Source organism: Callospermophilus lateralis, chromosome 4 (genome assembly GCF_048772815.1).
Source record: "Callospermophilus lateralis isolate mCalLat2 chromosome 4, mCalLat2.hap1, whole genome shotgun sequence".
NCBI classification, from domain to species: Eukaryota; Metazoa; Chordata; class Mammalia; order Rodentia; family Sciuridae; genus Callospermophilus; species Callospermophilus lateralis.
Genome location: NC_135308.1, coordinates 136,628,008 through 136,700,096, shown reverse-complemented (window position 1 = coordinate 136,700,096; position 72,089 = coordinate 136,628,008).

Sequence of the window (72,089 nt, the reverse complement as noted above, 5' to 3'; positions counted from 1 at the left end):
AAATAAATAATACATTTAAAAAATAAGAATGAGAGGAAATCTTAAGAAAAATAATGCTATTGTTAGAACATATGGATTGTGTAAAAAGTGTGAGAATGAAAAGAAGGGATTGGATAATGCATTATAACACATACTATTAGGTATTGCCTTGTAGAAGTTTCCATTTCAATATAGGTTTGGCTATACTTGAAAAGAACTTTGTAGATCTTTTAATATTCTAATAAATGCATGATTCACGTAGAAAGAAATGTATCAAAAGCCACATAGTTTATTACTACGTAGGTTCCTCTCATGTGTCTTGACCACAAACATATTTTTTCTTACTAATATCTCCAGGGATTAAACTTCCAAAACACAATGGGAAATATTGTGTTAAGGATCAACAATTGGACAAGAAGTGAGATATAAACAGAAAACCAGCCTGACATGTTTTGCCTTGATTCTCCCCTTGCAAACCCTTCCTAGCAGTCTCTTTTCTCTACTCAATATTTACTCTGTCATAATTTGTTTTTTTTAAAATACAAACTTTGTCATCTCTTGTATGCATATGTGTATATTTGTATCTATATGTTCACATACATACATATGTAGATAGATATACACACAAACACAAATGTACACTTATAAACACATGTATTTTGGGTTATTTTAAAAACTTAATTTCCTAGTTTCAAAAGTAAATACTATCTAATAATCTAATATATTTAATAATTTTGATAGTGATTAAGAGTAATATATGACAAAAATTTGTAATGGACACTTCCTATAATTTAAAGTAAAATACATGAAAAAAGTTGTATAAAATAAGAAAAATGTATTAATGTGAGCAATGTAAAGAAATATTCTCCAAGTCTTCAAATATATTATAGCACAGGAACTCTTAAGGGATCAATAACCAGGGTGTTTATGCATGCCATATGGAAATATTTCCTGTACAGTGTGCTTGCATTGCTATTTAAATGGAGAATAAATGTTATGTTAGCAACATTTTTATATAGCTCATAATTTTTATTTTTTTTGTTTTCTCTATTGCATCTGGATGGTAAATAAAAAGATAAAATTCTACCAGCAAAGTAGTTATTTACAAAATCTATGCAGTAAGATGATTAAAAATTAAAATTTTAGAATTATATGTTGAAAAAATAAGCAAACTTTTTCAAAAATTAGTTCAATTTGTAGGCATATATGCACTTTATAACTTGTTGTCTTTAACTTGAAGCCAAAAACTGCACATAACAATGAACCTTATATATTAAACTGCTAGTTTAAATGGGAAAATTCAGTAGTTTTGGAATTTCTGGAACTGTCCTGACCAATGTTTTTCCAGACATTGCACTTGATAATGCACCAGTTCTTTTTCATGATTTTTTGTCTACCAAATAAAAGTAACAAGAAACTTTGTATTAACCTATAATAAATGATTACATATTATAAAGCAATAATTTGCAATCATAGGAAAAATTGGAAAATTTTTACAAAAAAATTATACAAAAAATACTTAAGTTGCACATGATTCAATCACTCAGTGTTCACCATCTTGAATAATAACTGTATTTGTCTACCTATAATTCTATAAACATTTCTGTATTTATGATTTGTTATACATTGTGGGAGGCCACCACACCATGTGAGCAGCATTTTCCTTCCGTGATTGGTGAGGCTCACTTCCATGTCGGTCTGTCTGTCACTTCCCATGATCTGGCCAAGTCAAGTGACCTTAGATGGAGGCCCCATCTTGGAAGTCGTAAAAATGTCGCAAAATGTGTCTTCAGGCGTAGGCTGTCTTCCTACAGCTCGGGGAGTTATGGGAGTTACCTGTCCTTGTAACCCCGCCCCTCTTGACCTTTATTGGAGAGCTCCCCTTATAAAAGACCCCACCTGACCCTGTTAGCTTTCTCTCCAGCCTGTCATTCCTCTCCTCCTTGTCCCATTTGGAGGGCTTGAGGCTGAGGGCAGAGGAGCCATCCCGGGGCTTAAATTAAAGGTAAATTGTGTGTCTGTGTTTTCTTTGATAGCTTAGGAATTTCACTCAAGGAATTAATCTAGCTGCCCAAACTGGCCGAGGGCAGCAATACATAGTTTTACTTTTCAACATAGGACCATACTGTATATATTCCAAGTCGTATATTTTTGTTGTCTTTTCTCCAAGTGCACTCCAGGGAGATTCCCTTGTTTACTAAAATGTAAGTCCTACAGGTCACTATGTGGTATTCACAGCTTGCTTCCTTCCTGAGCTCTAGCAGCCTTTTGGATTAATCTGTCAAAATTCCTTTCCCCAGGTGTTATTATTACTGCATACTGCACTATTACAACAAACTCCACTCCCTCTGCCATGAGGTCTCGGCAGAGCTGATCCCACTGGAGCCCCCAAAGCATGAACATCCTTTTATACTCAGTACAGGAGAGAATATAGGACCTTTTTCTAATCCCCTAAGATTATGTTTTCCTCAGTATATTAAGCTGTGATATTTGGGCCAAGAGAATATGTTCCCTAGTTGATATAATTGGAGATAGTATCTGGTCTGTTATTTTTTAAAAAACAGTAGTTAAACTAGACAATCATAAAAGAAAATCATAATGTTATAATGTTTTAACTTAAAACATATTTATTTACCAAACTTCATTTAGATTTCAGACATTTTTCTTATTTATCTATTCTTAATACTTGTGTCATCAATCTTGTATTTAGAGAAGTGTGTGTGTGTGTGTGTGTGTGTGTGTGTGTGTGAAATATATATATTACGATGAGTTATAAGTCTTTTTCTAAAGTGAGGCAAGCAAGATCTTAAGAAGAGACACTCATGATCAATCTCAGTCAGAATCCTTCTAGATTTTTTTGATGATGTGTGTCTCATTTTGTTAGTTTTCTCATCCACACCTGTTCAAGAGGTTTTTATTAGCAATTTATTTTTATTGCTTTTCTAAGGCATTTAGTTTTATTAGAAACCTCCTTTTGAACTCACGTTTCATGAGCTAACAAAATATTTAATTAAATTAGGTAATTGTTTGATGTGAATAGGCATGAATAGTTCTCAGTTTTTAGCTTTAGTCCTTAGAAAGAATGAAATGAATTCAACTCTGGAAACAAATTTCCATGAATACAGCAGTGTGGCTAATTTTAGTATGCAGAGGGCCTTTTCTGGTATGTTATCTACTACAAATAGAGTTCTTCAGTTAAACTGGTGGACTATCTAAGGGGAGGAAAATTATATTTTACTTGTGTTGTAATCGTCTGGCAATCTCACTATAAAAAACATTTTCATGTTTCAGTCCGGACCTAGAAAATCAGAATTTTTAGTGTTTAACCTACAGGGAAATTTAAGAGTTAATATGCATTCTAGGTGATTTTAACAGGCTGTATTAGAGCCATGTGTGCATTATTTCACTTGTATCTAATTTATTTAAATCTATAATATTTTAATGTTCTGTAGAAATTCTACCTTCAGCTTTCTCAATTTTCTTGGTAGTTCTGCATATTTATTTTTGTCAGGTCAAAGTTAACATTTTACTTTCAAATTATTTTGCTTCAGGTTTATTGATTCAGCAGATGAAATTAGAGAATTAAAATCCTTACAATGTGAATTTTTTATTTCCACAAATGAGCTATGTGTTTCTGTTTTTAAAAGGATTTTAATATGCCTCAGTAGGATTTCAAAGTTTTCTCCATATAGATCGCATACAACTTTTGCCGAGTTTTTTTTTCTAAGTATGATATTTTTTCCCTATTCCTATTGAAAATGAGTTCTATTCATTCACTAAAGTTTCTAACTCTTTGTGATACACACACATATTTAAGTTGTTGCTTTTACATTTTGATTTTGTAATGTTTCTTGACTAACTTTTTTCACATTGATTCTAATAGTTTTTTTTTTTTTTTTGGTCCTTCTTTGTCTTCCTAAATGTATGGTCATATCTAATGCAGACTATGATTTTTTTTGTCTTTTCTGCGTCACTATTTTTTGTTTCTTATTTCTCTCACCAAGTGCTCTGATTTGTAGAATAGCACTTTGCTCTTCTCTAAAATGGATCTAGCTGCTCATGAGGATCCTGTTTACTGCTCCTGTTCCTGGCTTATACCCACAACACGAAGAGATATTTTTCTCAGTCTGGGTTTTAAATTTGTAGATGTTTTCTTATTTAATGGTAGAGTTGTAATTTTTAATTTTTGTTGAATTTTAGGCAGGATGCCTACAGTACAATAATCACTATTATCTAGCTAATTACTATAGATGTCTTCTCCGTGAACTTTTTAAAAACCTATAAAGTGAGCCATTTGAGTTTTTGATTCTTTTCTCCCTTCTTTCACTATATGTGTATACAAATATGGATTTTTTTTCTTGCATAATTGCGATAATGTCACAGAAGGTTGTGCAAAGTATAATAGTTGAAGCTTGATAAAGGCTACACAGGAATTCATCACACTATTCCACTGTTCTTTACATGGTTATACATTTTCAAAGTAAAAAATTTTAAGAATTCAAGCTGAAAAAGGTACTTTGAAATTTAAAAAGCATTGAGCAAATAATTTTGTTTTAATCCTTTTACTTTAAATTAATACTTTCGTTAATTGGGAGTTAACTTTTTTTGTTTGATGTTAAATGAGCAGTGATATTTTCTTCATTAAAGAGGCAATTAATTTTTCTAGGGTTGTTTATCGATTATTTCCTATGTCTCTCTGCCCTCCCATCCCCAACAGATTTAGATGCTTCTTTCATCATTTTCTAACATTGTGAAAATCTGTTTCTGGACAATCTATGTGATTCTGTTTACCAGTCTGTCAATTCTTTTCACAATAATCTTAGAACTTTGTAGTTCTTAAGTTAGTCAAAATAAATATTCCTTATATTTTTTATATTTTAAAGTTTTCTTGACATTTTAACCCAATCTTATTATTTTGTGTTCTTGGTATTTTTCAAATAAAAATAAAGATGCCACTTATTTTATAGGGATTAAGTGAATATTAAGTATAAAAGATTTAGCAGTATTTGACTCACAGTGAACTTCTTCACTTGGTGTGCTGTATAGACTATTATTAACATGAGTATATTAGAAGCTATATTTCCCAGTGTTTTAGTCAGCTTTTACATCACCATAGTGACTGAAATTTATGACAAGAACAACTTAGAAGACGAAAGCTTTATTTGAGCCTCATGGTTTCAGATGTCTCATTTCATGGACAGCTGACGCCATTGCTGTGAGCCCAAGATGAGGCCGCACATTATGGCAGAAGAGCCCAGTGAAGGAAACCTGCTCAGCTCATCAGCTCATGGTACTACCAGGAAACAGAGAAAGAGAAGAGGAAAGGGGCCAAAGAAAAGATACACTCTTTCAGAGCACGTTCCTGTAACACCTCTCCTCCAGCCACACCCGACCTGCCTACAGTGACCATTCCATTCACACTCAGAGGGACTGGTTAGGTTGCAGTCCTCACAACTCAATCATTTTACTCTGAATATTAATGCAGAAACACTGGGACTTTTTTTTGGCAACACCTCATATCCAAACCATAACATCCAGAATCCACTTTTTTGAATACATGAAATTAGTATTTACCAAAGATAAAGTTATATGATGTTTGAAACGAAGAGTGAAGCTGTAGCTATTATACTCTAAAGGTCACTGTGGATAAAGAATAGGAGAGATTGATGTATCAATGAACAAAATATCTATTTTATACATTTCTTCCCATCCCATATCCAGAATATTTCCAACTCTCTATTATTCTAATCCATAGCAGCTAGGCACACTATGACATGTTTAGTTATAAATTTACAGAGGTGGTGATCACAGAAAGTTAAGTTCTTGGACACAATTCAATTTACTCTCATTTTTGGTTCTTCTCTAAAGCTGGATATCTTAGGCTTCCAAATATCCCTCCAATTTTTTTCTCATTCAACCATACTGCAACCAGTTAAGTAGCAATCTTTGATTTTTCAATTCATCTTTCCAGACTTTTAAAATTTCTGAGAGAAGTTCTATAGTGGTGTACTCTGTAGGCAATGATGGCAATGGGAACTCTTCATTGAAATGAGCTCTTTGCAACAAGTAGAACATCCCAGAGAGTCAGGGACCAAGTGGGTACTCTTTGGCCAGAGACCATGGAGGGAGAGAGATTACCATAGTGGACAACAGAGCTAAAACAGTATGCTCTAACTGACTGAGATCTTTGGCATTGGCCCCAAATCATACCCAATAAATAGCAAAATCCCCACATTGGTTTCCTGTCTTGTGGAGTGAGGCCTAGCAGGATAGGAAAAGCAAACAAAAAGCCATATTGAAATCCTTCAGGTAGAGTTATCATTAAGGGCTTGAAAGGTGCAAGAATATTGATTCTCATTGTATCTTCATCCAACTACACTATCTCACTGAAGAAGACAGATGAATCTTGGAATATAACTGGATTTTGGTAGACTTAATCAGGTGGTAATGCTAATTGCAGCTGCTATTCCAGATGTTATTTCACTGATAAAGCAAATCAACATATCCCTTGGTACTTTGTATGCAACTACTTATCTGGTTAATTCTGCTTCTCTTTACCTCTTAGGAAAGAACATTAGAAGTTTACTTTCAGCTGTCAAGAATACTAATACTTTTATTGTCCTGCCTCAGGATTGTATCAGTTATTTAACCATCTGCCTTAATCTAGTCCGCAGGGACTTTGATTTTCTTTCATTCAATTGTACATCATTATGGTCCACTGAATCGATAATATTTTGTTCAGACCTGGTAGGCAGAGAGTAACAACTCCCTACGATCCTTGATAAGAAAAAAATATGTGGAAGAATGTGGGAAATAAATATTATAGGAATTCAAGTGCCTACCTTGGTAAAACTTCTAGTTCAGAGATATAGGACATGACAGAACTTTCCAATGTGAAGAGCAATGTTGCACATGTCCCTTGCAACCTCTAAGAAGTATAATACATTTACCATTTGATATATTGCTATTACAGGTTGACATTATATTGTAGAATTTCTTTGTGTTCCTAAAGAATATGATAGTAATGTTTCACTATATGGATGTAATGCGAAGGTTTCATTACATATTTAATGAATCATTATGATTCATTTACCTATAATAAAATAACTGAACAAAAATATAAATATTAATTTAAAAATCAACTATTCTATTTCAGAATCACTCTTCACTGGGCCATGTAATCCATGTATGAATTATGGTATCGTCCCATGTTTGATTTTATGGTCACCTTTCTAAATTGGTAGAAGCTAATTCTAATTTTAAATCTGTGACTGCCAAAATGAAGATGCCTAACAAATTTAAAGTTTTATTTTATTTGTTATGTTACAGAAAATATGCAGAATTTATATTGATGTTGTCAACATTGCAATATGACTTGGAGATAATATGACTTGCTTATTTTTCAAGATCAAAGGTGAATAGACACTGAAACATATCTTCATATTCTTGTTCTATCATTTGTGTTATCATCTGTGTATTCAGGTTGATAGAGCAATACAAGTCCTAAATTAATGACAGGATAAGTACCACGGACAGTTATTTTAGTTATATTGTCCAGGAGTGGTAGAGTTTAATTACCCATTCTCTAAAATCGTTCCATTTTCTGCTTGTAACAGCATAGCACTTAGCAGAGGATTCCTTGAATCTTTGAAAAAAAAATCAAGGTGCCCATATTAGACATTCAAAACTTGAGAACCTGCAATGAGGGAGTCACATCAACTATTATATAATAGCCTCTGACAAAGATTCCACCCACACAGCATGATCATGAGAAGTTGTGATCAATAATATCAAAAGTTCCTGGGATGGTTTCTTATCCATTGTTATGTTTCTGAAATTCGATTTATAGTACAAAATTCACTGACTTCAAAAAAATATTTGATGCTCTTGATGATGAAATAAGAGACAGTGGACTTACTAATATCTCCAGAGCATTATTACTAACATATAATTCATGTAGAAATTGTCACAAGTATGGGCATCAAAATATATGTAACTAGAAGACACTGGATGTATAACTAATATGGGTGTTCTATGATTACTATTCATTTAATAGAGGAAATTTATAGTAATAAAAAAATTGAGGAAAAAAATTGATTTTAAAATCTAAAACACACGTGCTCTGTAAACTAATGTGTCTTTGTGCTTTCATTTAAGAAAAGCATTCGTATAAGATAAGCTTACATTATCACCTGAAAAAATATTAAACTGCACCAACATAAAGTCTTTGTAAAGCTCTATAAACAGCAAAAAGGCACGGAAAATAAAATCACAGTATACAGTACCATAATAAAATATATTAAAGCACATCGAGATTTCAGTCACCAAGTTATTGGTTTCACATGGAGTCATAATTAATTCATGTCCTGTCTCTCCTGTGTTCAGAGAAAAGTGCATAAACAAGAGAGTCTTCATTCACAACTCCTCAACTGCCAAATTTCAAATGAAATGAAACCAAAGCTAGCACACTACAAAATTTGATTCAAAGGAAACCTTAGACACTGAAGCCATTAAATGCACATTTCCTAAATAAAAAATGAGTTGTCTGCAAGCTGTCTTGACACGGTCTGCAAAGTCTCACTGCATAAAACAGCAGCTCAGTAGATTGTCAGAGAACTCCTGAGACAAACAAAAACCAAATCAAACTTCTTCCTTCCTGTCTTTCCACTTCAGCTTCATCTTGACAGAAGAAAAATGCTCCTCTGCTCTGTAAGAGAAAGCTCTAAATACCTCCTTATGGCATGTGGGCATTGCTTATGAATTTTGGAATAGGTTTTTCAAAACTATGAAGTAATGTATTGACCATAGATATGCACAAGATGCAAGATGACCAATTAATTTAGGAATTAACAATTGAATTAATTATGTCTATCAACTGCTGGCAATTAAAACTCAAGTTTCAGAAAAGGTTTTAGAATTATAGTAACTATTAGAGCAAAAAACCTGGAATCTAACAGATGGACTTGTATTCACAGTAAATATACATTTTAGAATAACAGTTCATGCCATGTAACAAATGTTATATGTGTCAGCTTTAATATGGTAATGATTATTACATAGTTATGATAGTTTTGCTTGTTTTTGAATTCATAGCACTCCCTGCCACTTTAAGCCACACTCGGTTATTACAAGTTTTAGTAAAATGTCTTTTGTTTCTTTCTGAATTTCTGGACTTATGAAAAATAATTTTGTATCTTTTAAGAGTAGACATAGGATAGAAAGAGCAAGAGTGGGTACTCTTACCTTTTGAATTGCAATAAAAAATAAGAAAGTATTTTTATTCTTTATATTTTTAAGACTACTTGTGTGAAAAATTGGGAAGTTGGCATATTGTTTAAGATTTCTTCCTTAGGTTCCTGCTCTTGGCTATATCCTTGCCACCAAGATTTGGAAGGTGCTCCTGCCTTCATAGGTCCTATCACTACAGGGATCATGATTCTGAGGCAGTGGTCTATGTCTTGCATTTTCCCCTATTCTTCATTTCATTTTCTATGACTTCTTTTCCAGTGAAGCATACACAATTTCCATCTCTTTGATCTCTCCCTGTGGTACAAAGCTATTTTATATGTCTTCATCAAAATGAATCCCATAGAATACCTAAAGAATCTACCAAAAAACTTTTAGTAGTTATAAATCAGTAAAGTTTCAGAACACAAAAATGAATTTAAAAATCTGTAGCATTTTTAGATACCAATAATGAAATTTTTGAGGAAAAAAATCAAGAAAGCAATTCCGTTTTTCTGTTACTACCAAAAAAAAAAAAACCCTTGGAATAAATTTATCTAATAAAAAATGAGTGTGACAATGAAAATTACAAAATACTAATACAAAAAGTGAAGAGGACACCAAAAAATGGAAAGACATCAATGTTCATGGATTGGAAGAATATTATTTAAATATCTATACTACTCAAAGTAATGTACAGAGTCAATGCAATTTCTCTCAAAATGACCATGACATTCTTCACAGAACTGGAAAAAGACATTCCTAAAAATTTGTATCATTGATAGCCAAAGCAATCTTGAGCAAAAAGAGCAAAGCTTTGATTGTTACAATACCTTATTTCAAAACATACTAAAAAGCTTCAGTAACCAAAATAATATAGAATTGGCATGAAAACAAGCACACAGATAAATGAAACAGAATAGAAAACAGGAAATAGACCCACACATTTGATTTTTGAAGCAAGCAGTAAGGACATTCACTGAAGAAAGAAAAAGTCTGTTCAATAAATGGTCCTGGTAAAACTGGATATCCATATGCAAAAGAAATGAATTAGATGCCTATCTCTTGCCATATATAAAAAAACCAACTCAAAATAGATAAAAATATAGACATAACACAAAAACTTTGAAATAACTACAATGAAATATTGGGAAACATACAAAACTTTGGGCAAGATGTTTTGGATATGACCCTAGAAAAGCAATAAAAGCAAAAATTGACAAATGGGATTATATCAATCTAAAATATTTCTGCACAGCATAGGAAACATTAGAGTAAAGAGACAACCTAAGAATGAGACACAACATTTGCACACTGATCATTGAACAATATATTAATCTCTAAATTATGTAAGGAACACAAACAACATAAAGAAGCCAAATAATCTGATTCAGAAATGGTCAAGTAATCTGAATAGACATTCCTTAAAGAGGCTATACAAATGATCAGCAAGTGTATGAAAAAAATGATCAACCTCACTGATCATGGAAATGAAAATGAAAGCCACAATGAGGTAAAATCTCACTCCAGTTAAATTGCTATTATTAAAATGACAAAAAATAAAGGAAGAAAGAATGATGGTCATGCTGCAGAGAAGGGGATATATCAAGCACTGTTGGTGGGAGTATAAATGAGTATAGCCATTATGGAAATCAATACCAAATTTCATCAAAAAACTAGAAATAGAATTACCATATGATCTAGCATAGCAATCCCACTATTAGGTATATACTCAAAGGAATGAAATTAGTGTGTGGAACAGACATCTGTGCTCACATGTTTATTGCTGTACTGCTCATAATAATCAAAACATGGAATCCGCCATTGGTGAATGAATGGATAAAGAAAATGTGGCATAAATACACAATGGAGTGTTATTCAGCCACAAAAAGAATGGAATTCTGTCATTTGCATCAACCTGGCTGCAGTTGGAGGACATAATATGAAATGAAATAGGTCAGAAAGAAAAATATCAAATGTTTGTACTCATATGTGGAAGGTAAAATGTCAACCTCAAAGAAGTAGAGAATGGAATAGTAATTATCAGAGCTTGGCAATCATGTGGGAAGGAGGGATGGAAATCAAATATTTAATAGGTAGAGTACAGTTAGGAGGAATAACTTCTAATGTTCTATGGCACAATAGTGTAAATAGTGTAAATGTTATTGATAAAAACTAATGTGATTTTTCAAAATAACTAGTAGTGGGGAATTTTAGGATTCTTAACACAGGAAATGGTCCAGGTCTGAGGTGATAGATATGCCAATTATCCTGACTTGATTACTGAACAATGTACACATGCACTGAAATTTCACACTGAACCCTGTAAGTATGTGTAATTTCTATGTGTTAATTAAAAACAAAAATATATTTTAAAAACTCATACAGGAAAAAAAACACTATGACAAAATCTGCAATTAGAAGTAATCAGTTAGAAGAATTAGTCTTCAGTATGAAATTCAGAGGGAGGAAAATATCATACAGAGGCAACAGAGTACAAATACTGCCTACAATTTGCTTTGGTTAGTTAATTCTCTGCCTTCTCCTCCACTTCCATCCAGTGTGATTGAGTTATTCATTTGAAGTACAAATTTTGGTTCTTTTGGGAACAAAAAAGAGTCTCAGTTGGAACATAAGCTAACTACTGTGTTACCCTTTCCAAATATTGCCTCAATCTCTCTTCTTTTGCATTGGCTGTCTTCTCACAAATAAGAAACAATTCATATAAGCATTTTTTTTGGGGGGGGGTTACTGGGAATTGAACGCAGGGGCACTCAGCCACTGAGCTACATCCCCATCCCTTTTGTGTATTTAATTTAGAGATAGGGTCTCACTGAGTTGCTTAGAGCTTCACTAAGTTGCTGAGGCTGGCTTTGAACTCATTGTTGATCCTCCTGCCTCAGCATCCCGAGCGGCTGGGATTACAGGTATGTGCCACCACGCCTGGCATATGTTTTAATCTTTTTAAATTATCTACTTTCATCATGCATTATTCCTAAGGACCATCATACTTCATATGTGAAAGGTAATGCTTCATTATATATGTTTTGAATAAATGTCTGAGTTCAGTTTAGGTGTGATGCATTATAGTTATTCTTGAGCTTGAGGTTTTGGGTATGTTGAGGGAATAAAAGAGACCTGGCCCACTCTCATATATTTTAAGATGGAGTTGTTTTAACTTAGTCAATATTTTGCAATTCATATTTGGTGGTCCGTGAGCTAACCAGTGCCTTTAAAAAAAGGATATTGGTGCCAAATTAAGTGGAGAATCACTGCTTTCTCCACATTACTCTTAGAGATTCATAACACATGTTACCATAATAAAAGTTATGGGGAATTTTTAAACACATCTAACTTTACTTTAACCTAACATTAAAGTTATGCTTTCCACAATATCTGCTAATATGTCATCAAACATCCTATTTTAGGTGAAAAGCATTGGAGTATACTCATGACTAAAATGATTACTGTATACTTAGAGATGAATTTTATGTAAATAAAGAGTATATGAAACTGGAATGCCACCATTTTACAAGATGTGTAGAGTGTTAATCAAACTTTTCCTTGGTTTAAACACTTGCTTCCATAAGCTGGCAGATTATTATTTACTTTTTAATAAAAACTGGTAAACTAAGATCATACAAAGAGAATGGCAAATGGGTCTTGGCACAGCCTGTATGTAGCTAACTGCATGCAATAAGAAATTTAGGTTGTCTTATTCCAAGGACTATACACTAGCTCATACTGTGCTAAGAATTAGGCTAAATTAAATCTAGATCACAGAAAGCTTTATATGCTGTTAGCAAAACTGCAGTTATAAATCCTTTCTCTAATGAGGAGTCAGAATAATTGAAAGTGAACTGGACTAATGTGTCCAGAAGCAGAAAGCCTACAATGACTATTATTTTTATAGCTCAGTAGCTCTACCAAATGTGTATCATGTTGGGGGGAAAAAGGGAATTCTATTAAATACTTTAGGTCCCCTGTAGAGGCTGGAAGAATGTTAATTTACCTTTATTTTAAGCAGGGCCAAAATTGCTCTGAGTCTGACGCAAGTGGAAATAAGTTGTCCCTACACCCCAGTACCTCCTGGAAAACTCCTCATTATGCTCCCTGAAATATTTGAGGGCACTGCATGCTTTAATAGAATAATGTAATTATAGCAACTAAACACCTTTCTGTGTTTCCCCAAATTTTCATTTTCCAGTTTTTACGTTTCTTGCAAAGCCAGAAATCCTAGGGTAGAACTGTATCTCTAATGCTTGTCTTCTCTAATTTGCTGGCCTTGGAAATACACATCTTTCTTCGGATTTTGTCTAAATGACTAATTTGTAGCAAATTAGTCTCATGTTAAGATTCATCCCAGATGCTTGAAAGTTAAAACCATATTTCCCTTTCTTGCTATTGAATATATTCTCAGAGCATACAAAAGACTAGACAGTAGAAATTTACTGCTTTACAACTTTCTATTCCCACTTAGTTACTCATTTCCCCTTTTTCTTTCAACCATCTTGATTGAAAATGAACATTAGAATATTGAAGGCTTGGGAGAAGTTTATGATATGATTAAAAAGTGGGATATGGTGGGTGTGGAAGTAAGAGTGTAGGAACAGTGATGACAGGAAGAGATTCTCCCTGTTACAGAGCTTTTGTGGTCATGAAAAATGTCTGGTTGAATTAGGTAGTTAAAAAAGAAGAAGGTGGAGGAGGGGGAGGAAGAGAAGGAGGGGGGGAGGGGGAGGAAATAGTGAGATAGGAAGGGCTAAACAGAAAATCTCCCTGAGATATTAAAATAGACTCAATGTATGCAAGAATGAAGTGAGTATAAAATGGGAGAGAATGGATGGAGGGATGATGATTCTCAAATAGAAGACTAAAATACATCAACACTTTTTTAGACATCAAAATTCAGAAAAGGTACTTGAGAGTTGGTGGTCTCAGAGCTTGAAGAGCACTATTTTAGCTCTAGTTAAAAAGTGCTTGTGATGGGGCTGGGGATGTGACTCAAGTGGTAGCGCGCTCGCCTGGCATGCGTGCTGCGGGGTTCGATCCTCAGCACCACATACAAACAAAGATGTTGTGTCCGCCAAAATACAACAGTTACTAATAGGGCATTATGTAAAAATGTGGATGTGTAATCGATGTGATTCTGCAATCTGTATTGGGGGTAAAAATGGGAGTTCATAATCCACTTGAATCTAATATATGTAATATGAGATGTCAAGAGCTTTGTAATATTTTGAACAACCAATAAAAAAAATAAATAAATATTAAAAAATTCTCTCTCTCTCTCTCTGCCTCTCTCCCTCTCTCTGCCTCTCTCCCTCTTTCTTAAAAAAAAAAAAAAGTGCTTGTGATTAAGGAGGTGCCCACGACATAGGCATGTAAGGAAAACAGTAACAAAGGACTTGAGATTCATATATGCTTGCTTTATCACCTTTACCAAACCAATTAGAATTATTCTACAATGAATGATAAAGTTTTACTCCTTCTCCTTTATAAGTCACTTTGACTTTCAAAATATTTACTTGCTTTTTAAAGCTTCTGAGTAGTAGGGAGGGCGAGAAGTGCTATAGAAATCTTACAGGCTTTCCCAAGTAAAAAAGTACGTAAATTGAGTGACAGTTACAAGAACCAATGAAACCAGTTCAAACAAACTAGGATTGTGGTGGAAAGATACATTCAGGATAAAATACTAAAGGAACACATGGAGTTAAAGAGATGAAGAAGTAGACCAAAAAATCAAGAATGGATGAGACTTGAGTCAACTCACACCAGATGGGAACCATAAGGCACGATACAGTTTCAGATATTTTCTTGAGGAGAGCTAGTTTTCTAGACTTCTGGATCAGTTATTTTTTTTAATGTTATTACCTCTTCCATACCAAGTAGTTAAAAGGAAAGAGATGTTAAATTGTGGCTTTTTACAGGTAATGGCCATTGCCTTAATTAATTCACTACATATATTCTCAAAACTCATGTATGTAGGTCAATAAGAAGAGCAAATAAAATTATCTATAACCAATACCTGCAGCATAATTACAGAACCAAGGTTACTGAAAATTTTCTATTATGTGTAAGTAGTGAAGTAAGCATGCCAAGTCAACAGTTTCATCCTCAGAACACATGGCTGCATATTCACAGATAATGGGCATGAAATAAGAAAGGTATATGGAAACTTAATAGAGATAAGCATGGATAAAACTGCACACATTAAGAGATAGGGGCGGTATTCGGCATCCTGAGTGAAGAAACATTGAGAACAAGTCAGAGACCTTTTTGATCAGACTTCAGGGTACTGGGATGAAAAAAGGAAAAAGGTATGGAAGTACATAGAACCTGTGGTAGAAGATTGACTAGGGAAACTCTTTTGGGTTGCAGCAGGGAGACTGGGAATGTGTAGCGTCTTTGAAATCTTACTGGTTAAAAATAATAAGTGTGTGTGTGTGTGTGTGTGTGTGTGAGAGAGAGAGAGAGAGAGAGAGAGAGAGAGAGAGGGAGGGAGGGAGGGAGAATATCAAGCATAGGAATTTAAAGATCATACAGAAGTAAAGGATTTACAAAACCAGAAATATCTCCATTCACCATCTTCAACATTCAAAAGATAGAAAGAAAAAACAGGCAAGGAAGAATGAATGTATTCATAGAATGTTTGAAGAAGAAAATAGGACAATGAAATAGAACTAATATGTAACAATAAAATCAAAGGTCATTGCTGGAGTTTTAACCTAATGAGAACTGCAGTAGGCTTCAAACCTTCAGAATTGTGAAGTAATAAATGTGCTGTTTTCCATCACTGAATTTTTGGTTATGTGTTATAGCAGCAATAGAAAACTAATAAAGAGACAAAGGCTTGAGCAGGAAGGAAGGAAGGAGACAAATAGTGGTGAGTTGTTTTTGAGTCATACCTCATGAGATGAAAATGGATAGATATGCTGATGCCACCAATTCTGAAAGTCTAGAAAGTTATAACATGTTTGAGGTTAAATGTTAGGAATCTGGAGAATTATAAAACGGATCTAGTCTTGGAAGTTAAAACTTAATCATAACTCTTCCTCAGTTTCAATAACTTTCTCATTTGCTCTCTCATCTTTTGGTAAAGAATCAAAACCTTTTTGAAAGAAATATTATTGTGTTGAGAAAAGAACATGGGAACAAAATTCTGCTTAAATTAAAATGAATTGAGAGAAAATTTTAAAAGGTGCATAGAAGAGCAAGGGGCTTTATCTGATCTCACTTTTCTTCTTAGTACTTCTGACCTGCTGTGCCCACCGGGTCATGGAAGACTGTTTAGTATTCTCTTTTGTGAATCAGTTTGAAAGAGCTAAAGAACAAAAAAAGCATACTGTGTCCAGAATTTCACTAAATCTTTTTTAGGGAAACTTCAGAGGCATATGCAGAAGAGAAATGGAGAAATTTTAAGATCATTTGTACTGATTGCTAGATGAGATTACATTAGATTGACCTGTGTGGTTTCAATATAACAGAAAAGTGTATCTTGAAAATGAGCAGGTGATTGATTGAAAAGTCTCTCCTTTTACTCTCATGTCACAACTTACAATATATGTTTTTCTTTCTGTATTGTATGATCTTTCTATTGAGGGTCTATGGATCTAAAGGAACATTGATATTTTGGCTACAATCATTAATATTGTCATAGTAGTAAGAAAATATTCATTTTCAAATACCTTGTTAAAATAATACAAGAGTTAGTTTCTCTAAAGGAAAAAGAATCACAGTATTCTACTCAGGATGATTCCAGACATTTTTTTTTGGTGGGGGGGGGAGTCGTTAGACTCTAATTATTGCAATGACTGAATTAATAATGATTCAATATTGCCATTTGTGGATCCAACTGAGGCATTAAGGTAGATGGAACATTTAGCCATCATTACTATAAAAATGAACAATCAAATCTCAAATCGAAACCATTCCAGCAAACAATTTGATCTGCCAAATAAACAAGGCCATAATAGACTATTTTTAATTTTCAGTTATATCATTAATATAAATCAAGCTTTGTTGTGGATGACCTTGATTTTTAGATTAAGAAGTTTCATCTTTACTGGTTGTGAGTTTTTATGTGGAGGAGACAGGGTGTTACACCAAAACCATCAGAGAATTAATTTTTAGCATTTGCAAATTGAAGGCTACTCTTTAGAATTCTGCCACTGTCATCAACTTAACTAATTCACAGGAAACTGCCACTCAAGTAATGTTCTCGGTGGTTACCAGATAAATCCAGATAGTCTGTAAATCAAGACAGCACAAAACGATCTATTTTCAAGTCTTGGTAAAAAGTATATGTCTATATATACATATCCTCATGAAGTCAAAATTCATTTTTGTTCAAGTTGATGTATCTGGATTTATCCAAACATGCTCTCTTTGGTACTTTGCATTACAGCATACCATAGCAGCAAGGACCGTTGGGTGTCATTCATCATAAACACAAAAACAGAAACAATGCTTTGGGACACTTAGAAAACTGAATTTTAGTTTCTTCATATAACTGAAAATATTGGGGTTTCTTTTTCTTCTTAATGGCAAACATAAGATCTGAATAGACTGCATTGAATCTTTAGTGACTGTCCCTCCCAACCTATAGTTAACTCATATTCATTGTCATATCCCTAAATCATAGCTTCATTTTATGTGCAGCTAGGTTCTCCTGAAGAGTCTGTCCATTTATACAAGGCCTATTGGCCCATCCATGTTCTATATCACATCCCTGCTCACGTTTTAGCTTTTCTTCAAAAATTATCCTCTTGATTAGTTAGCATATAAATAGGTCTCAACTAATCCTTCTTTAAAAAGGGAAAGCCCAAAGTTTTCACTGAATCCAAGCACCTCTTATAGATATGTCTCTCTTCTTCCTTCCAGAGCTGTCTGTGTTATATCTCACAGTCAAATGTCTGCAGGGACCAGTTGTTGATGGAAAACAGTGATGTGAAATTGCGGGCGGTGGCGGGGACAATAGGAAAATGCAGTCGTGTTCAATGATCACTGCCATGGCTGACTACTGCCATTCAAAATGCAGATCCAGGTGCCAGAACTTCTTATTTCCCCAAGAACACTTCAAAATCTGTATTTCTAATTAATTTTTTTATTTATGTATATAAGACAGTGAAATTCTTAGTACACACATAGAGCACAATTTTTCATATCTCTGGTTGTATACAAAGTATATTCACACCAATAAAATCTGTACTTTTTAAAAAGTTTTTTTTTAGTTGTAGTAGAACACAATATCTTCATTTTATTTATTTATTTTTATGTGGTACTGAGAATCAAACCCAGAGCCCTGCACGTGCCAGGTGAGTGCTCCACCGCTAAGTCACAACACCATCCCCCAAATCTGTATTTTTATCTAAAATATCTTAAATGCTATTTATACCGAAAAAAAAAAAAGGAAAGGAAAAAAGAAAGAAGAAAAAAAGAATAACCAAACTCTTTGTGGTCCTGTTTAAAGATTTCTTTCTTTCTTTTTTTTTTTTTTTTTTAAAGATTTCTATAGGCTAAATTCAGTCTGTCACCTGAATGGTGCAATTCCAGATAAAAGTTCTATCTATCTACCTACCTACTACCTACCTACCTACCTATCTATTTATCTATCATATATCTTTACTGCTTTGTTGTCTTTGCTTTAGAATGCTACCATTATCTTCATTATCTCTCTTCTTAATTCTTTAAACCATTTATTTCTCTACATAATCTAAACTCTAAATAAAGCTCTACTGTGAAAAAAATTGCTCCTGTTAAATTAACTTATGATTTCTTATGTACCACAGCCAATGAGACCTCTTTATAGCATTTGCTATTCTGGAGCATTCCTTTTATTCTAGGCATGATCATCGGCATTGGGCCTAGTCACACTTTGCAGTGTGGTCTTCATCAAAACCACTTTCTTATTCTCCTTTTCTTCTACGTTTCCTTAAATATTGATGTTCTTTAGTAGTTCCATCATCAGTTCTTTTCCCCTCTCCTTTCCCTCCATTTATTTCTCCTCTTTAGTCTTATTGTTATTTTATGCTGTTAGTTCTTACTAGTGTCAAAAATCCCATTACTTCAACTACAATCTGTACAATAGTGATTTCTAAATGTGTTTCTAGCTTAGTTTCTCTTAGTTTCTAAATTTATAATGGCCTATTAGACGTCATATTTAGACATTATGTAAGCAGCTCTTGTACAACTATGTACTCTTATAAAGTTGAGTGATTAACTGTTTAGTTTTCTCCAGGGCTGAGGGATTTCTTGGGCAAAGAATATTCAGTGATAATACTGGTATAGTCCCAGGCAGAATGGAATAATCAGTCACTTTACCCCTTTCCATTTTGCTTCCCTTTCTCTGATTTTATTTTTGGTTAATGGAACTACAAATGTCAATTCCTCAAATGAGAACACTGGGAATAACTCTAGACCTGTGTCCTCCAAATGTGGTCCTCAAAATCCCTGGGTGCTATTTGAAAATGAGGATTCTAAACACAACTCTTGTCCTATACTAATTAAAACAAAATACCTGAGGACAGAGCCTTTGGATTAGCATTTTAACAAGTTTCCCAGGAAATCATTAAACTCACCTGAATTTTGAAATTCCTTTTCTGGACTATTTTTTCTCTTCATTTGCCACATAATCAACTAATAGACACCTGTGTTGCTCTTGTTTTTCTCCCATTCTTACATGTCTCCTAGATCAGACTCTCATCATTTAAATTTTATATGAAGGTAATTATTTCCTAGTTCATTGCCTCAATTCTAGAGTAACCTTTTATGACACTGTCCTCCATAATGCTTTTGAATCATTATTCAAAACAGCAAATCTGAAATGTACTCAAAATCTTTTATTCATTCTCTGTAGCAACAAATTTTTTTTAAAAAATTGTATAGTATATAGACTTCCTTGAGGGTAAGTTTTCTTCTACATTCATCACAATGCTCTTACACATTCCCATGTGTAACTGTGAACTGATATTTTGTTGGTTTTTACCAATGTTTTTTTTCTATTACAGGATTTTGTTATGGTTTAGATATGAGGTGTCCCCCAAAAGTTCATTTATAAAATAATGCAAAAAAATTTAGAGATGAAATGATTAGGTTATGATAGCTTTAAAAGATTATGATAGCTTTAAATCCATTGATAGGGATTAACTTGGAGGTTAACTGTAGGCAGGTAGGGTGTGGCTGGAGGAGGCAGGCCATTGGGAGCATATCTTTGGAGTATATACCTTATCCCTGGTGAGCAAGAGCTCTCTTTGCTTTCTGGTGGCTCTTTCTGGAGCTCTTCTCCTCCACCACTCTTCTGCCATGATGTTCCAGGGCCAAGAGCGATGGAACTGGCTGTCTCTGGACTGAATTCTCTGAAACCAAGAGTGCCAAATAATCTTTTCCTCCTCTAAAATTGTTCTTGTCAGGTCTTTTGGTTACAGCAGCAAAAAAAGCTGACTAAATCACATTCCATCAAGATAGCACATTTCATGCTCTTGTGTCTTCCTCTTATCTATAACATATGTTCAGACTTTCTTTCTTCCTTCCTTCCTTCCTTCCTTTCTTTCTTTCCTTCCTGATTTATTTATTTATTTTTATGGTCTTGACAGTTTCCAGGAAGTACTTGAGTATTTTGTATAATGGTCATTGAAATTTCTCTGACTTGTTTCTCCTGATTAAACTGTATTTATGAGTTTTAGTAGGTAGACCACAGAATGAAAATGTCATTAACTTCACATGATATCAAAAGCATATACTGTCCATTTGATTTGTTACTATTATCATTAACCTTGACCAACTGACTGTGGGAGTGTCTGTCAGATTTAGGTACTGTAGTGTTTCTCTCCTTTCTTCTATTTAACACAATTCCTGTATTGTTTCACTCTTTTGAAAGAAGTTACTATGTGCAGTTCATGTTTAAGGATTGAGAATTTTTGCTCCCTCCTTAGAGAAGATAATGAGAAGTGAAGTTAGCCAATCCCAAATAACCAAAAACCAAATAGCCATTCTTTGAAGGTATATTACATAATAAATGATTCAAAATACTTCTGAAAGGAAATCTGTCTTATCTCATTCATTCATACATTTGTTTATTTATATCAGTATGAACTCATGGGTATTTATTTGAGTTGTAATCTAATTATTTTGGTGCTCAATATGTTCCAGTTTTGGCCACTGGGAAACCTTCCATTTTGCGCCTGTATTCTCTTGACATACTGTACAACAATTATGTTTTTATTGTTGAGTATTTTCTTATCCTTTGGCACTACATAATGATTCAGGCTCATCCTATGTATTTCCAGCCCTAATCCTAAATTAGCCATTTTTCCATTGTACAATGTAACCAAGATCTGGGTTCTAGATGGACTTGTTGGTATCAGGTTATTCCTGCTTATAGGCTCTCTTAGATGACAGAACATAGACATATATGTGTTTAAACTGACTTGTGTATATACATGTATCTGTAGTTGTTCTCTATGTAGCTCTCTGTACCTATAGGAAGATAAATGTGGGGTTTTACTGATTATTAGTTCCAACTAATCCATTCCCACTTGGATCATTCTAGCCTTCTCCACTTGCTTTTATCTGTAAATTCTCATTCCAATTCATAACTGTTGATTCATGTTATAATTTGTTGCTACCCCATGCTGCATGGCACACTCTAGAGATCTGAGTACCACATATGCTGGGGGCTCTCCTTCAAGATTCTAGGCTCACTTTTGTCCTATTAACTTTAGGAGTAATAGATTTATCTTGAGGTTGTTAATGTCTGGCTTAACTCTATATCCACTTTTGCTTACAACATCAGAGTAAGCTATGAACCATAATAAATGCGTTCTGTTTGTGCCTAATATGACTTTTGTTTCTAGTCTAATGGGTCTTCTAACCAACATTTTCTTATTTGTTTTTACTTAAGCTATGTTGGGTTATATTTCCTTTCCTGTGATCACAAGAATATTAAATACTATAGTATGCAATTATTTCTGCCTAGAATATTCTTGTTCTCACTGCCCACATGAAAAATTATCAATAGTTCTTTGAGACTCAGTTTAAGTGCTATGTTTTCTGTGAATCCCACTGTAATTATGTCTGGCATTGCTCCAAGCCCACTGTGCCCTTTCAGCCGGACTTATATATTTCCTTCTCTGTCTCCTTAGAATGTCTTCTGAATACTGAATTTTTCTTATTTTAGGAAAATGCATCAGACATTAAATAAATTTTATAATCATTTACCAATCCTCTTTCTGTCTGTGATCATTTAATGACTTTAAATTATTGTAATATTAAAAGGTCCAAAGCACTGAGGCATTTACACATTTCACTTAGCAGAGATACAGTTTTTTTTGGCAATACTTTTTTTTTTTTTTTTCCTGGTTGTATACAAAGTATATCCACACCAATTCGTATCTTCATACATGTACTTTGGATAATAATGATCAACACATTCCACCATCATTTATAACCCCATGCCCCCTCCTGTACCCTCCAACCCCTCTGCCCTATCTAGAGTTCATCTATTCCTCCCATTCTCCCTCTCCTTATCCCACTATGTATGAATCAGCTTTCTTATATAAGAGAAAACATTCGGCATATATACACAATGGAATATTACTCAGCAATAAAAGAGAATAAAATCATGGCATTTTCAGGTTAATGGATGGAGTTAGAGAAGACAATGCTAAGTGAAGTTAGCCAATCCCTAATAACCAAAAGCAGAGGTACAGTTTTCATGAACATATTTCACAGAGCATATTCAACTCATTGCTTAATTTAAAATATTTCCAGTAGTTTTTTTTTCTGATCAAAGAAAGCTGCAATGTCTTCAGATTGATATGACAGTGATCTCACATGTTTAAAGTATTGTATTATCAAAGTTTAGAACTCTGCTTTTTGGTATTTTTCAACTTATCTCATTGTCCCAAAGATCTCTGATAACTCTAATCATGACAGCATGATTTGACTTCCTTGAACTTAACCTCTATACTAAATTTTAGGTATTATTTTAGTTTCTACTTTATTTTAAGGGTCACAAGAGCCTTTTATAGGTTTGCTGTTTGTAATTGCAACCAAAAAACAATATGTTTAAAGGAGTTATGACATCTGTTATGAGCTCTCTACCACTCTATTATATCTAGGTTTGCCTTTAAAGACATCAAACATGGTAAGATGCATTTGATTTTTCACTGTGAATGTATTTATTGCCATTTTACTAAAAGTGTGGTCACAAATGATTCTTTATACCATCAAGAAAACCTATTGAGGCAGGACTTATTGACCAAGGTATGTCAAATGAGGTATTTCTTTTTTCTTCTTTTCATTGTAAGAGTACATAGTTATAAAAATAGTGCCATCATATATCAGTACAGGTCTCTTAAATTTTATAAATGTAGACAAAATTTGCAATATGGGTCTTCAAAACCTGGTGCCATTTTATTGGTTCTGAAGTTATGTTGAAATGTTTTGAATTGCCCTATGCAGGAATTCTCAAGGACTGCATCACTAAATCTCAATTCAGTAGAAGAAAACCACAAAAACTATTATGGTTAGAACTCTACCAGAGGCATTATTTATTCATTCATTCATTTTCTGAGTGCCAGTCATATATCAGGTACCACATAGGCACTGATGACTTATATAGCAAGAGGGAATTGTGTTGTAGTGTGGGTATGCTCAGGATATTTAGGGAATATTGTGTCAGGGCAATACAGTCTTGCTTCCGGGGAATAGAGGAGGACATGGTATATAGGAATGCATTAATACCAAGTTATAAAATCTTAGACCTTTGAAACATTATTTTGCCTAAATAGAAACTTCAAGGGTGTGACCAGGAATGAAATAGGAAGGAGAATTTCACACTATGAAACATAAATTACAAGTAGAATAGTAGTAGAATAGTAGTTTTCTATTCTAGAAAACTAGAACAATACAATGTTAGTGCTCTGCTAACCCTAATATGGTCTGATTACTCTGAAATCCCTGTGGCTCTCAGTTGCAGAAAATCATCATGAAATAGCACTACCCATTGCTGTATGTGCTTCTGTTAGGAGACAGACAGGTGAGGATGGTGGGAACATGAAGTTAAGAGAATAATTCTATTAAATGGGTGCACTGTTCTGGCTCCCACAGGCTTTCTTTTCCAAAAAGCGATTTAGCTGCACATTCCTCTGCAAACTACCTGTTAACTGGAAGAGAAATGCAGGCTCCAGACAATGTTGATAGGAGGAACCCAGCAGACTTTTGTGACCAGATCCTGAAAGTCAGGGAGATAAGGATAATTCCTCTAACAATAAAATCTGTAAGAATGTATGGTTAAGAATCCAATTAGAAGCAGTCTAGAGTTGCCATGGCAGTGGGTACTTGAAAGTCTGATATCATCTTCCTGTCAGTCAAGACTCAAGAGATGGACCTGGGCAGGACTCTGGAAACTTCTCTGAGATCCCCAATAAAACTGGCATGCAGGAGAGGCATGTTGTCCCCCTCCTTTCTGAGGGGACCCACTCTTTCCCTTGAGAGTGTTCCTTTTAACTTTATTATCCCTTGGATAAAACTTATGCCTCTTACTCTGAATGACATGTATGAACTCTTTCTGAATTGATCCCTAGAATTAGGGCCTAAAGGAGTGGGGAGCAGTGGGTCTTTGTGTTGCCTAGGTTTCTGAAAGGCCCCAGTTCTGTAATGCTTCCACTTGGAGGGGGTGGGGTGGGGGTGAGGGGTAACTCACTTGGCAATAGTCATCTGAGGTCCCTGCAGTCTTTTCTATTCTATCAGCATTCAACTCCTTACTAGTGAATCACATGGCACCACCAAACTTCACAGTTCTGCTGAAACTAATCAATATTACAATCTATTAAAAAGTCCAAAACACCTTTTTTGGAGCTGTTAGTTTACATATGATAAAAGTAGTGCTTATAATTCTATTATGTTCTCTATGTTCTCTGGGGCCAGCTACATTAGAATTCTCATGCTATTTCCACACAAATCTCATATTTTTAAAATTGCTGGTATGAGTAATTAAGTAGCATGCATGCACCGTCCTTATTCTCCTGACTTCTGCATTTCATAGGCCAGTAAAAATGTTTACAAAAACAGAGAGAATTTGGTTTGACAGTTCTAAGTTTTGTTCAAACCAGACATGAAAAGTGAGACCCACCATCTTTCCTTGCCAGAGTTCATAATAGAAAACATTTTATTCTCAAAAAGGGGCATAATCTCTGATTTTGAAAAACAGACATATGTTCTGCTTTAGGGAAAACTACCTGGTTATTCCAAATTTCCTAATTTTGCTGCATCCAGAGATTTTTGTGCCACTGAATACTGATACATTTACCTGGAGGTAGGGGATGGGTTTGGGGACTAGACAGATCTGGGTTTGTAGCTCAGTTGTGTCACTTACTAGGTGTGTGAATTTGGTAAATGTACATAACTTCCTGAACCTATTTTTTTTTTTAACCTGTAAAAATGGAGTAAGTATCTTCTGGCACAAGGTTATTGGAAATATTTAAAGAGATAATGCATGTGAAAACAATCTATCAATTAATAAATGTTGTAAAATATAATTTTTGAAAATTCTGTTAAGACACCTGAGGGAATTACAAATCCCCTCTCCCCTCGTTTATAAAGGGAGGAACAAAAGGGAGTAACGCTGTATTTCAGTACCTACTGTATTTCACGAACGAAAGGTGCTGAATTTCATTCTTTTTAGTCTTCCCAACAAAGTAAAAAATTACATATTTCTATCAACTTTGTAGAGTTGAAAAAAAACCAAACTAGGCCTATAAGCTCAGAGCACTAAATAATTTGCTCCAATCACACAGCTAGTGAAAGGTAAAGTTAGAAATTCAGTCCAAAGCCTGTTCAGCTTTCACTATTTAATGCTTTGTGTCCAAGAGAAAAATCAACATACTTTGATTTGTCAAAAAAATACAACCATTATCTTTTTAAGCTCTCTAAAGCATGAAATGCTAATTTTGGGGTTAGCATAGAGAAGTAAGGCTATAGTTAAGGACAAATTCTGCAGTGTTAGTTTATCCTTAGGAATTAAAGTGATGGATTATGTTCAGAAAAAACTCTCCTTTATTATAATTAACTGTCAAATTAACTTTCATGATGAATAATTTACTACAATTATTCACATGTATTTTAGGAGGATTCTTACAAAGAAAATTAGACAATACCTTGGCATTTGAAAGAAGCTTTTTACAAATTTTTTTTTTGGGGGGGGTGCTAAAACAAAGAAATACATAGTCTTAGAAACTCATCATAAAATTTTGAACTTTGGGACCATATTTAGCATGATAGTCTGTGTTACTGAGTAGAAGAATGGCATATGGAACTACTTATGGATTGCTTAAGTGCAGTCATGTGCTGTTATTTCACATTTCTAATAATAAAGATAATAAATTTCAGGTCAGGTTCACAAAGTCTAACGATATCCTTAAATGATTTTTTCCCTTGCAATATATGAAGAATTTTAAGTTATGAAAAAATGTACCTAGTTTTCTAAAAGAAATAGAAGTCTGAATTTTATCCAGTTTCAATTTTGTTTTTAAATAGTGCATCAATTATTTCAGTGTCACGGAGGTCTTCAAATTATGGATACATTTGATGGAGCTCAGACTTTTAAGACACTTATGCTATCCTGAAATGTGACAGAATGAAAAGTGGATGGAAATTGGGAGTGAAAACTAAGATTTCAACATAAAGCATGATGTGATTATGTGTTTGCCCCTGGTATTCTTCCAAGTCTCATAGTCACAGAAAATTCTTCTTATTTCTCCTACGTTCATCTTTTAGTGTCTAATACAATGTGTGACACAGAGTGAATGGTAGGTAACTGCTCTTATCATGAGGGTATCCTGGTATTCACCATCATACAAAAACATTTTTCTATGAATAACTGAAGTTTTCATTTGCAAGAGTTTACCTTTTCCAAAAGTCAGTTATATGGAGTTGGAAAAAGGTATTTTAAGTGAAATGGTGATTTATCAGTGTTTATGCCTTTTTGCTGTGGGCAGTCCTTGTACTTGGATTTAACAGAAGAATCAGATGTGTATTAGATATTAAACTGGGTATTCTATTAGCTCTGCACTGTAGCCTCTGGAGCTTCACTGGCAACATTAGTCTGAGCTATGTACCTTGTGTAAATTGTTAGAATGCATCTTTACTTTGCAACAATGGCAAATATCAATGCGTTCCTTTTCTTTCCTGTCTTAACCCTCAAGTGTGGATTCTGAAAAGTCATTATTAAGCTATATTTGCTCCCCTCCTGTGGTTTTCTCAGAAACCTAGACAGAGGATCTGGAGATAAGTAGCAAGCAATTTCACTCTTTACTTCCCACTGAGCTTTGCTATTGCTGCCGAAATGGTATGTGACCTCTGTGCTGCCAGTCACAGCAGGGTAACTTTCAAAGGACAAGGAATTTGGCTGGAGTTAACACTTCAACTCTTCAGCATTCATTCGGGTTATTTTTGATATAAGACCAAGTATACACATGTGTTATTGGCCAGTCACATAATGATTTTTTCCCCCTTTGTCTTTTTCAGTTCAAATATAGAATTTATTCTTTTGTATTAGAGTAGTCTCTTGAAGTGACATTGCCTCTATTTATCCATCTTTTCTTTGTAAATAAGTTGTTCATGAACTGTGCCAAGAAGTCATAACAGTGTCATTTCCATTAGATATACTTGGCTTATATTTTATCACATGTATTGTTGATATTGAGAACCATCAATATTTTGTTAAGACTAGCCACAGAATCTCTTAGATCTCATTTTTAGGTAATTATAAAACACCAAAGAGATACTTGTTTGATTTTAATAACCATGCAATGTAAGCATTCATTTTCCAGATGGGGATGTTGAAACTTGGTTGAAATTTGCCAACGCTGTTCAATTAGAATTTGGCTGAAGTTAGAGCTGACAACAGTTAGGGCTGCTACTCAGAGAAATTTATTTGCTGCCAAAGCTCACCCTTAACCAGTGCTTTTAAAACTTACTTGTGGGGAACGTACCTGTTTTTCTTTCCCTGATCTAAACAAAGAATTTATGAAATACAATATTAAAAGTACTAGAAATATGCAGACACCTGTATGTTTTATTTTTAGAATCAAAGACATAAATAAACACATTGCCAAGTTATCATAAAAAATTTTTAGCACTCTAAATTTCCATGTTGTTTCATTGCAAGTAGATAACAATTCAAAAACTAGCACTGCTGTTCCATGGACATTTCTAGTAATACTTCTGAAAACCACTACAACATTCAGGAAGCTAGTATTTTTAATGAACTTCTCAATTCCACAGGAGTCACTCTGGTAGTTTTTTAGGTTAAAAACAAAATACCATCTTATTTATATTAGGACTTGATAAAAAGACAATACCAGTAAGGAAATCTGAAAATAACTCTGAATTCTGCTAAGAATTTTAAAATTAAGCTATTAGTTGGGTTTAGGATGTTAAAAGGTTTTTGCTTTAATAGGCAAAATTAATTGATCTGTTTGCTTTGTTCCCATTTATTTGGAGAAAAAAAAATCATCATTTTTTAAAAAAAGTTCTTGCTATTTACTTCTTAGTCCATTTGAATTTTTACCCCTTCTGTTTTCTCTGTGTGTAGTCTCATTGCACACCTCATCCTTGGATTCAAGTGGTGAATCAGGCAGAGGTTGCATCAAAATTTTTTCTATAATTTCATAAAAGAAATTATAACTTGTGTTATGTATCAATTTTAAACATCCCTCCCTTCTTCAATAATTTCAGAAGAAAACAAGATGGAGCAGCAGGACCCATACACACATTATTCTGGGGATCTTTGAATAGATCAGCATGGGAGAATTTCTGTTCTTTATTCCTTTATTTTATCAATAGGGATGCATACATGTCTTTTTTAAAAAGAGCATCTGCCACACTTTCTAAATTATCTTACTTCAAAATCATTCAAAATTAATCCTTTTACAGAAAACAATTAGAGTTAGTTGTTCATGGTTTTTAAGCTTCTTTTGAAGAATTGAAGCAAGATTGTTTCCTGTTGAGACTGTTGATCTAACAACTAAGAACTGATAGTTTTGATATTTTATGCTTTACATAACATTAATACATTTGCTTACCTTCTGAATCTGGTCCAATTTGAAATCTTATTCATTTGTTCAGAAGTTTATTTTTTCCTCACTATGTAGAAATGAAAGTGAAATATCTTTGAAATATGTAAAGAAGAATAGGGACCATAAATCCCTCAAGTTTGCAAAACAACATCTCAAAAAAAAAAAGTTAAGCTAATTAGTTCTTGAGAATGTTGATATTTTAAGGGAAACTATATATCAGAGTCCTAAAAAAAAAGTTTAATTTTTCTTAAAACTTTCTTTTTTGGGTGGATCAACTTGATGTAGCAAACCTAAAAGACTAGATTTGTATATTGCCTCTGTTGAAAGTTCCACTTAAACCCCTTGCTTAATTGTAAATACTCTGTGTGTATGTTCTCAACTATAAAATGAGACTAAGATAGATCCACCTGGTAGTTGTTGGGCATCCCGTGACGTAACACATAAAAAGAAGCTAGTATTTTCAGATGTTCACCAGTGTTAACTTTTTCCCTTTAAATATCTTTTTTTTAGGGGGAAAAATGTGGAGTCACATTGACAGTTTTGTGCTCATGAACAATATCTGAGAAGTAATAGTTGTTTATACAAAACTAATCCTTTTTATTATCTAATAATTGTATATGTTTATGGAGTGAAATATAATTTGACATATATACTTTGTGGAATAATTTAATCAAAGTAATATATCTATCACCTCTTAAATGTCATTTTTGTGTTGAGAATATTTGACATTTATTCTCTTGGTAATTTTGAAAAATACATTAATATTAATTATATTTACTGTTCTGTGTAATAGAACTAAAAAAATTATTCATTTTAAGCAAAACTTTTTACCCTTTGACCAACATCTCCCCTTCTTCCTTTCACCTCTGGTAATCCAATCCAAGAGTTCTCTCTCCATGACTGTGCTATGTTAGATTACACCCATAAGTGAGATCATACAGTATTTATACAGAATTTGTCTTTCCGTGTCTTGTCTATTTCACTCAGCATAATTTCCTTCAGGTTCATCCATGTAAGACTGATTATTTTTTTGTGTGACAGTGGGATATTTCATATATTTATTGATATTACTCTTTTTTTTTCTTTTTGGCACTAGGGATTATCCAAGGGGCACTTTACTACTTAGCTATACTCCTGTAATTTTTTATTTTTTATTTTGAGTCAGATTCTTTCTAGGTTGCCTATGGTCTCACTAAATTGCTGCGGCTGGCCTCAAATTTGTGATCCTCCTTCCTCAGCCTCCCAAATTGTGGCATTACAGGTGTGCATCAACATGACCAGTTGATAATTATTTCTTTATGTGTACCTATGGCTATATCTATATCTGGCTCCATATCTTTTTTTGATCATCTATACCTGTATATCTAATCTATTTTGAATCTCTTTCATCAGTATACCATCTTTCATCTGTCTTTTTCTTGTTTTTCTATCAGTAGGGAAGAGATAATATTATCTTATGTTATAATCCCATTTCTGCCTCTATAATAGATCTAATTCCCTACATCACTCCTTCTCATAACAGAGTTATTAACTTGAAGGAGGAACTTTAAACATGCAAAGTCAGAGTTCCCAATTCTCTGGTTTAAATAATGTTCTTTGGATGATGAGGTCTACTTTAAGTAAATATTTAGCTTTCATATTTTCTCTTCTAATAATCTGCTTCTATCCAAGATGATGACTGGATACAAAGGGAGCCTATAAGTTTTGAGATGGTGAGAAGAAAGAATTGGTGTTCCCTGACTCTTTGTTACAGTGTCCAGGTGGGGTTCAGTATTCTCTGACCTTGTGGGGGTGATGGGTGGCCCCTATAGCCAAAGCCTGTGCTTCCATTTGTGTTTCCTTTACATACTGCAAGCTCTGATTCCTCCATGAGGTTCATGTTCCCTCACTAGGGTGTGTGGGAATCTCTGAATCATTAACACACCCTCTTGCAGACCACAGGAGTCAGCGTGTCTCTTGGGCTATTTACACCATGATGAACATGGATGCTGGGCTTCTCCCAGAGGCCACAGCCTCCCTAGAAACATCAGAAGTGATCATAGTTTTTTGACCACCCACATTTGTAACTCAATAGAAATAGCACCCATGTGAAGTTTAATTTTGAGAAGCAGAAAAAAAAAAAAAAACTCTAGAGTTTGCACTTTTATTCAAATTTGGTCTTTCTTATCCTTTCAAATTCCCATTGGAAAAAAGTAGGAAGGGACCAGCTTTCTATTTCATCTCCCTTGTGGATCCTCCTTCTCTTATGCCATATCACTTACTTCCATGGAGTCAAGGCAGGAGAGGTATCAACAAGGAAACTTAGTATACTTTAAAAATTATTCTAAAAGTGTTAGGATATATTTGTTATGTGTGTGTATGTATACCTGCTATACATATATATTCATACATGTAATATATATTTCATATACATATCATGTACAACTGTGTATGCACAGGAATGGGGGAGAGAGGGGAGAGAGAGAGGGAGGGAGAGAGAGAGAGACTCCTAAGGCCATCATTGTCTTTTAAAATGGAAAATCATGAAAGAAAATAAAAGTGTTTATTTAACCTTTTTATATCACTTTAGAACATTTGATGATCAAGGAATTTGTTGTAAATATATCTGCCATTGCAAGGATGTTCATGTACAGATATTATTTTAGTCTTTTGGAAAAACATTATGGCCTATAACTGTCCTCAGTTTCTTGTGTCCATTTCTCTGTGATTCTCAGTAATGTAACATCTGAACGTATGAAATCATTGTATCCTTCCAGTTAAAAAAATTAAACCAATGCTATTTGATTCATTTTTTTTCTCATGGATTTCTTGAACTGAGAAATTGAATTATTTAATCATATTTATACATTATCATAGCGATGAGACTAAGTTCAGACTGAGAAACTTACTTTATGGGACATGGGGGAATAATATATGTCTCATTTTAGTTTATTGACTCTTGCCATATCACTTTTGGAATGCATGCCTAAAGTCATGAAAATATAATTGTTATAGTTATTTGTTTGATTTATTGAATGAGAGATTTATTGACTGTTACTAAAGTTGTGGCAATGGGCTTATTTTGTGGAAACCTATATAAATAAAAATTCTGCCATCCTTGGCTTGGAATGCTTAAGCCAAACAGAACAATTAAGCCTGTAAAGATATAATTTTGCAAATTTTCTTTTTGGAAAAGTTTTCTTTCATTATTTAATAGAATAAATTTGTAAAACATAATCTGTGAGCTAGAAATACATGCTTGTCTGTAATAATTAATTCTATGTCAGTATCCAGGCATTAAACCCTGTAATCCCTTGACATATCATATTCTTATTATCTTGTAGAGTAACTTTGACTTTGACTATTAATAAAAGTCTAAATTTGGTTATGTTTTCTGATTTCAAAACAGGGATATATGTAGGTAATTTTCTGGGGGGTATACTGGGGATTGAACTCAGGGGTACTCCCCCACTGAGCCACATCCCCAGCCCTATTTTGTATTTTTTTTACAGACAGGGTCCCACTGAATTGCTCAGTGTCTCGCTAAGTTGCTGAGGCTGGCTTTGAACTCAAGATCCTCCTGTCTCAGCCTCTTGAGCTGCTGGTATTACAGGCATTCACCACTGCATCCAGCTTATATTTTAAAATTCTATTTTAAAATTAAGCTGTATTTTATGTATAATAAGCTTCACAGAGCCTAAGCACTTAGTTTGATGATCTGGATTATCTATTACCTTTTTAGCATAATTCTTTGTGTTATTTCTCAATAATTACTCCATAGGTTACAATATACATCTTATCATATTCTTCTTTCAAAACCTTACAAGTTATGTTATTTTATGTTAGATTACTTAATTCTATGACAACCAATCACGCATCACTTTTATTTTAAGCAGTCAATAAGTTATTCAAAGAAATCTTTACACTTATGTATAAAAGTAACAAAGATGATTTTTTATTTTGACTAACACATTTATATTTTTGGAGTTTTTCATTTTTTTTAAAGTGTGTGTTTATACCTGTTATTATTTACTTTTGGCCTGAAGAAATTATTTTACAGTTTTTGTTTTGTTTTGTTTTTGTAGTACACATTCCTTGGTTGTGTTTCTTTGCATATATCTTTATTTCATTTGTATTTGTGAGGAATATTTTCACTGGTTTTAATCATGTTTCTCTTTTGATCCTTGACAACATAATTATTTGGTCTTCTGGAATCCACTATCTTTCACATGTTGTTATGCTTTTTGTCCCCCAAAAGCGCATGTGTAAGACAATGCAAGAAGGTTTGGAGAAGAAATGACTGGGTCACAGCTTTAACTTAATCAGTGATTTGATCCCCTTGATAGGAATTAACTGAGTGGTAACAGAAGTGGTTGGGTGTTGCTGGAGGAGGTGGGAATTGAGAGTGTAGTTTGGGGGTATATATTTATATCTGGCAAATGGAGACTCTCTGCTCCTGATTAGCACAATAAATTTGCTAAAAGCCACCAGCAATATCCATGCAACTGCCTGAAGGTTATGCTGACTAGAAATTCTTCTGTCAGATTGGTAAATCTCTAGCATTTAAAATCAGCCTCACAGAAAGTCTCAGGATACAGGCAAAATGCAGACCACTTCTTAGCCAGAACATAACACGAATGGCATCTACTACTCCAAATTCCAATAGAGTTCTCCTTCTTTGAATCCACTTGAGCCCTGTCTTCACTTTCCATGATCCTATTGGCATTCTGGTCTTCTGAGCTCCCATCAGAATGAGCCATTAAGCTCTGCTTACGATAATCTAAACCATTTGTAGCGTGCACTGTTAAACATATCAAAATTCCTGTAACCCATTCCAAAAGCTCCAAAAACTTTTGAACCACATGGTCACCTGACCCTCCTTCTTGGTACCAGTTTCTTTTTTAGTCAGTTTTTTTGCCACTGTGACTTAAAGATCTGACCAGAACAATTTTAGAAGGAAATGTTTATTTGGGGGCTCATGGTTTCTGAGGTCTCAATCCATAGACAGCAGGCTCCATTCTTCAGGGGTCAAGGTGAGGCTGAACATCATGGTGGAAGAGTGTGGCAGAGGGAAACAGATCATATGATGACCAGAAAGCAGAGAGAGAGAGAGAGAGAGAGAGAGAGAGAAACTCTTTTCTCCAGATACAAAATATATACCCCATAGCCATGTACCACATAAATTACTTCCTCCAGCCACAACCTACCTGCCTCCAGTTACCATATAGTTAATTCCTATCAAGGGGATTAATTCACTGCTTAGGTTAAGGTTATAACCCAGTCATCTCTCCTCCAAACCTTCTTTCATTGTCTCACACGTGAGGTTTTGGGGGACAGCTCACATTCAAACCCTAACGCAAGTACTCAACCTTTATTCTTATTGCTGGTTGTCAGTAAGGAAGGCATCTTTCCCCCTTGACTGTTTTTATGACTTTTCTCTTTATTGTTGGTTTTCAGCCACTTGATGACAGTATGCCTCATGGAATTTACTTTGTGTTTATCCTCATGGAGCTCATTGAGCTTCTTGAGTATTTAAATTGTTTTGTTTCACCAGGGCTGGAACATTCTTAGCCTACATTTCTTTAAATGTTTATTCAATTGCATTGTCTCTTTTCCCAACTTGTGGGACTCCAAGTAAACATGTTATCTTATTTGATATTGTCCCATAGTCTCAGGTGTAGTTTTATTTTTCACTTTGATTCAGATTGCATCCCATTTATCTTCAAGTTCACTGATTGTCTCTTGTGCTTGTGAAGGCTTCTCTTAAGTCTATTGAAAGAGTTTTTTGCTTTTGATATTTTGTTTTTACTTTTAGCATTCCCCATTTGACTTCTTTTCATAGCATTTAACATTCTCTTCTGAAAATGCCCATATAGTCACACATGTTTTCCATTGACCTTTAATATATTTATCAGTTCTTAAAAGTCTCTGTCCAATAATCCTAACAATGGACTTACCTCAGGTTCTGTTTCTACTGGCTACTTCTTCTGTTGATAATGGATCTTTGAGTTCTACAGAATTTTTGTATTCTTGACATTATGTTTTAAGAGAATACTACAGACTGGTATAAATAGAAAAGGAAAACCTCTGCTTATGTTAGGTTCCTGATTTGGAGGTGATGGTTCGACATAGTGTGTATTTAAACTTGATTAAGGCTTTGTTGCAACTTGGGTTAAATTTAGGTTAGTGTTGGTTTGAATTATTTTGAGGGCAGAATTGGGATTTCCTTTTCAGCAAGGCATGGAACCTGACCAAGACTCCACTTCATACTTCATTGCTTATCAGGCAGCTAGCTTTCTGCACTATGGAGTTCCTTCTCTGCCTTGTTATGCAGCTTTCAAATTTGGGGGAGCCTTGAAAGCCCACAGCACCCAATAGGAATTTCTTCTAGATATTGTGTTCTGCCCCCAGACTTCAGATGTCTGCTGTAGTACATTCTGCACTAAGTGCTTGCAAGAAGTTTCTGTGAGAATCTTGTCTTGTTCTTTAGCGGTGACAAATATAAGAGAGCGTTATCAGAGTTTTCATGACAGAGAGCTGATAGGCAGGAAAGATTTTGTGGTTGACATGTGAGCTGGCTGTGAAAAGATAAACAGAAATTGATAGAAGTGGTGATAGATGGACCATCTGCTTTAAGTTTTAGATTTACGAGGATTGTTCTACTTTATTTTGTAACATTCCTTGGAAAATGGACTTAGTTTTTGTGGTTTTCTTGTACTTTATTTATGTATTATATTTAAATTTTTATGAACAGGTATATACACTCTCTGTATTAGATCTGTTTGATAAAGTGATGTTTAACTTTCCTTGCTTCCTATTGCTCTTTATAAATTATTTGGCACACACTAATCCATTTTTATCACCTTTTTCTGTGCTGTTGCTTTTCCCTTAAGTGGGAAAGAGCATTTAGAGTCCCAAACCTTAAGCTTACATTTTCAAAACACTCAAAAATACTTAAATGAGTTACTTAAGAACAATTTAAATATTCCCTCAAAATAGAATTGATAGATTTTTTTTAAAGTTTATGACATTCATTTTATTAATTGAATATTCAGAATAAGCTAAAGACAAATAAAATAACAATTAACACATAAATATGTACTTATAGTTTATACATTCATGAGTCATAAGTTGAAATAGTTAATCAGAAAAACATTAGGAAAAAAGAACCTATTTGGTATACATTTGTTATGATGTTTAGCATTCTGTTGATTTTTATAGGGTGTCTCATCTTTATCTGTATTAACTGAATGTTTTTTTTGTGTGTGTGTTTAATATTTTGAACCTAAAATACATATTTGTCAGAGTTGTGTTCAAAATTGCCAATCAGTTCATGTCACTTCCCTAGTTTAACCTTTTAATAAGTTCTGATTATAAAGACTGAAGTCCTTACCATAAGATTTAGGCTGGTTCCTCTGACCTTATTTATGACCCCTTTCATCTTGACTCTCTCAATGCTAGCCAACTTATCCAGTTACTGCTCCTCAAACATTATGAGAAGGATTCAGTGTCTAGAGATAGAAGACTTTTTTTTTTCTATCTTCATAAAATATTTGTTTCTTGGATAACCATGCGATTTTCTTCCAGACTTCTTTCTGCTCTCTACTCAGATATCATCCTCCCTGTGGATCTTTTCCTGATGACTGTAGCCAAACTAGCAGCTTGCTTTGATCTTTGTCTTTATATACTGCTCCTGAATGACTGGGCTCATCTTATGGCTAGAAGTCTAGTCCTCTGGAACTTTCCCTGGCTTAGTCACTCCCTCCATCTTGAAATCAAAACCTCCTATATGGAAGCGGAGACTGGGGAGAATTCTCAAATCCACTTGGAGTCCTTACTATCCACATCATTCTTTCTTGACAGTAAGGAAGCTGAAGGTCACAATAGCACAAGGTGTTGGAAAGGTGAAGGACTTCTTCATTATGGCTGAGAATGGCTATGAACTACCAGGACTGAGGAGACTGTAGGAACAGAGTTCAGTATACCACAGGAAAGCTGAGAAACAACAAAGGCAACAAGGAGACACTTATCAAGAGAAGGGTACAATGACAGAAACAATGATTAGGTAACTAAGGGCAAGAACAGTAGATTGAGTGTTGAGACGTGGAATCTGGGAATTAAACCTAGAGACTCACACTAGCCGTTGTATATAGGAATCAGTTATGTTGTGCTTTACCCCATGACAAAAAAATTCAGGAACATGTATTATTACATGCAGTATTAGGGCTTAGAGTGTACTCCTCACAATGATGCACATTTTACAGATGAAGACATGCAAGTCAGAAAATCACAGCGAGCTCCATCCAATTTCCATTTATACTTCATGAACGATGCATGATTTGAGTTGGGCCTCAAGTGTAATAGTGGTAGAAGAGTGGATTGTGAAACAGGGCGAGAGGTATATTGGCTAATGAAGAATGTCACCAAAGGCTCAGAAGTAGGAACTTTGGGTACACATTAAGGGAATAAAAGGGAGCCTTTCATCCCATTCTTATTAATGTCATATTTAGTATATACTAAAATTAAACAAAGATCTTGACTCTGTTTCTGTAAAGTACTTGTGTACTTACAGAACACAAGTAAAGTTTGATATCTGATACAAAACTTGAATATCAACTTCTGTTACTGAGTTATTAAGAGAAAAAAAATCTCAAGGATTTTCTGACTCTAATCTCCAATTCAATAAGCACATGGGTGTAATTCATTTGGCTAAACACTTATTGGATTTATGTGATAGATAATATGTTCAATGATGGGCTTATGAAGATAAATAAGACATAGTTCCTCAAGGGACTTAGAATAGTAGGGGAGACAAATTGGCAGATAATTAAAATATAATTTTCTGCATGCACTTGTAGAAGTATGTTCTCACCAACATTGATGTTTTTCTTAGAGATGAAATTATTCTTCAGTCCAATAAGGAATGGTTTGATTTTTAAAGAAAAGTATCTTTGATTTCTGGGCTTTTTTTTGTTGTTGTTGTTGTTGTTTGAAAAAAAGTACACCTTTTTGTATAATATCTAGTTTTTTGTTTTTGTATATGTTTTGTTTAAACAAGAAAAGTCACATTTTTCTCATAATATATTTAACTTTGGCCTTTAAGACTGATTTACGGATATTAAAGATATTTTGTGAATTGGGCATTAAATACATTTTTTGAGTTTTTTTTTCAGAAACCTTATTTCCAAGCTATTGATTTTAGGTTTCTATGTTTTATGTACTTATTTTTAACTTTTAAATTGACAGCTACAATTACATGTACTTATCACATACTGCATATTTTGAAGTATATATACACTGGGGAATGACTAAGCTGACTGACATATGCTTTACCTCACATAGTTTTCATTTTTGCAGAGAGAGCAATTTACATTTGTTTTCTTGGAATTTTTCAAGAATAAAATATATTATTAACTATAGTCAGCCTGTTGTACATCAATCTTGCGAACTTATTCCTCCTGCCTGACATTTTGTATTCTTTGGCCCATATCTCTTCAATTCGACCCCTTAAGCACCCCTGAATGTATTTTTCAAGTCCAAGATAAATGAACTCAATCTGAATGGACTATAGGTAGGGTTGGCTTAAGAATTCTTTTGATGGAGATATGTTTTTCTTTTGTCTTATATCATCTCATTCCAAGATTTATTGCACATCTCTCAATTTCATAAGCTTTCTTTCACATACCTCTTGGAAGCATGGCAATTCATTTTGTGCTGTTGTTAGTTGATGCCAGGGTGTTTCCTTGCCATCTCTTTGTGTTGGCAGAAAATGAACAATTGGCTGAGACATAAGTGCACTATGGGTTAGTGTCTCTAAGTAGCATCAAAACCAGAGAAACCAATAGAAGTTTAAGGGCATTCAATATCTTTAGAAAACTCCAGATAGAATGACTTAATATTTTAATGTGCACTTAGGAATTTGATGCTAGGAATGGTAATAACAAAACATCAAAAACTGTGATTGAATAATAATTTTCACTTTGTGCTTGCTAAACTGAATGTGAATTAAGTCTTTAAGCTACTTGACAAAGGCACATTTATTTATTTGAAGAGAATTAGAAACAGGGTATAGGTGGTATAAGCATTGGTACCATCCTCTAGGAGAAAACCACAAAATAGATTTTATAGTTTCTGTCACCAAAGGTTTTATCTTCATATCTATGTAAACCATTGAAGAAAATGAGGCTCATCATACTTTTGTCATAGGTAAACCATTACTTGCCACATTTACTGCTGTACTTTGCTCAAGTTTGACTTGATGGGGATGATTGGCTTTTAGCATATTTTAAATGACACAATCATCATTGAAAGCTGTGAACACACACAGGCTCTTCTGGTGAGTATATCAGATCAGTGCAAGAGGGAGAAAGGAAGTCTAGCATGTAGCTAAGAGGAAGGACCAACCCATGAGTACTGGGAGACTGCAGAATGCTCATGCTGTGCTAAGTAATTACCATACACTAGAAACAAAAAACTCAGTGGACATTTTTTTTTTTTTCACAATTCTTATTTTTTATTTATTTATTTTTAAAAATTGTCATTGGTTGTCACAATTTTTAAAAGTGTCACATTGACTCCCAGGTTTATTTTATTTTATTTTTTTTTTCAGAATAGAAAATTCTGTTTATTAAACCTTTTTTTTTTTTTTTGTAGATGCACTTTGTTTTTTTTTTTTTTTATTCAAAACATTACAAAGATTTCAGAATCACATCGGTTACACATCCACATTTTTACATAATACCATAATAGTAACTGTTGTATTCTGCTACCTTTCCTATCCCAGGTTTATTTTAAAGGACTTGTCATTGGTTATGGGAATTGGGGAAAAATCAAGTCTATTTTTTCTGGGATTTTCTCTATTCACAGGAGGTGTTCCTGGGTCACATTTGAGGTAATTAAGTCTTCTGTTTGTGCTCATATTAAATTATACACAATTGTTCTCGTTCTCTCTCTCTCTCTCTCTCTCTCTCTCTCTCCAATTATAAGGTTTACTTGTAAATAGACCAGAAATCCTGGCGATAACACAATACTTTACACTCTGTGTGTAACTAACACACAACTGTGCTCAGACGGGGCACTCTCAGAAGGGAAAAAAATGCATTAAGTTATAGATCTTTGCTATCTCTTCCTGCCCCAGACCCACCTTGCTCCCTTTCTCCTTGCACAGTGTCTAGATGATGGTAGAGAAAGAAAAATGGAAGGAGCCAGAGAGCTGAGGGAGGACAGAGAGACTCAGTGGACATTTTGAAAAATGTCAGATTGGGAGATTAAAAGTGCTGAACCTTCCAGAAGTCTGAGAGTAAAACCCATCCCTGTGGTATGTGATTGCCCTTATCAAGAAGACCATTTTCAAAGGAGGGAGACACACTGCACAGGGAAGTGAGATTGCTAGGGTTTAAGTTATGTCCTAAAGGATAATCCTGCTTTGGCATTAATTGCTTTCAATTCAGGCAAGTGACTTTAAAAAATAGACTTTCAGTTCTGTCATCTGTAAAATGGCATATTAGGTTTCTAAGGATTCTTTTGGCACTGACTAGATGATCCATAGATTTTTTTTCCCCTTTAAATCCACCAAAGAAAGAACAAGGGAAAAAGAATTTAGATTATAATATATGAGGTTGTAAAAACAAACACACATTTCCTGGCAAGAGAACGACTCATTATTGGGAAGTGTTTATAAGGAAAGCCAAGAAGCCATCGCTTCTGCAGATTGGTGTAAATGCTTCACCTTTTCCACAGCCTGAGTCACAGGCTGAGAACTCTTGGGACAGCTGACCAGATGACCCCAGAGGCTCCCTTCCTCTTCTGAATCACCTCCTTAATTGCTGGCTTTGAGGAGAAACTAAAATCACATATAGCTTTCAGTTTGTATACTTTTTCCATTTGTGCTATCCAGAAACTCTTTTATCAGGACTTATTTACTTTTTCATGCTTTAGTTTTTACTCTTGAAACTCCTCAATTACTAGAAAGATGGAAAATTAGCTTGTGAAAACTGCTGAAACGCTCCTAGTCTAATGAATATTGCCACTAGGTGGCAGTCGAATCACATAAGAACTACCATTTTTTAAATCAATAACAACAACTGAAAAATTTCACTTGCTTTCTGTCTTAAAATTGTTTCCCCCTTACCACTCAAATGAAAGGTCTAGCTTTCAGAACACTTGAATTTTTTATATGTAGCTTTAGAAAATTACCAACTTCAGTTATTTTGTTGGACTTTCAATAATATATAAGCCCTTTTGATAGTAAAAACAAGAAGCAAAATTCAATAAAGACATGGGTGGTGTGAAATATGAGTGCATGCTCAGTGGCTTGGTTTGATCGTTTTAACGTGAATGGTACAGTTTTTAAGTACTATAATGCAGTGGTCTGATGTAAACATTTTTAAAGTGTTTCGAAAATGTAAGAGGAATGTGAAAGAAAATGATTATTTCTGTGAAATGCAACTGAAAAGAGGCTTATCCGTTGTTACAGCTCAGTATTTTTTGTTGCTTATTTGGTATATACAATGGAAAGAAATGGATTTTTATAGTTCTTTCTCTGAAAATATCTTTTAAAAAAATTAGTTGCAAATATGGATAATAATCTCACCTCTGGTCTTTTAGAAGTCTAACTTTCTTCAATGAACGATAGATTATTTACATATATCTACATTACTGAACAGCAAATTTTCTTTACAGCTAGGTAGCAAAATGACTTTTCCATTTCTAAAATGACAAAGATTACAACCCCAAACTAAATTTACCTGTGGTTTAGATTAGCTGAGCTAAATAGGAAAATAAGATGGACGTATTTTTTAAAAAAATGTATTACAGAAGTGATTTCTTTTTTCAAACAATGTATAGACAAATATCAAAAGAAACAATATTTAAGGGGTGTTTTCAACAACTATAGCTTAAATTAAGAGTAGAACAAAATAGGAAATAAAAAGTCAATGTATATTTTCTTTTATAAAGTCAATACTTGAAAAAATATGAATATATTTTGATTCCATAAGATTTTTTGCTTTAGAATACCTGCAATATAAATGATCTCTTTGCCTCTTAGATGTGAATCATCTTGCCAGTTTTACAACCCAGTACTATGGTCTTTGTCGAGGTCCTGGGAGCCATTCCTTGAAATGTCACCAGCAAGAAAAATAGGGCCCTGTCTCCCACTCTCTGTGGGAGGGCAGGAGCCAACTTCAGTGAGTGCCAGTCAGCCAGCACAGATGCCCAATGGTATTGACCAAGCCTCCTATCCCAGCCTCCGGGACTCTCTCACCAATCCTGCTAGTACTGAAAACCATCCTGCCTTTTGTTTCAAGGAAGTTGAGCTCAAGATCTCTCTCCTATTAAGTTTTCCTTGCGACTGAACTTGTCCAGGACAATTTTATTTGATACAAGTTTCATTTTTAAAAATCAAATAAGTTAACATGGATCCATAAGATATGCTAAAATAGGTTCTACCAGTGGTTAAATCTCTATTGGTTTCAAAGATATTTATGTGGTTTTCTTATAATTAACTTCATGTGCTTAGAATATACCTCAATCATTGGATCCTCCTATGCTTTACCTCCTGGAGTTTTAACTCAGGGGCAATTTACCCTTGAGGCTACATCCCCCCATCCTTTTCATTTTTTTATTTTGAGACAGGGTTTCACTAAGTTGCTTAAGGCCTCACTAAATTGCTAAGGCTGGCCATGAACTTGTGATTTTCCTGCCTCAGCCACCTGAGCTGCTAGGATTACAGGTGTTTGTCACTATGCCCAATTTACTTCAACCATGTCTAAGAGCACATAAATTCCTTTGGAACTATTATACACTAATTACTGAAACCACACTGACTCTATGACCATTTGTTTTATTTCTTCCTGACAGTAGATCATCAAAAATATTCAATAGATAATTTCTTCAGTAATAATGTTAATGGAGATCTGGTTTATAAGTTTCTGAGTATGTGTGTGTGTGTGTGTGTGTGTGTGTGTATGTGTGTGTGTGTGTGTGTGTGTGTGTGTGTGAGAGAGAGAGAGAGAGAGAGAGAGAGAGAGAGAGAGAGAAGCAGGGGTGAGATGAGTGACCACGTATGGTTTTAATCCTATAAAGAAAGAAAGTTGGTTCTTTTCCATAGGGACAGGCTATATGCCCTGAAATCTGGAAAATAAAATTATTCAAATTAGCCAATCTGCCGGGCTGGGAGCCCTGGAACCTAGCTTACAGCATCTGCTTGCCAACCGTAAGTTGCCCCTTAATGGTTCCAGCTTATCTTGCTGTTATGGGTCCTGTGTGGTCCTGACTGGCAGCCAGCCCTCTCTGCTTTGATGCTTTAAGTAACAGAGTTCTGCCTTTATCTATTTGAGTATCAGAATGTTGTGTCCTATCATCAAAAATATTTTCAATGTTATAAAACACAAACATAAAGTTGGCAATTTCTGTTCTCTCTGCTGTTATGTGAAGACCATTGAGATGACACCATCACTGACTGTTCCTTTTGCTTTTTGGTCCGTGCTGTGTGATCATGACATTCCCCTTTTCCTATGACTGTTGTCTCTCAGCATCTTTATTTCATCCTTATCTTATTCCAACAACTTAAACACCCATCTTGTAATTTCCATCTTACTCCAACTTCAGTGTTCTAGAAAAAAAAAAAAACTCTCAATATTAATCAAGCCCTTAATACCTTGTTCTCAAAGTTCTTCAGATTCCCCAATGACAGTCAACTTAAAACTCAGCCACTAACTCTCATAATCATCCTTTGATCTGGAGCAGTCTGTGAGTCTGGACTGTCCATACTTGAAAGATTGTGAGCTCAGGTAATTCCTCTCTCAATTCGACTCACTCAAGACTGCTTTCTCTGAACAACATATGCAGTGTTAAAAACTAAGGATATACAGTGTTAAAAACTCTCCTGTTTTTAAGCTGTTGTTAAACAGCTTGTAATCTGAAAGGAGAGATAAATACACAAATAACAGTATCATGAGGGAGAATGTACACAAGCCATAACTGAAGCAAAAGTACTCATTTTGAGACATAAATCACAGCTGTTGGGGAAAATACGCCCTCACGGCCTCCCTCAAATTTGCCTTCCTAACCTGCCTTTTCTACTTAACTGTAGCACTTTGCATTGTATATTTCTCTATTTTTCTAATCTATTAGCTTTTCCCTTGCCTCCCTAACAATTTTAGACACATATATTTCAGTAATATTCTAGATAACACATTCAATGTTATATTAATGTTTGGGCCAGTGGGAAAGTCGTCTGAGTTGCCACTCTATAAAGATCATTAATATATCATTGGAATATCATGGCATCATTGGAAATGTCTGGGATGAAAGGAAGTTAAAGTTAGCACAAAGGCTCTCAGGGAGCACATTGTATGTGGAGGGAGGGATATTTGATAAGCCATAAGCCCTTTGAGTTCATGGATTTTTGTTTCAGTGGAGTAAATGGTGGTTATTCTGATTAAGGAGAATTAGTCCAATAAATTACAGACTTTTAAGTAGAAAATGTATGTTTGGCGCTTGGGCTTAGTAGACTTCTTGAAATACTATAGATTCTGCCTGTCTAGTTATCTCTTCTCTTCTTCATTCTTTCCTTCCCACTGCACCAATCAGCATTTTCTCTTTTTTTTTTAATCAGCATTTTCTCTAAAGACTGGTTGAATAAATATTTTACAAATAATCCATCTGAAGCCTCCCTGGGTGCTCAGGGGTCCATTCTAGCCCTGAGTATACCAAACCTGCTGTCTGTAACCTTCAATTTTGCTTAGTCTGTCATTTGCCAAAGACTGAGCAATAGATACTAAATTATTGAATCAGAGGTAAAATGAATCATCTTGACTAGGCTGAACTTTCTGGAAATAAATTAAGTTTTGGGAGGCCTATAAATAGGTGAAAAAAATCTGGTTTGTTAAAAAGAAAATTATTCAGTAGAGTTTACATACCTCTCTCTCACTCTCACTTAACTAGGTTGATTAAAATCAGATTGCTTAAGCCTTTCTATACAAAATTAATGATTTTAAACTCTTAACTTTTTAAATTGATTATAAGTCATAAAAAGGTTTTTTTATACCAATTAAATGTGGTAACACCTGGATTGTACTGAAGGATTCCTAACATATTTTACCTCTAAACTTTTGTTTAATATAAAGGTATCTACTTATTTAGATTTTTTCCATACAGAATTAAGCCTGTATATTCCTGTTGGATATTCACATGGTTTGGAATGGAAATGGAAAAATATAGGGCTGTATTCATAGTAATAGGTGATAAGCTTACATCAATATTTTATCATCCCTACAGCTGATATTTCAGTAATTACATTCCCTTTATCCAACCTGACCAAAAGTACACAAAAGGATCATTAAAGAAACAATCTATTTTTTTTTAAAACTTAAATATGAAAGTAGCAAGATGTTGAAGGAAGGGGAAAATATTTATATTCAAGCATTTACAGAGTATTTGTAGATATGGGGATTTTAGTACCTTTCAGGTTGTGGTCTTTAGTGAAACTAAATTAGGGCAAAATTGCTTAAGATGCTTTGTTCCTCAAAGTTGGATTCAAATCACCTGCTTTGAAATTAACTTAAGATTCTTTATCACAGACATAAAAATCTTGATATTTTGGGTAGACTCCACTACTATATACTTTATTAAACATTATAGATGATTTTGTGATTGGTAAAGTTTAAGAGCTAGTACTTTAGAGGTGATTTGTATTTGTAAATCATAAAATGCCTAGATTGCAGGTGTATAGAACACAGGCCAAGAAAGTTAACTCTCTTTAGGAACTAACTCAAAGGAGACATTTATGGAATGAATCAGACCAAACTTTCCTATGTACATATATGAATATACCATATATATGAATTTCACCTTTGTGTATATCCACAATTCACCAATTAAAAAACAATAAATAGAAGAAAGACAAAAGGTACTACTGAAATAATATCATAATATAAAAATACTAAAGTAGGAAATAAAATAGGAGCAAGAATAAATAGAAACACATAAATAGGCCCTGTGTTATATTTTCTTGATGATTTCTACTCATACAAGAAGTTATATTTTTCTAGAGTATATTCTGAAACCCCCTTCTGCTGAAGATCAGACTTTAGGACTGACATCTAAATTGAGTTACAGAGATACTTTTTAAACTGCTGATCTACTGAGGCTGAAAGACCTTTGCAGTTATTTTGGTATGTAATGAACTTATTCAAACTTGAATTTCTTTAATCTGCAACTTCTATTCTAAGGAAGAAGAGATGATATTAATACTGTCAGAAGCTATTTATTTCTCAGATATCAAGGTTTCTAAAAGTCCTGAGATATTATTTCTTTGGGTCCTATCTTTCCATTTTCAGTCTCCCATTGAGAGAGAGAAAAATTATTCATATTTCCCATTTAAAAAAACTTTTACCTGAGAGATTCAGATACTTGTTTAAAGTCAATAGCTGGCAGAATCTTATATTATACATGCTGCCTTACTGAGTAGTCTGAAATGTATTGCTCTTGCTTAGTACTAAAGCAGAAATATATTTAAACAGTCTTAGAGCTATGTTTGCATACAGAGTTATTACATCTGATGACAAAGAAATGGTGATGATCATGAACAAATTGATAATAATAGTTGTAACCTCCCAGGATTGTTGTGAAGCTATGTAGAGATAACTTCTGGAAAGTTCTTAGGATAATGTTCAAGGATGGCAAATAAAAAATGTTAACTTATTTATCTCAAAGAATAGTTACATGTGTACAGCTCTTCTTTAGAATTTTCCTGCTCTGTTATATTTCTAGTTGCTGCTTATAGAATTCAAACTTTTTTTTTTTTGTTTTAAACCAACCAAATCCAAAACTAAATAACGTTAAAACTCTAGGAAAAAAATAATGATACTGTTGAAAGAGCAAGAACTTAAAGAAAAATTCTTTGGTTAACACAATCAAAAGTTATTTCTCATTCATGTAAATGTAAATGTTTCTGGTTGTTACGTTAACTTTGGATCCATATTATTTTCTTCTTAAAAATCTTGGCCCCCAAATTACATGTATTACTCCTGTTCTTATTCTGTGGATAATATCAAGCCATGTGGCTATGCCTCAAGGCAAAGGAGGCTGGATAACATAGCGTATGCTTAGAGTCTCCTTCCTTCTGTGATGAGAAAAGCTAAACTTTTTTTTTTTTTTAAGCTAAAAGTTAGCCCTCTTTGACACAGCACCCACTTATACCAAAAGTTTGAATCAGTGATTCCTCTACATTTCAAGTGACATGATGATTTGTGATAATGAACTTTGGTTAGGTCCACAAACTACCTTTTTAATTATTTTAGTAAACTTTTGTGTTTCGTCATTGGGTATTTTCAGGACAGATTGTGAATAACTGATCCTTTCTTGATAGTAGGATTAATGAATAGTGAAGAAAATAATTACTACATTTATTGAATTAAGAAGAGGAAGCAGAAAAGAGCAAAGAAAAACCTTAATGGCTTTTGATTGGCTTCTCAGAGTAGCAAAGACCAAATTATTTCTCCATGATAAAATTACAGCTCTTCTAAGTTGTCCTATGATCAATGCATTTCATATAATTCCGGTCTGTAGGAAAGGGTTACCATTTGTGGCATTGATACAGGCTTACTAATTGACAATCTTTTGACATGCTAAATTCTTGAGAAACATACATTTTTATCTTTGAGTACCTTAGAAATCCACAGATGATTCAAACTCTACCCATATGAGGTTTATTTTTAGAACGTATTCAGCTAAAATAGATTCACTTGGCTTTGACCTGACAGAATGAACTATCTTTTCCAAACAAACCATGACTTTTCCTAGTTTTATTTTTGGTATATTACTCCTGCCCAGCCTCTATCTAGTTCACTTTTGATGTACATAGTTGTCTCTTGACAGTCTTTGTCCAGCTCCTTTAAATACATGAATAGCCATCTATTAAAGTCATTCCTGAAGGAGAGGTCATATACACAGGAGAGGTATGGGAAGGCTCAAATCCTCAACTGAAGACACTCCCTTCATTTTTCAAGTATTACTGAGCTACTGTCCACCTATGCTTGACCCTCTATATCCCTGCATCTTCCTGGCCAATTCACTCTAAAATGCATATTTCTCCTATAGTTCAAACTAGCTGAAGAAAACCTGTGTGGCATGTAATCACATTGTAATGATAGCACAGAAAGACAATAATATCAATGGCAATAAAATTTATCATGTATTACAGTTCAATCTGGTATGTCCCACAAAGGCTCATGTGTTGAAGTCTTGGTTCTCGGCTGGTGACACTGTTGGGAAGGAGTGGAAACTTTTGGAAATAGGGTCTACTTGGAGGAAGTGGGTCACTGGGTTGTGTCCCTGAAGGTTATATCTTATCTCTGTCCTCTCTGTCCTCTTCTCTCTCCTTCCCTCCCCCACTCCTTCTCACTCTCTCTCTCTCCTGGTTGCCATGAGGTGAACAATTAATTCTGTTTCAACACATGCTCTGTACCATAATGTTCTGCCTTGCCAAAGGCCCAAAGTGAAGGAGAAAAGTGACCATGAACTAAAATCTCTGAAATCATGAGCCAAAACATATCTTTCTTAAGTTGATTTTCTTTTTTTTTTCCACAGTGACAAAAAGCCAGTTAACCTACTGTGTTATTATCAGTTTTCTCATCTGTAAGATCAGAACTATAGTTATCTATTGAATTTAACTCTTGTCAGAAATAAGGAGATATGAATGTGAGTCAGTCAGTGCCCAGCCCTGAGTTCTCAATTTTCATTACTATTGTGATTTCTTTAAAGGCTTTTATAATTAATCATAATTTCTCGAAGGAGTACACGTCTCATCTGCTATACCTATTTCCTGTCCCACATTTCACTCATAGAGCATCAACTCTCATTTAGTGTCAGTGGCTCCCACATCTGTATCAGCAGCCCTGGGGTGACAGGTCTGCACTACACCTCCCCCAACATATCTAGTAAATTTCTCCAGGGAGATTTATGGTAGGTATTTCTACAACTTAAACCCAATTATTTTTCTTTCAGTAAAATGATATGCTCAGTGGGTGCAGTGGTGCACGCCTGTAATCCCAGTGGCTCAGGAGACAGAAACAGGAGAATCTTGACTTCAAAGCCAGCCTCAGCAAAGGCGAGGTGCTTAGCAACTCAGTGAGACCCTGTTTCTAAATAAAATATAAAATAGGACTGGGGATGTAGCTCAGTGGTTGAGTACCCCTGAGTTCAGTCTCTGATACCAAAAAAAGTAAATAAAGAAAGAATTAAAAAAAAATAAAGTGATATGCTCTCTGCTATGATTTATTTTCATTTTATTCATGAGGAAACTGAAATTTGTGGAGTCAAACCCACTGAAATAACTACTCATCAAACATGTGGGATTGTTTTTTCTCCTTTAAGCTGAATAATTGTGACTCTTCCTCATTATTTCTATCTTCTTACTTTGTGTTTTGGGGTTAAAAATGCCAACTTGGATGTTTTTCAAAGATGGATTTGCATTTCTGTGTTGGTTCATTGATTTTTTGGGGGTGACTTCTGAGAGTAGAAGTGGATAGCATTTTACCCTCATAAATCTGGAAACTCCATTATGACACATTTCAAAAAGCTCTGTGCATGAAAGGACATTGTGAAGACATGGAGAAGTTGTGGACTTTGGTCTTAGGCTGACCTAGATCCACAAGCTAGCTATCAGGTTTGTTTGTTTTTTAAAAATCTGGGTAATTAATTTTGTTTCAGACCTAAAGGATAGTTTCCTTTCTTTATAGCATCTGCCTCAAACTTATCTATTTTTAATACTTTTGGATGTGACCATTTTACTGCATTTGGGGTACAATCATCCACACCTGCACATAATTATGGTTCTGCTTAAAGTTATTTAGGCAGTGATGGAGGTTGCTTAATAGATTAGTTGTTCTGAAATGTTCTTCAGACCACCTGCTGGATTTTATGGGTTGAATGGTGTGGTGACTTGAATTTTGATACATTTATGCACAGTTTGTACTGATAAACCATGATTAGTTACATTCATTTAATAGGCACTTAGCCAGTGCCCTTGTGAAAGTGAGAAAATGCTCAGTATATTTCATTCTTTGGAAGAACATTGGCAATACTGATGAATAATTAATCAACTAATTGTTGCCCTGTTCAGTGTTCTCTGTTTGGAAGTGTGATGGGTTATTTTATGCATGGTGATAGGTATTTACAAACCTCTTTTAGTTTAGGAGTGTAGATGTGAATTTTTTTTTTTTAAGTATAAGGACAGAGATTACTTGTGTAGATCCTCGGAACCCTAGAAATCCCCTAGTCCCTCTTCTTCGTGGACACCATCTTTTTCCATCTATGTTTACACTCTATTGCTTATTGTGTCTGTACCTTTACTAGATCCATTTGGATTTACTATTTTTGAACACATTTATCTTTGTGTTTTTGTCTCAAGTGTTCATATTTCACATGGTTATGTTAAAATGCTGTACAAAGATTAATAGAATGAAATGAAAGTACAGATCAATAAACTTTTGTATTATAGACATTTTCATTTGGTCTAAAAGCACACTCTCAGGCATATTTTTTAGTAAGCGTTCCCATCTTACAACATTTTTCTTTTCCCATATTCTAGCTTTAGAGTTTATTTATTTTTAAATCTCCACAGATTGCGTAGGCATGATCCCCTTTTTAATGAACTTGTATAGGAGATTTGGGTGGGATAACATCTGTAACACAAATCTGGATCTACCGGAGTGAAACCAATTTAAACTTATTAAATTGCTGCAGCATTCCAGGGGCCCTGATTAAGAGCTCCTCCAGTCCAGGAGTTGAATAATTTCACTGCCACTTCAGGCCATTCCATGTTTTACATTATCTCTAGTAGTGTCCTTGTCCTTTCAGATTAAACATAATCCCATTAAGAAATGCTGCTGGCTTTTTGGCCAATATATACTGGGTTGAGTGATACTCTCCTTTTGTTTGGGACCATGCTTCTTAATTCTTTGTTGTGGATGGCTGACACCCTTGGGCAATAAGCTTAGAAGCAGGGGATAGATGGGTTCCTTATTAGTAGAATTGATTAAGTTGTCATAAAACATCTATGACCCTACTCAGGCCACAATACACTTATGCCTAAATTTCTTTGGTTCAAATTTTAGTTTGTTGAAAAATAACATATTCCTTCATCTCTCTCAGCCCTACTAGGTTTTGAAAGGAGTCCCAAAGGGGTTTCTTACATACATTGACAAATTATTTCTGATTTTGTTTGTACTCTCCATAGTTGCTAACTTACAAAAAAATATGAACTGTACTGTCCCAACTAAAGAAACATCTAAAAAACTTCTAAACACCTAAAAACGTTAGGTGAGATAGTAGTCTCCCCATATCATCACTACCATTTCAGGTAGGCTTTCTCCAGCAAAGTAAAGATCCTTTGATCTCTTGGTCACTAATCCTGTCAACCCTGACAGAATTCCCATAATTGTAATATAGTGCCAGGCACTGTTCTAGTAGTTTGTTTTGTGAGCTCTTTCAGCCAAAGTTTTTCTCATCTATAAAGTACTTGTCTCCTTTGGTTCTTACAATAGATAATTTATGTCAAGAGCAAACTAAATAGTGGCCACACGAATGTTGAAACCTATTATTATTTTTCTATTACAATGGATTTGGATTTGATTTAAAACACTGTTCTTTTAAATCATTACATTAACTAGCTGAACTTTCTTCCAAGTCATAAAGGTGAATCAGAAAGTTTTTTTCAATTCTTTCTGAAAATGATTTTTGTCTTTGGTAGCTTAATATTTTTCTCTTTGAAGCAGGGAAGGCAGGGCTGAGGGGCTGCATGTAAGAACAGGCAGACACAGTGCTCATCGTCCATCTCCACCCTGGGCAGAAGGCAGCCAGAGGGAGATAAAGTAGTTTTATAACCAACATTTATGTTGAACACTTTCTGTGTGTCTGGATCTGTGGTAAAATCTTATAGGCATTATCTTTTGTAATCCTTATGACAGTTGTAAGAAATAAACAGTTATTTTCGTGGTTTTTAAGAAGAGAAACTAAGACACACAGAAATTAAAGTGGCTCAGTGTTTCATTATGGAACCAGGATTCAAACCCAAGTACTCCGACCCTTGATACTATTGTCTTAACTAATACTGGTCCTTACGTTCTATGCTCCTTGGTATTGCTCAAATGGCCTATTAGCTAGAACTAATTTTGTGACCTGATAATTTGGTTCCATGGACGGACTATTAGAACTACCTTAAATTTAATTTTAATACGGAACATGGGACTGGTTCTGGCCAACGGCCTGTGAGCAGAAAACAAGCAAGAGCTGGTGTATTACCTTTGGTCAAAGATCACAGGAGGATTTTCTGTGTCCATAGGAAGGAAAGTAGAAGGTATGTTTTTATTATTATTATTTTAGTTCCACTTGGTGTCTGGAGAGGCCACTGGCAATGTGCCCTTACCACATCTAAGGGAAAAGCACACCTGTTCTCAGAGGGAGGCAAATACATATATGCATTTGTAATAATGGAAGTCACAGGCACAGAGATTAAAGTGCGTTTCTTACTTATTGAGCATATTGAGATCTTTTTGTTCATACAGCCTCTTTGAAGGTTATATTAGTGATGACCCAAAATTTCAACACAGGTGGGCTCTTTTTGGTGGCCTAATTTCACATTCAATGTGAATCAGCATGTGTTGTGCATAATGGCTTGTACTACTGCCTCTTGCTCTACAATTCTTTCTGTACATAAAACTATTTCCCAGAGAAAATCCCCCTCGTTCCTCTACTTTATTTTCCAACTGGATATTCATCCTCAGCAGATTTCTGAGTAAAAGCTGCTGTTGGTATTCTTGAAGCCTATATAACAAGACTTGAGGGACAGTTACAAGCTTGCCACCTGCCTCTCAAGGTCATCTCTCCTTTGCTTCAGGTTTCAGAGCCATTTCCTGCTCCTTCAGAGCCATTTCCTGCTCCCTGCTTGTCTAGTAGGGCATATCTCTGGTATTTAATTCTCCTTCATTTTCTCCTTCTTCTTTAAAGACATACCAGCTGTTTTACTCTTCTTCTTCTGGCCTTCAAGTTCAAAATTTTCCTTTTATAGATATTTTAGCTATCATTGGAGAGCTCAATATTTTCCCTAAGGAAGCCTCTTTCTTTTTTTTTTTTTCCATCTCAATTATCCTGTATCCCATTACTTTTCTTTAATATCTTACTGATTTCATTTCAATAATAAAGCAGAGCACATTTAAAAAAGCCTAATTAGGTCCTTTAGGGCTTTTGTGACTAATATGAATTGTCTCTATAATCCTCTTATATACTCTTTTTAAAATTAGGGCAAAATGTACCTACATTGAGATCCAAAGATCTGAAGTGTATAATTTGGTGAGTTTTAACAAATGGTTGACTATCACATTAAGATACAGAACTTAAGCCAGGTGCAGTGACGCATGCCTGTAATCCCAGCAGCTAGGGAGGCTGAGGCAGGAGGATCATGAGTTCGAAGCTAGCCTTGGCAATTTATTGAGGCCCTGAGCAACTCAGAGAGACCCTGTCACTAAATAAAATATAACAAAAGACTAGGGAGTTAGCTTGCTGGTTAGGTGCCCCTGGATTGAATCCCATGTACAAAAACAAAACAAAACAAAAGATAAAGAACATTTCCATCAAATGAGACATTTTCCTTGTGTTAATCTTCTAGGCAATTCATACAACCATGAGTAAGGAAGGTTTTGATTTCTATACCATAGGTTATATTTTTCTACTCCAGTAATTTATGAATGTGGAATTACACCATATTTACTTTCTTATGTCTGGATTTTTTTCCCTTCAAAGTACTGTTTTTAAAATTATATTGCCTGTACCAGCAGTTTATTCTTTTTATACTTGATGAGTAGTATTTCACCAAATGAATATACTGTGAATTTAATAATGTTTGTTTATTGCTATCCCTTGAATTTCTTCCCATTTTTGTCATTCGTGAATAAGTTGCAATAAGATTATTGTAGAAGGCTTTTGGCAACACCTGGTTTCATTTCTCCTGGGCATCCACCTGGGAGTAGGGTGGCAGAGACCTATAGAATATGTATATTCACTTTTAGAAAATACCAAATGATTTTCCAAACTAGTTCTTCATTTTATCCTCCCACTCACAGTGAATAAAAGTTACAGTTGCTCCACATCCTTGCTGGGATTTAGTGTTGACAGTCATTTTAATTTGGCTATTCCACTGAGCAAAGAAACATCTTATGGCTTTTCAATTCACATCTCCCTATTGACTAATGATAGAAAACAGTTCTGATCTTGATAGATTTAGTTATATTCTTTAGAAGAGCTGCTCTATTTTGGTTTTGTTCTTTGTCTTAGTGTTTAGTCACAGCACAAAGGCTTGAGCCTTTCTTCTAAAACATGGCCTTTCAGAAATCAAGTGAATCCTCAGAGTACTCCGTGGGATTTCTTCGTTATTGCTTGGCTGGAATTGCAATATCTAACATATGAGCTATGATGTCTGTCTTCAGTCATCAATTCCAAAATAGAGCTCTTTGCTAGACTTTGTGAATTCTGACCCTGTGCTTCCTTAGCTCAGTCCTAGTTCAAGGACCTGCAAGGAACCTCTACATAGATGCTTTTGTTTTCCCCTCTGCTACTTTCCTATTCTCCCTGGTCCTGTGCCACAATATGCAGCTACTACAGAAGCCCAAACTTCAGTCCTTATTTTCTTCCCTTCAGTGAACTTCCATATTCTGCTTGAGCTCTCTCTCCCTGCACCATGGTCCAGAAAGTATCCTCAGGGGAAAACTGGTGAAATATACAGTTCACCTCTTGTGTTTCTCTACTTCCGAAAGTCACAACTTTGTATTGGCTGGTGATCAATGCCTAAACATAGTTGCTTCATATAGTTAGTTGGTCCTGGGAATAATTATCTCCAGAGTGAAGGAAATCCTGGTACCACTTTTTCCACCATATTTGCAGTTGAATCCTTTCTTTGCTATCATCAGTTACCTCTCCTAAGTTAATGATTAAATATTCAACACTAATAGAAATTTATTGTCATACTTCCAATTTTCACTACTCAAATCACAATAATTTTAGATTATCTATTTATCTATAAATATATATATTTATAGATAAATATATCTGCCAGATAAATCTATCTATTTATCTGTGTGGTATGATGAAAGTTTTTGTAACTGAAAATACTTAAAGTAAGGATATTTGTGAGCATTCTTTTTTCTGTTTAAGAAATTAAAATGGACTTAAGGTTAGTTATTTAATATTATTCTCTCTTACTTGTATTCTTCTGTGCTTCCTTAAGTTGATGAGAGAGAAGAGCAAATCTACAACTATTGCTTTGAGAATTTAGTGTAACGCTGCAGATGACTGTGAGGACATGCTTATAACATCATTATCTATTATATATATTAGAAAAAAGGGACTAACATGGAAGTTACAAATATATGTGTGTGTGTGTGTGTGTGTGTGTGTGTGGTGTGTGTGTGTGTGTATATATATATATATATATATATATATAATAACAAGGAAGGTCATTCTTAGTTTGCATTCCATTTCTATTAAAAAGAAAAAATTATCTTAAAGATATTCACTTGATCAAATTCTTGGTCATGAAATCATTGAAGATTTATATTACTAATAGGGAAAATTAACTATTGGAAGGGTAAAGCATTCTGGGAATTAACATATTTCAATGGCTTTTAGCAAATTTTAACACTCAGGCAAAAATATTAAAATGAAAGATATGTTGGAAGAATAAATAGTCTAGAAATAATACATTGTGCTTCAGGTAAAGAATTAGAAATTCTGTTTTGGTCTATTGGAGAATTTTTCATAAATTATATAATAAAATATTATTATTTAAATTATTACAACATAAAACATTTGAAATAGCACACTGTAATGAAAACAGCATTAAACTCAAGAAAGTTAATATGATTCTCAAACCCAGCTTTCTACATGAAGTTTCATAGGTGGTTAAATCCATGTGTGTTATTTTTTAAATTATACATAAAATACACATGTTAAACAATTTCAATGCTTTTTATTCTGTAATATAGATTTTCTATTCAATATTGGGAAACATATTGATGCAAATTAAAAGAATCTATCTTTAGGAACATTGTTTTCATTAGATATCCAATTGAGGAAAGTTTAAATAAAACTGTTATGGGAAAAATAAGATATTCAGCCCAGTGTGGGGACACACACCTGTAATCCCAGGAACCTAGGAGGCTGAGGCAGGGGGATCACAAGTTCAAAGCCAGCCTGGACAACTTATCGAGGCTCTAAGCAACTTAGACCCTGTATCAAAATTAAAATAATTAAAAAAGGGCTTGGGATGTGGATCAGTAGTTGACACCCTTTGGGTTCAATCCCTGGTCCTAATACCCTGAAATGGTATTCAAATCACTCCATAGTCTTGAGTATCATCACACTTCCAATATATGATTAAAAATTTTATTGTATTATTTTCTATTAATTGACTAGTACTGTGAATTTGATAATATTAATGTTATCTTCCGTAATAAGTATCAAGTCAATCTGTGAGGCATAAAATCATAAAACAACTTCATGATTATTAGATTTGTTTTCCATCTCACAAGTAAATTGGTCTGGACAGCTCAAGATGCAGATGTTCATTCATAATCACACATACAAGGACTCACACAATTTTATATTTCAAAGTGTCACAAGCTCAGAGTGCTGCCTCACAATTACATCCATAAATATGTTTTGGAATTGGTTTTAGTAGTTTAATTTTTCTTACTGTTGACATTCAGGTTCTCAAGGGAGCTTCTTAGTGTTGGACTGGTAAAAAAAAAATCCATTTTCACTTGCAGCAACCAATTTTGATTTTCTTAGATGTACTAAAAAGCATATGGAATCATAAGTCTGTATTTTTCACTTAGTTTATATTTGCTAATTCAAATTGAGTTCCATTAGTGCAAGAAAGAATTACTTTTATACTATAAACCAATTTACATCCATTTCACTGGCCTTTCTCTGATTTCTACCATTTAAATAGTTTTTAGCTTTCTTATTTCCCTAATGAATTAGAGGTGGATAATCATATAGAACAAAGTGTAACCAAAGAAAATGTGAAAGAAAATCTCCTAGGTTCTAAATACTTTTTGATTTTTTTTTCCCTATGTCAGTCACTTAAGAGGAAGGGAGTCATTGAAAATGCAATTTGGGGAAGATATTTTTCAGTGTATATTGGTTATTACTTGGCTAGAGTGATGAGGAATAAAAAGAATAGTAAAAATTTACATGTTTCCAGCTTATATTGTCAGAAAGGGAATTATTAGATATTGATTGCTAGACAGTCTCAACAGGATGATGGAAACAAAGATAAAGATTTGTGCAATAGCAAGGGCTGAAGCCATGAAGGAATGATACTGAAGCTGACAAGAAAGATCGAACAGCCTATTTGAATAAGGGTACTGAAAATAGATTTGGAAAATAGGTAGAAACCATAAAAATATGACTCTAATATTTTATGAACATCATTCTTATCCGTGTTTACATAAAAACCTCATAGCACTCTTATAGAACTAAGATTGAGTTGTTATCTCTTGTTTCGTAATTAAGAAATCTGAAGCTCAGCATTTAGGTGATTTAGGTGGTTCGGGTTCACATACCTTTAATTTAATGTGTATAGCATCGGGATTAATTTTTTCTCTCCTTCTATCAATATTTTCTTAATATGATCTGGTCCTATGTGTTTCCATATTTGTGGAGATGCATTCTAAAGCACTACTTTAGCTATAGAATCTGTAGGAATGAGTTTATCTCGGTGATTAATTGTACTAGATAGATAAAAAGTCAGTCTTTTACTTTAAATTTTGATATTAGCAATGCAGTATTGTAAATAAAATCTTTTAAACTTTTTTTTTTGTAACTGGTAATTACCATTAAGATGTTAATTGTTTTGAAGTGCTATAACTATATGAATGTACATTGAGATGTTGGGCTAAAAGAACCACAAGTATAAAACATACGAGGTGAAGAGGTGAATTAAATTATGCTAAAGATGAATACAATGCTGTCATCAATATTGGAAGGTCCCAACAGCAAAACATTTGAATATGTGCCAAAGCCCCATGGAACAGACCCATTAGCACTTGCCTGTAGGACTTGCCTTTTCCTGTTTATGTTGCTTGTCCATTTTCCTTTTAAAATAACAATCTAATATTTCTTTTACTTTTCTCATAAGACAACTTTTGAATAACCTCCTGGAAGCTACTCCTTGTCAATTAGTCTTGATTTTTAGTTTTATTTTTAGCAAAATGTGTAGACTTTAGAGAAAATGTCACCAAATTAGAGCAATCCCCCACTCTTTGTTTTCCAACTTTACATTCTGTGATTTTATTTCTTAGAAAAATATATATTCATTTCTTTAGTCATGCTTATTCTATAAAATTTAGGGATAGCTAAAACTGCTCTTCTCTGAGAAGAATCAAAATCATCTTTCTCTAATAAGCTACCAAAACTCTTTTTAAAACTGAAAAAAATCATACAGTTTCCAGAACATTTGAGATGTCTTTAGCAATTTAACTTAATATTTCAGTAGCACACTGCTACTTATCATTGTGACGCATTATTTAGAAATACATTCTAATGGGTATCTGTGAAGGGTGGCTATTTGGTTTTAACTTGAGTGTGGGTTATCCTAGTCCGAAACCCGCTTCTCACTTGGGGCAGATTCCTTATATTAGGCGAGTCTTGGTGAGAGGCTAAAAAGGAAGAAGTCAAAGAGAAGAGATCTCCCCTTCCCCAGAACAAAGACTCAACCAAACTTGCATACTTTAAACTCTAGCTAGCAACACACACACACACACACACACACACACACACACACCACACACACACACACACACACACCACACACACACATTACCAATGAGAAAATCATGGAAAGCAGCAGCAACAGTAGCGAAAGTCATATGGTAGTGTCTCCCTGTTCCTTGAGCATGACTTTGACTAGTCCTTCCTTCCACCTAGGTCCCTTAGGTCCTTGGTTCATTTTCCAAGCTGGATTCTCCAGGCTTTCTGAGCACTCCCTTTTTGAAAACAAGTGTGCAATAACCAATCTGAGTGGTGCAGTTGCAGTCTTTTGGGTCTTCACTTCTTTCACTTGTTATATGTTTATTTCAGGGCCTGGCATTACTGCATAATTCTAGATAGAAAACGATTGACCACACTTGAAATGATCAGCTCCCTTTTCTTTGTTAAATTTGTATGGTAGGAAACGATCCTGCTGGCAATGCCAAAAGCTAAAGATGATGCTTTGGGAAGAAATCCTTAATTATAGTTTGTGGACCCCTTCATTTGTTTCTACAATTTTTTACAAAGTGCTACTGGTTGAGATCAGGACATGCTACCCTAAAATATGCCAATCTTTTGAATTTTGCTATCCCCAAACATGCTATTTTGACATACGGATAATTTTGAGCTAAAAGAAATCGAGAATCAGCCAATAAAAGATAAACTCTTTACTTGACCCTCAACTGCCTAAAATAAAATGTGAAAACCTTTTTTTTTTTAAAGAGGAATTTTGTATCTATAATTCTTAGTACTAAAGTTAGCTGTACCAGGAAGAATGGACAAGTTTTATTACCCAAGAGACGTTTGTCTGCATGAAAAGGCCATTTTTATTCCTTATACGTCCTGTCTCCCCACTCTTTCATAATTTCCTTCCACCACCTTCCCAAAACAAACCCCTACCCTCTTCCTTTCTGTAGCTCCAGATGATATATAAGCCTCAATATTCTGGCTTTTTTTTTCCACTCTCATAATTTTGTGGGATCCCTGTGCATAAGTATGCAATTCAAATTGTGTTTTTCCAATTCATCTGTTTTATGTCACTTTAATTCATAGACCAACCAAAGAATTAGAAGGGCATAAGGAAGCGTTTTTTTCTCTCTCTTATGCTACTAAGTGCTAGGTACTGCTATAGGTACTGAGCATATAGCAGGGAACTACAAAGAAAATGACCTTCTTTCTGGACAAACACAAGCCCAGGGTACAAGAATTACCTGCAAAGTACCATGGGATCAGAGAACAGGAACACAGATCCAAGATTGCACACAATAATTTATTGTGCACCTACTGAGAGAAGTGTGGTCCTGTGTGGCAGCAAAACCAGTGAATCCCTGCAATTTGGGTCAGAGAGAGCTTATAAAGTGATCATAACAAGATAATATCAAAGATGGCAGACATATTTATGTCACTGAGGTATCAGGGTCTGGTTATAAAGCTCCACATACCAATATCATTGTTTTGATTATTTATAGTATTCTTGGAAATTATGCAGGGTTACTCAGGTGTAATTACAGTAGTGATTATTCAAGCTAGCTATGGTCAGGTGAAATTAAAGCCACACCTACCCATGTCCTCCATATCTACATAATTTAGTTGAGAGACAATAGAGGACACAAAGGCATTTTATTAAGAGAGTTATAGTAGCCTGTTTAAGGTAGGTTGTCAAAATCAAGCATGTTTTGTATGAGATTCAGATAGTGAGGTAGAAAACCGGACTTAGAAGCAGGGCAAAATAATAATGTGTATTGGTTTAGAACTTTGTGACTAAGATGTTTATCCTCTAGGTTTACTGTCAAAGAGCAGATGAGATAAGTTCACCCAATCAGGACTCTGTCCACAAGGTTCAAAGATAACACTAAGCCAATACAATAATCTCTCTTGTCCTCCCTCCCTCCTTCCCTCCCTTCCTTCCTGCCTTCCTGCCTTCCTCCTGTCCTTCCTTCCTTCCTTCCTTCCTTCCTTCTCAGGGATTGAACCCAGGGCTCAGGCTCTTAACCACTGATTTACATCTCTAGCCTGCCTTATTTTTTATTTTGAGACAGGGTCTTGTTAGGTTTCTAAATTGTTGCTAAATTGCTGAGGCTGGCTTTGAACTTGCAATCCGCCTGCCTCAGCCTCTCAAGCCACTGGGATTACAGGTCAATAATCTCCTTTTAATTGTAGGATGAAATTACATGACCTTTGTTCCACAGAGAAATGGAACACTTCATCTCTGAACCTTGGTTTCCTTTTATCCTTTCACATTGTAGAGTATCAGATTTTGTGGTTGGGTCGAAGAGATCCTTCTTTTGAATGGGTAGGTCTGGCCAAAATAAGGGGATATTAATGTAGCATATGCATATTTGTTTATGTCTGGTTCTAGGACTTGAATTGGAGAAAATCAGGTCAAATGAAATAATCCAGGCATAGAAAGATAGATGCTGCATGTTGTCACCTCTCAAAGAACTGAACTCACACAAGCAGAGAGTGGAACAGTGGTTACTGAGGCTGGAGAATAGGTGAAATGAGAAGATGCAGGTCAAAGGGTACAAAACCTCAGGAGGAATATTTACTTTTTACAGATATATTGCACAGAATTGTTACAGTAATCAGAGCAGAGTATGTACATTTCAAAATCACTTAGTAAATTCCAAATGTTCTTATCACAAAGAATGCTAAGCAGGTGATGAAAAATGTTTAGTAGCCAGATTTAGTTATTTCCCATTGTATTAATAAATCATGACATCATTTTGTATCTCATAAATTTATACCTTATACATTTACGTAGACTGATAGTTTACAATGAAAAGAATGCCAATTATTTGGGTATTTTTAAAGTTTATTTATTTTGTTGTTTAGATTTTATTAAATGGTGTATGTAGATAAGACAAAAACCTGTTTCAAAAATGTGAATATTCTTACTTTTTAAAATAGTAGATTAATGATCTTTATCAATATTGGAGGACATCTATGTATATGCCTATTTATTTATTATTTTTATTTTTTGGTACCAGGGTTTGGACTCAGGGGTGCTTAAACACAGAGCCACATCCCAAGTCCTTTTTTTATTTATTAATTTTTATTTTGAGACTGGGTCTCACTAAGTTGCTGAGGTGGGCTTTGAATTTCTGATCCTCCTGCCTCAGCCTCCTGAGCAGCTGGGATTTACAGGTGTCACTGCACCTGGCTCTACATTTATTTTTAACATTCCATTCATTCACTGTGGATTGAACTCACATCATCTTTGTAGCCATAACGGTAATGTTCAGCAAGGAAAGATACAGTTAAGTTAGCAAGGTTATGTTAGACAACCTTGGGAGAGGTGCTCTAACTTCATCTGGAAATTCTTCAGTTGTATACAATGTTCCAGGCACAGAATCTGTCTTGTTAATCATTCTTGAACTTAACAATCTTTCTTATTAGTATTCACACGAGACACAGAGATATGATTAAGCAGACTATGTGCAAACCCATTACATGAAAATCAGAGATGAATGCTCACAGTATAAGCCAATATGGAACTCAGTATGAAAACTTATTTCATAGCAGACCTTTAACATCTATGCCATTTTTGTGATAGATACATATGCCTAATGAAGATAGTGTTTTTCTCTAAATTTTTCATAACAGGTGAAGAGATTGATTCTTTAAGGGAAAAATTTGAACCCAGGATTTACTTTCATTATGTTTTGATTATCATGTATTGATTATTCATGTGAATAAGTTACAGTGTACTATATGATATTTCAATATATGCACACAGCATGCACTGATGAAATTATGGCACTTTAAATTTCCCTTTATCATTTCTTTATGAGTTTTAATTGTTCATATTCTAAGAGCTGACTGTTGCTTGCTATAAATGCTTATGATTTTTTACATTCTTGTCTCAAGGCTCTAACTTCATTTATTTGGTTGTCAGGGAAAAACTATATACATTTCTCATTTTCTGCGTCCTCACAGGAAGGGATAAAATTTGTCCCAGGTGACTGCAATAGTCCTAGCTTTCAGCAGGTTTTATATTCCTCTGTGCTTTCTTGGTGATACAGTTTCTGTGTATGTTTTATATCAACTGAAATGATTCTCCTAAGAAAGAATAGTTAAGGCAACATCTTCAGTAATTAAAATTTATATGTGTAAAATTTAAAAAAACAATATTATAGATAAATAAGGCTTGAATTTAATGAACGCATATTATAGATTAATAATTTGTAATGTGTCTAGCAATCTTTGCCTTTCTGCCTTTTAGCTTCTTATTGAAGGGATGGAAAAAATCGATGCATTGCTGTATTTCATTGGGAAAAATAATTTTTACTCTTCATCCAACACTAAAATTAGATTTCTTATTTTTTTTGAGAATACTTTTTACAAGTCTGATTCCCTTGATATCTTCCAAGCTGTTCTCAGATGCTATACTTTTTAATTGCAGATTTCTAATAAAGATATACCAGAACTGTATCACCCATAAAAAAGGAGGCTCCACTAATATGAATATTAGAATGTATTTCAATAAGTCTACTAAATGTTTTGTCTTTGAGGTTTAGCCTGAAAGATTATTTTTGGTAAGAATTCAAAAGATAATTTTCAAATCTTGGCAAAAGACACATCACTCCATGTAAAATGTATGGTAACAGGAAAGCAGATTGTCATAATATTAATCAAATCTGGGAGAGAAATAGTTCTTTTCATTATGGATTTTTCATTACTATTTTATAGTCTTTAATTGTCATTTTGCAGATTAAAAATAGGCAAATACTATAATGTTCGATGGTATAAATTTTAATTTTAGTGCATTAAAAAGCCTGTATATAAAGATTTTGCATTGATAACTGCACATAATAGATTGGGTACATAAGGTAACCACAGAGTATGAAACACCAAATGCTAATAATATCACATTGTATTCCACATCAGTTAATGCAAGCATTGTTAGCCTTGCTCAGAGTTATGGAAAAATCAACTCTTGTTCTTACTTTTCTTTTAATTACATTTAGCACTAAAATATAATTTAAATTGTAGGTGGTCTATTATTTTTGAGTACCTTAGAGGCAATACAAATTAAATGATATAGATAGGTTGAAAATTAAATTGTATAGTGTATATTAATTTTCTCTGAATTTCAGATATTAGTGACTGAATCCCCATGAGCACCTAATTGATGTGATAAAACAGTATGGAAGTAAATTCTAAGTGAGATGATCTGATGAGGAATAGGAAAAAATAAACATTTTATTAAGTGTTATCTTTGATTAATCTGTTAGTAGCACAGATTGGATAGCTTAGAGAGCTGTCTACAAAGAATGAAAGATAAGAATATATGCCTTGCTTTGGGTTTTTAAACTTTCCTGAGATTCTAAATTGTAGGAGAGCAGGTACTCTGTTTATGTTTTTCTCTACCTTCAGTAAAAGTGGTATAGAAGTCATTCAAAAATATTTTTGTTTATTTCTGTCACATTTTCCTGTAAAATCTACTAAGTATGAGCTAGATAAGTCATAGCTTTTACCATTATCATCTCAATCACTGTCATCAGGGCGTGAGATTTTTAAAAATAGTGCTACAATGCTTCAGGCACAGAATCTATCTTGTTAATCATTCTTGAACTTAATGACCTTTCTTATTAGTAGTCACAGGAGACACAGAGATATGATCACGCAGAGAATGTACAAACCCATTACGTGAAAGTCAGAGATGAATGATCACAGTATAATCTAAGTATGAATATATTTTAGGCAGAATGCAGAAATGGAATTTTTTTTAAGAAAGAAAACTTTCTAGATAACATTAACACATGGTTATTAAAGATTTAAACTCTTTAATAATAATGAAAAATACCCAGCCTGCACTCAAATGGAAGATCAGAAGAAATGGAAGAATGACGAAGTTTTGTAAAAACTGGAGAAAATGTAAGTCAGCTGGTCTTATGGATTATATTACGAAAGTTGGGAGCAATTCTGTCTCCGTATTACAAATCAAGTCAGTACTATATTTCTCAGAGAGATGAGGGGTCTTGTCTCTTTTTAATGCTCTTATTCCACTTAACAGCAGTCACAGAAAAGAATAGTTTTATTCTAGGTCTGGTAATATTAAAACCAGCTATGTTATTTGAAAAGCCATATTGACTTGGTGGAGCTATAAGCCTGAAAATATTAGCTTTCAAGATATTTTGGTATTAGTTGTTATATACAGGCCTCCATGTAGATACATTAAACTATTATATTGGATTGTAATCCCAAATGCAGAGGTTGTCCATTACCTCTTTCCCATCACAGGACATTGCTGAAGTATATTTGGCTTTCATATTTACCTCTTGTGAATGGTGACACATCAGAGATAATACCTCAGTACATTTCAGTGTTGCAGAAGGCCACTTAAGTGATTTTTTTCTCCATCTAACTAGAAAACTCAGACAATAAACATCAAAAAAAGGAACTTGAAATAAGATGCTGTAAAGAACAATAAGCATGCTTCAAAGGTGGTTGCATTTGCAAAGTGAAACTAAATATTAACATCAATAAATTGACATAACATAAATTTCAGTGTTTTGTAGTTCATTTCTGCTTCATTGCAGACATTACACAAGACAGTGTTCCTAGGAAAGCAAAATAGTCTGAAAATTCTGGAAGTGATCTGTTGCTGGAAGACCATAGCTTGAGTAGAGAATAAAGTTATTCTTCACAAGAAGAAAGTTATTGTCTTAGAGGATGTCTCATATTTCTTAAAAAAATAATTTAAGCACTTTGTTTCTATCTTTCCATTGACCTGGTTTTTATTACAACCTACTTTGGAACACCATTTAGCTATTTGTAAAATTGCTAAATGGTGACCTTGGCATGGAAATTCCAGCATTTTTTCAAGTATTTAACTCTAATTTTAACTCCAGCTCAATGCCTAACCTTTTCATCACTACTGAAGCAGTAAAAAAACAATAAAATCTACAACCATTAGTTCCATTCTAATTGTTGTTAACTTCCCTGGAGACTTCAAATTTTTCACGAATTTCCAGAGTTCTAGAACAAATACTTAAACAGAATATCAACATAAGAAGAGCAGACTTATCCTTTGGTCAATCATTAGATGATATTCTATTCAATTTAAGTAGTGCATTGCAATATATTTTATGACTGTTTCTTCAAGACAAATATACAAAGTTGTTAAAATGAAGCCAAACCCTGAGCAGGAGCTGGTTTGACAGTGTTTCTGCATTTCTCTGGGGAGAGATTAGAATATCAGTTTCCGATGGCTGCCACAACAAGCTAAGTAGTTAGCTTAAAATAGCAAATTTAGTCCCTCACAGTTCTGGAGGTTAAAGATGTGAAATCTAAGTGTTGACAAGGTTTATTCTGGAAGCTCCTTCTAGAGAATCTGTTCTATGCTTTGTTGCTGATGGTTGCTACGAGCCAGACATTCCACTGCTTGTAGATGCATCATGTCAATCTCCATGTCCACTGTCACACAACATTCTCCCTGTGTGTCTCTCTGTGTCTTTATATGACCTTCTTATGGAGTGTCTTTTTTTTTTTTTTTCCTTGAGTACTCTTCCATTGAGCTTTCACCCGACCTTCTTAGAAGGACACCAGTCTTGGAATTTATTGCCTATCCTAATTCAGTATGACCTCATCTTAACTAACTACATCTACAGATATATTATTTCCCATTATGATCCTCTTATGAGTTTCCTCATAAGCATTGACTTGGGTACATTCTTCAACCTAGTTCAGAGAGAGGTAGCTCTAAATCAAAACTGTTTGATGTCAATTGATTTTGGAGTTAGACATCATTAACCTTCACCAATGTCACCAGTTCTCCTCACTTTTTTGCACTATGGGCAATTACATTTCCTGACCCCTTTGTCTGGCACAGAGCTATGGAACTAGTCCTGCCCAGTGGCCCTACTTGAAGTGATAGGAATTTCCAGCTTAACTACCTAAGACCTGGTGTGTGAGTCTCCCTTCTCACTTCTGTTGCAGTGAAGTTGGAAATCTGGTATTACGAAGGAAATGTCATGATATCAAAGTTTCCTGGATAGTGTGAGAAATTAACTTTAGTTGTATTATGCTGCTAAGTTTTTGGTAATCTTTGTTACTAAAGTAAAATATAGACAATTCTGACCAGTTTGGTTTCTTCAAATTCTAAAGCATCTTTGAAAATTAGGATGTAGGTCTTAGATCAATCAACAATCTGAATTTGAAGCCTACATGGTCTTAGCCCCAAGGTTTTATTCTAGATACTAACTTTCTTCTTTTTCCTGAAAATTCAATTTCATTCACTGTTGTTTGTGAAATGCATTTATATTGAAGATGATCTTTGCATAAATATTTAGAGAATGTTTGAATAATATTATTGTTGACTCTCTGGAATATGGACAAATAAAGCTAAAGATTGGTGCTAAACTCTTACAAAAGTAATTTGTGCCATGACATGTATTTTTGTCACTTAACTATCATACAATTCCCAGTGGTGTCACATTGGCAAGAAATAAGACTTTTAAAAAAAAATCTGTTTCTATATCAAACAAAACTTTGTTAAGCTGTGCTTTAAACCTTAGAAATTAGCTTCAAAGGAAAATCTTTTATTATTGAAAATAAAAATGGTAATATATAGACAATCTTACACTGGCTGCAAAGAATGCTGTGACATTTCCGACATATGTTCAACTTCTAACTCCATAATGAGTTTATTTTGAGTCTATTTATATACAGTTCATTCAAAGGGCAAAATGAGAAGTTATACACAAATGGCAGGGGTCCAAAGCTGATGTCAGTTTAGCAATGATTTTATGTGTATTACAACCCCCTGCTGGGTGTCTGAAGCTCTTCCTAGAATGTTACATAAAAACTCAGCGCTGAAACACAATGGGAAAACTAATTTAAAATTGAAGGAATACAGTTATTCCCCAGCAAGAATGAACTAGAAAATGCTTCAAACAGGTTGAAGGGCAGGGTTCACTCACCTCAATATGCTGATCTATGTATGGAAGAGCTAAATCTGACACAGCATAGAAGATAGTCTGGGATGAGCATCCTCCATAACCAGCTGGCTAAATGGCTCTGCTACTGTGTCTTGAGATAGAATGTTAAAGGTGATCCTCTGCCATCAAAAGGGTTCTTTATTTCAATGATCCCTTGAGAAATGCCTGTGTACTCATTGGCATGAGTGATCTGGAAAGAAGCAAGTTTTTCTAGAAGATTGAAACCCAATGTGGCCTCTTTGAATCTTTCTAGAGTGCTTGACTTTGAACTCAGTGAGATATGTTATTGCCTGTGAGACACACCCCAGGCACTGTGGACTTGGAAAACTCATGTGAAACTATTAAATCTCATATTCAAGTCTCAAAATTCAGCCCCAATTCAATTCATCCCGTAAACATCTCCTAGATTGTTTCTGTGTCTCAATTTACTTTCATTGAGTGAGTAATGTTGAGTAAAATGTGTTCTTTACATTTGTGGAGATCACAGTCAAGTGGAGAATGCAGGCATTGCATTAACAATCAACTAAGTAGCAATGATAATTGTGTTTCATGAATATTTCTTATGAAAGATAAATATAGTTAATGATGAATTTCTCTATTTCCTCATCTCTTTAATTCATGTTTATAATACTTTGGTAGGTTGAATGACCTCATGGGTTCCATTACATGTTTTAGGCAATCATCCAAGATCGCTTATGCTTTCTCACATTTCCATTTACCCTTAAGTTTAAGGTACTGCCACTCCAACAGAGGACCTGTAGTTCTGATATTTATTCTTCCTTTTATTGTCAACATAAATTGTCTTGAAGTATATTAATTGCTACTATTGAGAATGCATTATTGGTTTTTCTGTTAAACACATTGTTAGTTTTAACAAACATTTTCTTTTCCTAGAAGAAATGAATTCAATAACAGTACCCTATACTCTTCTCCCATCTCCAATCATAACTACAATATTTGTTCAAGAGTCCTGAGGACAAGGGATATATGCCAAATATCTTTACATTCTTTAGCATTGAGCTGAATGCTTGTAGCAGTGATATGACAAAAAAGAACTGATAACTATGGTTGAATGAGAGGAGATTGGGCAATTTATTTTATAAGAAACAATAGCCTAAGAAAAGGTGTGTAAAGGAAGTTACTTCATATCCTTGATAATAACTCAATAAAAATTTGCATTTGCATAAATGTTAAAATGTTTTTGAACCCTTAAAAGGTGTCTAATTAGAACTCAGTTTCTGCTAACTTGAGGGATTTAAATAGCTTATTGATGACATTTGAATTCACCTTGGCTAGTACTGGAAGAGTTTAACAAACTATCATTATTGATATGTACAAATTAGAAAATGACTATATAAATAAATCCTCCCATGAGGAGATAAGTGATAAATGACTAGACAATGATTAGATAAGTGGAACATACAAAACTTGAATATTGATTTTTTATATAAATAATATTTATTTATCTAAATGAAATAATAACATGTTCAATAATAATCATCTTCTTATCCTGAGGTCACTTAGATTTCTTCCCAACCTCTCTGGATTTTCAATGGACATAATTCCAGCCTGAATGTTGTTAATCGTGCATCTTGTTTAATCCACAAATATATCTTGAATCATCTGATTGTGGAAACTCAGGCTCCATTAGTGTTCCCAGCAATCATCTGTAATCACCATAAGTTTTACCCAACTCTGTTCACATTTCCATTTTACCTTCAACATGCTACCCCAATAGTACTCCCTACTTGTAGTCACTCTATACTTTAATATTTGGATATTAATTTTTCTTCTGTTCAGAGCATCCTGACTCACCTGGTAAGATTTCATATTTTTCATTTAGTGTGGGAGGCAAATATTAGCAACAACCTTAGACACACAAAAAAAGTAATCTTGACCATTGCTTACTGGCCAATCTAGCATTAGTTCCTTTGAGAAAAAAAAATGGTCTTGAAATTCTAAATCCTTGTTTCATCTTCACGACTTCCGAAAGTGCATACCCTGATACCTGGTAGCCTTTTGTTATTTTTGTCTTTTTGTACAAAACAGACATTTCCCAACATAGTCTCTTTTACCTGCTGCCCTTTAGCAATGACTGTGTGGTATCTGATCTAAAGTCTGTGCTTGTCTTGACCTTGGTTATCTATGAGATATTTGACTGTTGGCTGAAGTCTGATTATCTAATTTATCTCCCATGGTCCCTCCCTTGATGTTTCCAAGTTTGATGACCTGTTAGTTCTGTTATCCTCTGATTTTTATAGTGCTGGCACTATTATATAATTAGCATTGTTAAATAAGGATGTATCTTGGGACTTGTGATACCTGAAGAGTATGATTTGGTGTATTCATTTCTTAATGTATTTTCCAAGAAACCAAATTGTTTTCAAACTATTTGAGTTTAAAGGTATAAATACCCCTCCTGGTTTATATTCAAACTACATCAGTGATGATAAATCATAATAAGAGGCTGAATGAAAACTAGAACATTGCTTAGGTTTTAAGTTAAAATGGAGAAACAAATCTCTGTTGATTACCAAGGGAGATTTACTCCCATAAAAGTTCTGCAGATAGCTTAAGCTACACATGTGAAATGGGTAATGTTTTGAAAATTACTGATGTGTTTTTTTTTTAATTTTGCCATTCAGCATAAAAGACCATTGTCTTGGTTTGCCTCAGGCAATAGTGTGCCTGGGGAAAATTAGGATTTGTTACAGGAGGAATGCACAGAGAAAGCACCCAAACAATAAAAATGCGAAAGGAATAAAGAAATAAACAAGAAGAAAGGTTTTATGGAACTGATGTAGGTGTTAGCAATTTGCTTTTATAGTTAATAATAAAACATAAATCAAATTTAATAGTAAATAAAAAATTATTAGCTATTCTAGAAGGAGGAAGTATATTATTTCTATATTTTCTATATTTGCAAATGAACAACCTATCTTGGAGCAGTGATGTCAGAGCTCTCCCATGATTGATGGAATATAACCCTGTTCCTTATGAAGGTCCTGTCCCAGGGGATTCTGGAACGAAAGAAGAGGGACACAGAAAGAAGAATAAATAACTTGTCATGTGTCCATATTTTCCCTTATCTCCGGACAAGAGGTATGTGGGATAGGGAGGCTACCAGCAAAATCAGAGTTAGGTCCCTGTTTCCCATTTGTATCTTAAGGAGGAGGAATTTGCAGGGGGGAATTGTCAACAATGATGCACAGTCACTTCAAAGGGAGACAGCCAGTGTAGCCTATTAAGGTAAAAAGAAAAAAAAAAAAACAAAAACAAACAGGTCCAAAGGATTGTACTTTTATAAGACCTTTCTTGGTCACAATATGGATCTTGACAGAATCCAGGCAACAACACCGAGGACTACAGAAAGGACCACTCTAACTAGGGCCAAATAAGAGTTGTAGATAGATCTTAGAGGTTTTCACAGCAAGATCTGAGGTGAAGATTGTGAGCTATGAATGCAATAAGCAGTAGTATGTGTGCCAAGATCATAGCCTCTGAGATTTATTAGCCATAAGTATTCAGCATCAGAGGAGAGCAGAGCAGTTGGCACACAGGAGGACAAAAGGCCTTATTGAATCATTAGAGGAGAAAAAGGCAGACAACATAAGCATCAGAGGACTTTATGTGTCTTCTCCCTTTAGGTAAGGACAAGCTGCATTCCTCATACAGGAGCAAGATGTCCACATCGGAGTAGATTTTTTTTTTCCCAAGAACCACTGGATTCAAATTAATCTTTAAATTGGATTGCACATTTAATTGCTTTCCTTTTTTCTCACTTGTCAGGAGTGTATGGGGCTTTGGAGAAAGGCAAAGTTGAAGGCAAAATGCAGAAATCACTTTTTCTGTATTATAGAACTAAATTGGAACTTATGTGTTCATGATTTTACCATAGTTAGGCTTTTCTTCCCATCCCACCCATCACTGCTTATATCACTGATGTCCTCTTGGTCATTCAGGATCAACAACTAGAACTGTCTTTCATTGTGTTTCTACTTTTCTCTCAACATCTAAGTTGTCAACTTTTGCAAGTCTTCTATTTTTGGTTTTATTTGATTTCTCCCCT